Below are 72,089 nucleotides of genomic sequence, written 5' to 3' on the forward strand. Positions count from 1 at the left end.
CAAAAACACTTTTTAGTGACTTCTTCATGCTGGTGGTAATTGACCAACCACACAGGTTTGCTTCCAAGGAAAGTTAAAGTGTACAATATGTGAATTTGATACACTTATATATTGTAATATGGTTGCCATTGGAGTAATAATTAGCACCTCTAAATTACATTATGTAATTATTTGATAATTATTTTTGGAAGTTGGAATAATTAAGTTCAAATCTCTTAGTAAGTTTGAATTTAATAACAATTTGTTGTTTTTATTCATTGTATGGTCAGTATATTTCTAAGGCATATTAACTGTGTATTACAAATTTGTACCCTTAAACTACATCTGTTCTTGATCCCATAACCTCTGTCCCCTGGTAACCACTATTTTATTTTCTGTTTCTACAACTTTGGCCTTTCTAAATTCCAGATAAGTCACAGCATATTGCACTTGTCTTTCTCTGTCTGACTTATGTCACTTAGTATAATGTGCCAAATCCTCCACCCATGTTGTCACAAATGACAGGATATCCTTCTTATGAGTGAATGTGTGTGTGTGTGTATATGTATACATATCATATCTTTTTAATCCATTCATCTGTCAATGGACACAGGTTCTTTCCATATCTTGGCTGTTGTAAATAGTGCTGCAGTGAACATGGGTATGCATATGCCATTCTGAATTAGTGTTTTAATTTTCTTTGGATAAATACCCAGAAGTAGAATTACTAGATCATGTTACGGTTCTTTATTTATTTATTTTTTTTAAGGAACTTCCATACTATTATCTATAGTAGCTGTGCAAATTTATATTCCTTCCAGCAGTGCACAAGGGCTCCCTTTTCTCCGCATCCTTGCTACATGTTTGTCTTTTTGTTGATAGCCATTTGAAAAGATATAAGGTGATATCTTCTTGTGGTTTTTGTGTTAAAGATTTTATTTATTTACTTGTCAGAGTGTGTTTGCACACAAGCCAGAGGAGCTGCAGGCAGAGGGAGAAGCAGGCTTCCGCTGACCAGGGAGTTCGATGCGGGACTCAGTTCCAGGACCCCAATCCCAGGATCATGACCTGAGTCGAAGGCAGACGCTTAATTGACTGAGCCACCCAGGCATCCCTCCCTGTGGTTTTAATTTGCATTTTCCTGATGGTTATTGAAGTGGAACATCTTTTCATGTACCGTTGACCATGTGGATGGAGGTCTTGAGAAGGTATCTGTTTAGTTCTTCCCAGTTTTTGGACTCTTGGGTGTTTTTGTGTCCAGTTATAGGAGTTCTTTATGTGTCTTGGATTTGAGCACTTTGTCAGGTACATGATTAGCAAAAATTTTCTCCCATTCCATAGCTTGCTTTTTCATTTTGTTGTTTTTTTGTTGTTTTTTTTTTTTTTGCTTTCGTTGTGCTTTTGGGATCATATTTCAAACACTGCTATGACCATTGTTGAGCTGCTTCTTTATGTTTTCCTATAGTTTTGTAATATAAGGTCTTATGTATAAGTCTTTGATCCATTTCAGGTTGATTTTTGTGAGTGGTAAGAGTCGTCTAATTTCATTGCTCTGTGTTTATCCAGTTTTCCCAACACCCATCTTTTGAAGAATCATCCTTTCCCCATTGGGTGCTGTTTGCTCCCTTGTCAATTATTATTTGACTTCTATACACAGGGGTTTAGTTTTGGGCTCTCAGTTCTGTTGGTGTATATGTCTGTTTTAGTGTTGGCACCATGCTGTTTTTATTGCTGTTGCTTTGTAGTATAGGTTGAAATCAGCAAATGGGGTACCTCCAGCATTGTTCTTTTCCCTCGAGAGTGCTTTGGCAATTTGGGGTTTCATACAAATTTTAAGATTGTTTTTTTATTTCTGTAAAGAATGCCATCGGTATTTTGATGGAGATTGCATTGAATCTAGATGGCTTTGGGTAGTACGGACTTTTTAATACTAATTCTTTGGATCCATTAACAAAGGATGTCTTTCCATTTGGTTGTGTCTTTTCATTTTTTTTTTTTAATATTTTATTTATTTATTTGACAGAGAGAGATCACAAGTAGGCAGAGAGGCAGACAGAGAGAGGGAGAGAGAGGAGAAAGCAGGCCCCCTGCCAAGCAGAGAGCCCGATGCGGGACTCGATCCCAGGACCCTGAGATCACGACCTGAGCCGAAGGCAGAGGCTTATTAACCCACTGAGCCACCCAGGCGCCCCGTGTCTTTTCATTTTTTAGCTAAGTCTTAGTTTTCATTGTATATCTTTCATTTCCTTGGTGAAATTTATTCCTAAATAGATCATTTGTGATGCTGTGAATGGGATAATTTTCTTCTCAGGTATTTCATCCTTAGTGTATAGGAAGGTAACTTATTTCTGTACATTGATCATGTGTCATTCAACTTTACTGAAATATTAGTTCCAGCAGTGTTTTGGTTGTCTTTGGGATTTTGCATAAACAAAGTCATATAACTGTAAATGGGACACTTTGACTTCTTTCTTCCTGATTTGGATGTGAGGGAAAGCTTTCAGTTCTTCTCAGCTGAGTATCATGTTGCTGGGGGTTTGTCACACATCACCTTTATTACCTTGGGGTATATTACTTCTCTACTCGGTCTACCCAAAGTTATCATGAAAGGATTTTGCATTCTGTCAAATGCATAGATGATCATGATGTTTCTTTCACTACATTAATGTGATTTCATTTCATTAATGTGATGAAAAATCATGTATTGATTTGTGTATGTTGAACCATCCTTGCAACCCAGGGGAAAATCCCATCTAGCCCTGGTATATAATTTATGTGTTCTTGAATTTGGTTTGCTAATACTTTGTTGAGAATTTTTAGGTCTATGTTTATCAGGAATAGTGGTTTATAGTTCCTTTTTTTGTGGTTTTGTTTGTTAGGGAGAGAGCACGCGCGCCAATGAATAGTGGGCGGACTAGGAAGGAGAGGGAGAGAATCTTAAGCAGGCTCTGTGCCCATTGTCTGCATGGGGCTCAGTCTCATAGCCCTGAGATCATGACCTGAGCTGAAATCAAGAGTTGGATGTTTAACTGATTGAGCCACCCAGACACCCCTTTTTTGTTGCATTCTTATCTGGCTTTGGTGCCAGGATAATGCTGGCCTGTTAAGCTGAGTTTGGAAGTATTCCCTATACCTCACATTTTTGGAAGAGTTTGAGAAAGACTGGTATTAATTCTTTGAGTGTTTAGTGGAACTTGACAATGAAGCCCTCTGGTCCTGGGTTATTTTTTGTATTGGGAGGTTTTAAATTACTGATTCAATCTCTTGCTCATTATTGTCTTTTCACATTTTTTTGTGTGTGTGTTTGATTTGGTCTTGATGGGTTGTTTCTAGAAATTTGTCCGTTTCTTCTACGTTATCTAATTTTGGGTATAGAGTTATTCAGTAGTCTCTTATGATCCTGTGTATTTTGTACTACCACTTGTATGGTCTTTTTCATTTATAATTTTATGTCTTTGTCTAAGTCTGGCTAATAAAATTTTGTCAGTTTTATCTCTTTGATGAACCAGCATTTAGTTTCATGGGCAGTTTTTTTCTGAAATAGGGTTTTTATTTTTTCTGCTTTGATTTTCTTTCCTTCCTTCTGCTTCCTGTAAACTTGTTCTTTTTATATTTCCTAGAGGTATACAGTTAGGTTGAGAACTTTGTAATTTCTTAAGATAACGCATTTCATGCTATAAACTTGACTCTTGACTGCTTTGCTTTTACCCATAAGATTTGATGTGTCATATTCCCTTTTTCATTTGTTTCAATTTCCCATTTTTATTTTTTGACTTACTGTTTAGAAGTGTTTAGTTCCCATGTACTAGATTTTTCCAGCTTCCTCTTGCTGATGTCTAATTTGTACGATTGTGATCAGAAAAGAGAGTTGGTATACTTTCAGTCTTAGTTTGCTGAAATTTGTTTTGTGCCCTGTCATAGGATCTGCCCTGGAAAATGCTCATATGCCCTTGAGAAAGGTGTGTATTATACTGTTCTTGGATGGAATAGTACTATATATATGACTGCTAAATCATTTTGTTTTGGAAGATGTTTTGGTTCAATTCCAATATTTCCTTTTTGATTTTCTGACTGCATGATTAATTTATCGAGTAGTATTAAAGTTCCCTATTAATGTATTGCTCATTTCTCCATTTAAATCTGGTGAAATTTTTTTAATCGTGGTGCTCTGATGCTGCATGTGTGTATATTTTTGAACATTCTCTTTTCTTGACGTCTTTGTTACTTTATCATTATGTAATGACTTCTTTATCACACTTGCTAGTGTTTTTGGCTTGACGTGTATTTTTTTCTGGCATAAGTATGGCTACACCCACTTTTTTTGGTATCCACCTGCATGGTATATCCTCTTCTATTTCTATACTTGAGTATAGTATGTCTTGAAAGCTGAAGTGAATTTCCTGTAGAGTGGAGTTGGGTCCTTTTTTTTTTTTTTTTTTTTTTTCTTTTTCATCAGTCACTCTGCCGTTTGGTGGAATCAATCCATTCATAATTACTTATACTACCACCTTATTGTTTGCCTTCTAGTTTTGTATCTCCTGCGTTTCCTTACCCTATTTTCTACCTTTGTAAAGTGGATTTCCATGGTGATTTGTTCAGTCTCCCCTTTTTTTAGGTTTCATCACTAGATTTTTGCTTTGTGGTTACCAGGTGGCTTACATAAACCATCTCATAGGTAAAGTACTCTTAGGGGAAGAGGTTTTTAAGAAATAGTTCAGGCATGTTCTATAACATCCTTGATTAATTACACTGTTCTACCACATAATCACTTGTTCTTTTCTTAAAGATGATGAAAACAAAATAACTTTTGAAACAATAACTTGCAAAGGTTACTGTAGTTGACCCTTGAACAATGTGAGGGTTACAGGTGCCAGTCCACCGTGCAGTCAAAAATCTGCATAACTTTACTCCCTAAAAATTTAACAGCTAATAGTCTACTATTGAGGAGAAGCCTTACTGATAACAGATTAACCCCTATTTTGTGTATTATATGCCGTATTCTTACAATTAAAAATAAAATGTAATCATCAAGAGAAAATGCATATACAGTACTGTATTTATGAGAAGAAAATCCACGTATAAGCGGATGTGTGCGGTTCAGACCCATGTTGTTCAAGAGTCAACTGTATGTTTAACTTTGTAAAATTAATGAACTCTTTTTCAAAGTGGTTGTACCATTTTACATTTCTACCAGCAATGTGCCAAAGTCCCAAGTTCCTTGACATTTAAGGGAATTTTCAGTTACTTTGTTTTTCTGCCCCACAACTGGGGTGTTTGTTTTTGTTTTATTAACACTTTGGTGATGAAGTTATGAATTGTTAAAAGAGCCAAAAAACGTCTTTACAGATGGACAGGATGGAAGTCTAAAGTCAAAACATGACATGAAAAGCAAGATTATAGAATACTCTGGCATCATGAATTATCAAAAAACAAGAGTTTTACCCTCAGACTTTCAGTAACACTTTAAATGGATAGCCACTTGGCTGGGACCTCACTGTAACACTTCTGTCAGAGTCCCTGCTGCTGCTTGAATTGTAAAGGCTGCAATAGAAATGTGTTTCTTTACTTCTGTCCAGGCTGAATGAGGGTCTTCTTTATTTTCAATATCAAACATAGCATCATAGATCCCAGGAAATGATTCTCCAGCATATTTGTTGTGGCTACTTGGAGCAAAGATGATGTGCCTAATAGAAGAAAACAGATGGTAGGCTGAGCTAGAGTATACATACATTACACTTTATATGCTTTTTTATTCATTCCCTTTTATCAGACCACATCTTAAGAATACTGTGTGTCTCCTCCTGGCATTCACTTTTTTTATTCCAAAATGAAGACCTATAAGTGATTTACGATACTTATGTGACAGTATAACTTTAAGCAAAGAAATCTGACTATGCATTCACTGCATTTGTCCTTTACTGGAGAATTAGAAAGGCGGAGTATAGCAAAAAATGTATATAGATAGATACAAGGTTTGTACAAACCTGGTTTGAATCCTTGAACTGACATCTAATAGTCCTGTGGCTTTTCACGTTGGTTAAGTTCTTAGATATTCTGTTCTTTTTGATGCAGCTGTAAATGGAATTATCTTTTTGTTCCTCTTCTTGATAGGCCATTATTAGTGAATAGAAATAAAATCAGTTTCTGTATATTGATTTTGTATCTTCACCTTACTGAATTTAATTTGTTCATTCTAACAGTTTTTTGGTGAATTCCTTAGGTTTGACTCTACATAATGTCACCTGCAAATAACAATGGTTTTACTTCTTCCAATATGGATGGTTTTTTCTTGCCTAATTGCTCTGGCTAGGACTACCCATACTGTGTTGAAAAGAAGGGGCAAGAAGAAGCATCTTGGTCTTGTTCCTGATCTTAGAGGAAAAGCTTTCAGCCTTTTACCATTAAATACGATGTTAACTATAGGTTTGTCTTATGTGCCCTTTATTATATTGACTTACATTTCTTCTACATAGTTTTGTTGAGTTTTAATAAAGTGTATGTTGAATTGTGTCAAACGTTTTTTCTGCATCTGTTAAAGACTTTTTTGTCCTTCATCTTGTTAATGTAGTATAGAACATTTATTTGTGGATATTGAACCGTCTTTGTATAAACCGTCTTTGAATAAATCCCATTTGTGGTACGTGATCTTTTTAATATATTGTTGAATTCGGTTTGCTAAGTTTTATAGAGGATTTTTTTTTTTATGTTCATCATATTGGGTGGTAATTTTCTTTTGCATCCTTATTTGATTTTCCTATGAGGGTAATGCTGGCCTTTTAAAATGAGTTTGGAAGTGTTCCCTCTTTTTTTTTTTGGAAGAATTTGAAAAGAATTGGTACTGATTATTTTTTCAGTGTTTTGTAGAATTCATCAGTGAAGCCACATGGTCCTGGACTTTTGTTTGTTGAGAGGTTTATGATTACTAATTCAATTTCCTCACTAATAACTGGTCTATTCACATTTTCTATTTGATTAATAAGTTCTGGAAGGCTATATGTTTCTAGAAGTTTGTCCATATCTATTACATTATCCAATTTGCAGACAGATGATTGTTGATAGTAGTCTCTTATTTATTCCCATAGTATTAGTTACAGTGTCTCCTCTCTTTATTTGAGCCCATTCTCTTCTTGGTGAATCCAGTGAATGGTTTATAAATTTCATCCTTTCAGACAGTCAGCTTTTCGTCTTAGTGAACTTTTTTTTTGGCTTTTTAATTTGTTTCCTTGATTTTCTCTTTGGGCTTTATTTGTCATTCTTCTACTTCCTTGAGATGTGTGGTTGATTAAGAGTTTTGCTTTTTTCTGAGGTATAGGGTATTCATTGCTGGTGAATGTCAATCTTAGAACTGCTTTTGTTGCATCCCATAAATTTTGCCATGTTGTACTTCCATTTTCATTTTTCTCAAGGTATCTTTTTTGTCTTTTGATTTCATTAACCTATTAGCTGTTTGGTAAGTAGAATGTTAATTTCCACCTGTTTGTGAGTATTCCACTTTTCTTCTTGTAATTGATTTCTAGTTTTATACCCCCGTGGTTAAAAGAGATGCTGGATTCTTAAATTAATTAAGTCTTGTTTTTTTGGCATAACATATGACCCATCCCAGAGAATATTCCACATGCACTTGCAAGAATGTGCGTTCTGCTTTTGGATGGAACGTTCTGTATATATCTTTTCATTTCATATGGTCTAATGCGTCATTTAAGGCTAATGTCTCCATAGTAATTATTTTGTTTGGAAGCTAGCCATTGATATGTGGTATTAAAGTCTCCTCCTATTCCTCCTATTGTACTGCTGTTTCTCTTTTGGTCTCAATTTATGTGTTCAGGTGCTTTTATGATGGTTTATGATGATTTATTTACAAATGCATCCTCTTGTTTGACCCTTTTATTGTGTAATTTCCTTCTTTGTCTTTTATTACAGTCTTCATTTTAAAGTATTTTGTCTGATATTAGTATAGCTATCCCTGCTTTCTGTGGCTTCCACTTGGCATTTGATATCTTTGTGCTTTCATATTTAGTCTGTATGGGTCTTTACATTTGAAGTGAGTCTCTTCTAGGCATGATATAGACCGGTCTTGTTTTGTTGTTGTTTTTTACATTCAGCCACCCTGTCTTTTCATTGGAGCAGATTCCATTTACATTCAAAATAATCAGTATGTATGTACATATTATTTTGTCAGTTTTCTTGCTGTTTTGTAGTTCCTCCTTGTTCCTTATTTTCCTCCTCTTGCCCTTTGTGGTTTGATGGTATGTATGCTTTAATTTTTATCTTTTCTTGTATCTAATACAGGCTTACCTCATTTTATTGTGCTTGAAAGATACATTTTTGTTGGTTTTTTTAAATTGAAGGTTTATGGCAAACCTGCATCTAGCAGTTCTTTTGACACCATTTTTCCAACTACAATTAGTTACTCTTGTAATATTTCAAACTTTTATTATATATGTTTTATTGGAATACATTTGACAATACAGTGTTACTAGTTTGGGGTGTGTACATTTTACGTACAGTTACATACATTAAGAAATGCTCGCTGCAGTAACTAGTTACCATCTGTCACCAAAGTTATTACAGTATTATTGACTATATTCCCTGTGGTGTACCTTTCATCCTCATGGCTTATTTATAACTGCGAATCTGAACCACTTAACCCCCTATTTTGCCCACCCTCCTGCCACCTTCCCTCTAGCAACCACCATTTCTTTTCTTGGTTCATTTGTTTTGAAGTGAAATTGGATGGTATTGGTCTTTCTCTGACTTGTTTCAGTTAGCATAATACCCTCTTAGTTGGGTGCCATGTTGTAGATGGCAAGATTTCATTCTTTTTTAGGGTTAATGTTCCATTGTATGTGTACCACATTATTGTTATTAGTGGACATTTAGTTTGCATCCTTATATTGGCAGTTGTAAATAACACTTTGGTAAAATAAGGATGCATGTATTTGTATTTAATTATATATTTATACATTTAGTGTTTTCAGGCTTTTTTGGGTAAAAACCCAGCAGTGTGATTACTGGATTATGTAGAGTTCATTTTTAATTTAAGGAACCTCCATACTGTTTTCTCTGGTGGCTGCACCAGTTTACATTCCCACTAATAGTGCATGAGAGTTCCCTTTTCTCCACATTGTCACCAACACTTGGCTTTTTGATGCTAACCTTTCTTACAGTTGTGAGGTGGTGATACCTCAGTTTTCATTTGCATTTCCCTAATGATTAGTGATGGGGACCACATTTTTCATGTTTCTTGGCCATGTGTACTCTTTGGAAATATATATATTCAGGTTCTCTGCCCATTTTTTTAGTCGATTATTGGGGGCTTTTTCTATCTCAGGTATGAACCCATTATATTAGATCTATCATTTGCAATTATCTCCTCCCATTTAGTAGGTTGCTTGTCATTTTGTTGGTTTCCTCAGCTGCACAAAAGCTTTTTAGTTTGATATTCTACCAAAAGTTTATTTTTGCTTTTGTTTTCCCTGCCCAAGGAGGCCTATCCAGAAAAACTTTGCCAAGGCCAGTGTATAACAGATTGCTGCCTATGTTGCTGGGTTTTTTGTTTTTGGTGGAGTGTTATGCTTTTAGCTCTCACATTTATTTAGGCATTTAGTCCATTTTGAGTTGCTTTTTGTTTGATGTAGGGAAGTGGTTCATTGCATTTGTATGTTGCTGTCCAGTTTTCCCAGCACCATTTATTGAAGAGACTCCACTACAGTCTTGCCTTTTTTGTATGTTATTAATTATATAAGCATGGGTTTATTTTTGGGTTCTCTGTTCCATTCCATTAATCTCTGGGTCAGTTTTTCTGCCTGTATCATACTGATTACTGTAACTTTGTAGTATATCTTGAAATCTGGGATTGTATGTACCTCCAGCTTTGCTCTTTGACAAGAATTGCTTCAGCTATCTGGGATGTTTTTTATGATACAAACCTGAGTATTATTTACTCTGATTTTGTGGAAAATGCTGTTGGTATTTCAATAGGGATTGTATTTGTTTTGTTTTTTTTTTAAAAGATTTTTATTTAAAATTTATTCACAGGTATTTTATACTTTTTGATACAATTGTAAAGGAGTTTGCTTATTTTCTCTTTCTGCTACTTTATTATTAGTCTATAGCAGTGTAATAGACTTCTGTGCATTGTGTTTGTACTGAATTCATTCGTTCTCATTTTTTGGTGTTTTTAGGTTTTCTGTATTACCATGTCATCTGCAAATAGTGACAGTTTCATTTCTTCCTTACCAATGTGAATGCCTTTTATTTTTCCTGTCTGCTGCAGCTAGAACTTCCAAGACTATGTTGAATAAAAGTAGTAAGAGTAGACATCCTTGTCTTGTTCCTAATGTTACAGGAAAAGCTTTTAGTATTTCACCATGAGTATTAGGGTACAAGGGGGTAGGTCTTACATGGCCTAGCTCTAAACTCCCTTTACTTACTGATAATTTTTATCATGAACAGATGTTGTATTTTGTCAAATGGTTTTTCTGCATCTATATTAATTTGGTCATAGGATTTTTACCTTTTATTTTGTTGATGTCATACACTACCATTGATTTGTGAATACTCAAAGAGTTGTATCCCTGAAATAAGTCAACTTGCGGGTAGTGAATGATCTTTTTAATATATTAAATTCACTTTGCTGTTTTGTGGAAGATTTTTGCATCGCTCTTCTTCAGGGATACTGACCTTAATTTTTGTAATTATATTTTAATTGCTGCAATCTTATAAAACTGTAATAGATGAAGAGTTGCTGTTTATGGATAAGTGAAAGTTGTTACTTTAGATGGAATCTACACCTGGTGAAGATGCTGTGAAGGTAGAACAGTGGCAGCAAAGGGTTGAGAGTATTACATAAAGCCTTGCTGCTGCTTTTTAATTAAGTTTGAGAGAATTGACTCCAATATTAAAATAACTTGTACTGTGGGTAAAAGTCTATCAAACAGCATCACATACTATGGAGAAATCTTAGAATAGTCAGTTGATGTGGCAGTCTTCATGGTTGTATTCTTTAAAGAAATTGCCACAGCCACTCTAATCACCAGCCATGAACATCAAGGCAAGACCCTCCACCAGCAAGATTGCAACTAGCTGAAAGCTCAAATGATGGTTAGCATTTGGGGCAATAAATTAAGGTATGTACTTTTTTTTTTTAGTAATGCTTTGCACACTTAGACTACAATATAGTATAAACATAGCTTTTGTATGCACTAGAAAATCAGGAATTTCATGTGACTTGCTTTATTGCAAATATCTTTGAGCTACCTTGCAGTATATCAGAGGTAAGCCTCTATGTAGCTTTTGGTTTGTGGCTATTGTGAGCCTTACATACACTAATGTAACAATTTAAAGTGGACTTTCATGAATAGTACAATTTAACTTTGAAGGCATTCTAAAGCTCTCCCTTCTTACTCTTATATCAACCCTATCACCACGTTTTGTTTTCTATGTCACATTTTATTTCCTCTTAATTCTGTGCATCCCTTATTATTGCAGTTATGCTTACTTTTATAACTCTTGCATTAACCTTCATACTATTTAATATATTACCTTTACTATAATCTGTATCAGTAAAATTTTCACTCTACTATTTTCTTGTTACTAATTAGCACCTTTTCTTTGCAAGCTTTTAAAGAACTTCCTTTACCATTTCATATGACTAGTGGTGATGAATCCCTTTAGCTTTAGTTAGTCTGGAACACTCTTTCTCCTTCAATCCTGAATGACAATGCTGCAGAATACAATATTCTTGGAAGTTTTTTTGTTTTTAGTTTTAGTTTTTTCTTCAGCACTTTGACTATATCATGCCAGTCCTATCAGGCCTGCAAAGTTTCCTCTGAAAATCTAAATATCTTATGGAGATTCTTTTGTACATAACAAGTAATTCTCTTGGTGCTTTTAAAATTCCTTGTCCTTGACATTTTAATTATAATGTGTTTTAGTGTGGGTCTCTTTTGGTTCCCTGGATCTGGATGTTGGTTTCCTTCTCTAGGTTAGGGCAGGTTGTAGCCCCCTTCTCTCCCTACACTAGGAATGATGTTTTCTATATGTTCCTTAAGCTTTTGGTGTTTTGTGTTGTTTTTTTCTCCCTTGCTTTGTTTGGGTGAAAGCCAGTGCCCCGTCTCTGAGTTCAGTGATACTTTCTTCTGCTTCATCTCTTCTGCTGTAAACCCCTCTAAGTGTATCCTTCAGTTTTAGGACTTCTCTTTGGTACTTTTCCTTTTCACCTTCTCACTGTGTTCATCCATTCTTCCACGTTTGGTTAGCATCTTTATGGCCATACTTTGAACTCTTTATCAGGTAGATTACTTATCTCTCTTTCAGTGGTTTTAACTTTGTGTTAGTTTCTATGCCTTAGATCAGTTACCTCTCCCAGTGTTGAAGTAGATGAACCTTTTCATCGAACCTTGCTCTGTCTCCATTTGTTTCTCAAATTTTGTGATTGTTCCAACAGCCTTTTTTTTTTTTTTTAAGATTTATTTATTTGACAGACAGAGATCACAAGTAGGCAGAGAGGCAGGCAGAGAGAGAGGAGGAAGCAGGCTCCCCGCCGAGCAGGGAGCCCGATGCGGGGCTCGATCCCAGGACCCTGGGATCACGACCTGAGCTGAAGGCAGAGGCCTTAACCCACTGAGCCACCCAGGCGCCCCCCAACAGCCTTTTTTTAATAACTCCTCTTGGTAGTTGAGGGTGTGCCAAGACTTGTCACTGTCCCCTTGATTATTTCAGGCCTTAAATTCGTGGTGATTAAAAGCTGCTGCCTGAGGGTTTGGTTTCCACAGTATGCAAATATGTACCACCTTGTAGGACTGCAAGCAATCTGGGGTGGCCACCAGAGCCACATGATAGGGAGGTGTCCCTCAGACACAGTAGTAAAAACTGGGCTCCAACTGAATACATAAGTTGCTTTCTGGAATATAGAAGCAAGCTGCAATAAGAAGGAGCACAAAGGTGGTACTGCCCCCACCTACATGGCCTGAGAGCATTGCTATAGGCTTCTAGAAGAGGGCCCGATGGAAGGCCTGCCCTGCAGCAGGCTGAAGCTCCAGGGTAAGTAAATATACTTATGTTTCAGTCTGCTCTCTAGAACAGGAAGAGTGAACACGAAAAATAGCACCTGCCCTCCGATGTCCCTGGTAAGGTTTATAGTTAATGCTTAGACGTGTGTTCAAGTGGAAGCCTGCCCCTCAGGCTGTAGCCATGATGATAAACTTAGACCTCCGTCACTTGGAAGACTGAGTTGCTTGGGTCTGTTGCCCCTTGCTGTCTTAAGACCTCTTTCTCCATTGGTTTCAGTCTTATGGGACCTTGTGCTGGGCCCCAGAGCCAATGGACAGGTGTGCCCTGGCAGCAGTGGCAAAAACTGATGCCCAACAAAAGCATAATCTCCTTTTTGAGATACACCATCGAACTGGGGCAGGTCAGAGGGGGAGTGTAAACTCTTGCCATAGGCCCTAGATCTTTCTTCTTAGGCCAGACTTCCTGTACCAGCATATAGTTGTTTTTCTTAGAAAAAACTCTTCCAAGAACAGTCTCCAGTTGTTATAGTCTCATGGGACCCAGGAATGTAAGTAAGCCCCATGGGTTCCAGAGCCACACAATTAAAGAGCATCCCCGGCCAGCAGCTGTAAGCACTAAGTACAAGACACAGGTAAAAAGTTGCCTTCCAGGAGATACTGGTGCTCTGGAGTTCAGCGGAACAACACAAAGATGGCATCCACCAGCCTCTTCCAGGTGATGCATTAAGACTACCAAATGAATCTTTCACATGAGGTCTGCTTTTCAGAGGGCTGCTTCTGTATTGGCCCTGTGGCAGGTGAGTCCATGCAAGCTCTTTTAAGAGCTGTTGGTCTGTTCACTCTAGCCCTTTGGGTAGTTGGTGCCCCGTAGCCAGATATTTTAGAGGCTAACCTCGGGTGCAAGTCTTAAAAGTTGGTGTACCCTGTTTGAGGTATGAACCCTTCTCCTCAAGGGAGAAATTCTGGATTTATAAATTCCCTCCTAATTGTGGGTTGTGTACCTGGAGATGGGTTTATGGCATGATTAGTTCTCGGACTCTCCTGCTACTCTCTTTGGTATGGCCTTTTTCTTGTTTGATATGAAGCAGTGGCTCAGCTAGTCTTCTGGTCTTTTTGAGAGGAAACTGTTACATATATAGTTACAGCTTCAGTGTGTCCCTGGGTTGAGGGGAGTTCAGGGTCTTCCTACATTGCCATCTGGTACTGCCCTCGCTTTAGAATATAGCCTTAATATTCAGTTAATAATTCCTATAAGTTTTTAAAATACAGTGCAGTCTTTTTGGAGGTCAGTGTAGCAGTTACTTAGAATGTGTTTACTCTTTGACCCTGAAATCCTCATACTGATTATATAGATATAAAGACAAATGTTCAAAAGGGCACAAGAACATACTATGGCAGTACTTTTACTAAAAGTAAATGAGGGGAAAACGAATTAAAGAGTCAACAGAGACTTAAAAATTATACATACATGCCAAACCAATACTATATACCAGATAAGAGAGCAAAACTGTATATACTGGCATGGAAAGTTCTCTAAGATAAATTGTTATGAAAAAAGAGCAAGATGCAAAATGTATGGTCACATTAATTTAGATACAGATAAATAAATATATACACATGTATATAAAACAGTTTTCTTTAAAGAGAATAGCAAATGCCTGGGTGTGGGTTACAGTAGGAAATGCTGAAGGACTATGGTCCCTTTTTCTCCTACAAGCTTCTATAGAGTCTGCATTCATTTTGAGAAAAAGGCGTTTTGCTTATGAATAATAGACTAATACAGGCAAGAGGGGGTTAACATGTAGATTTGCTTTCAGCTTTTTGACATATACATACTTAACCAATGGCTGTTTTATTTGTATCAATAATGAATTATTACTGTTTATTAAAATAGCTACTTACTGAGTACATTCGTCTCTGAGCTAAATCTGCCACATGCCTGAAATCTATAAGTCTATGGGATGAAAGCAGTTACACTCTCCTCTCTTTTTATAGCCAAGGAACCTGAAATTTAGGTAAATCTTTTGCCCAGGTTGCTGAGTATGAGCCAGAGCTGGGCTCTGAAAGCGTGTGCTTAAAATTAAAGGTTAATACTAGTCAACTAATATTTATAAGAAAGCTAACATGCAGAACTATGTCTGGCACATGGTATCTGATGATAAGTCGCCTCACAAATTTTCACTGAGGACCTGCAGTTTAAGAGGTACCTAGAAAAATGAGACTGTCCAAGACAGTGAAAGAAAGCATAGAGGTACAGGTACAAAAAGAGGATATTGCTTCAGCAGAACATGGCAGTCATCTTCAAAAAACTATAATATTCTATGGAAATAGACCTAGATTTATCCTATTTGATTTTGAAGAGCTGAACAGGGTCAGAGGGAGGAAAATTAAAGAGAAAAAGATCTTTCTGAGGGAAACTAACATTAGACCTTTCTTAAAATGAGATGGCCTTCCTCATGAGGGTAGGAAGCTTCTTATGGACTGGAAGATTCGGAGGCTAAATAGCTACTTACCTCAGATGCTATAGGAAAGATTAATGTAGACGTTTGAATTACAGAAGCTCTAAGATTCCCTCTAAATTTTATAGCTTTTAGCTTTTCTTAGAGTTATTTTTCATCTACCGTTTATCATTTACATCTGCAGCAGACCAATAAACATGAAGTTTTCTGATACTACAACTTATACTACTATACATAATCTTACCCATGTTCCTCATAGCATACATATTGGCCTTCCATTCATCTGACGGCAAGAGTTTAAAGCATGCTGGTTTTGGTCACAGAAAAGTAGCTAATGTCCTTTAGTGAAACACCTGTTGCTTCCTTACCTATAGAACCGCCTCCCTGGTAAACCAAGGGGATCGATGAATGCCCTCTCCAGGAGCATCAGTTGGTCGTTCATGATTCTCAGTGCAATGGGACTGGGAAAACAAGAAATAAGTAACTATAACCCTTACCATGGAACTGTATTTTAAAATACAGGATAAGGCATGGAAAAATGAACTTCTAAAACCAATAGGCTTTTTAAGAAAATGCAGATTAATGATAATGCCTCATATGTAAACCATAGATGACAACAGAGGCATCTTTCTAATATTCACAGTAAGAAAGACCTATTGGTAGTGGTTCATTTGTTTTTCAAGATCACGGAAAGAATAGAAAGACATTTTTAATTCTTTTTAGGAGGAGAGCCCAGCCTCCTGCAGAGGCAGGTTGGGTGTGCTATTAAGTTCTTGATAAGCCATTTAGTGCCGCTGAATAAACACTGAACAACAAATGAAGGGAAGTTGCTTCATTCTACAAGAAGGATGGGAAGTATTACATGCCAGGACTCCCCTTTCACACTTGGAATCTGCCAGCTCTCTTTCTGGGGTGCTACATAAGTTCTCTGGGCTTTCCTACAATCCAAGGGGTTTTTCATTATATTTCAAGCAAGTGATTAAGTGAAATGCAACAATTGTATCAATAAAAACATTTCTGCATTAGGACAGGGAAGTATTGGGATCATAGTGAAATTCATACTACAAATGCACTTAAGCCTGTGGAACTGTGAATTCCCAGCTCTCCTCCTTGGCCCTTGTCGTGGGGATGAGTTTTTGTCTACTATTAGAGTAAGGCTTCTCAAACTTTTATTCTCAAATGAATAAAAACCATTCTGGAGCGTCTTATTAAAGTATGGAATTCGAATTGAGTGGGTCTTGGAAGGCGTTTGATACTCTCATTCTAACAAGCTCCTAGGTAATGCGGATGCTGCTGATTCACAGACCTCAAGAGCAGTGAGGTAGAGCAGAGTGTAAGTGTACATGACTCATTCTAGTAACCAGATCAGTTTTCAGAATGATGGGGAGCTTGACATTTGAAACTTACTTATTAAGATTAACTTGTGTAAGTCTTCTATGAAAATCTGAAGCAGCATCTGAGAAGTTCTTCACAGCAGAAAATAAAGAATCTTTTAAAAATACAAAAGTGGAAGGTCAGTAAGTGCTGCTTATGTCACATGTTCACTTTCCTGCTGTCCCCATTCCAGGCTGATATGAGTGAATAGATAGGCAAACAGTGTTGCGCCTTCCTGCAGATCCGTGGAAATTATCAGAAAATATTATAACAAAGGAACAGTGTATATATATTTTATATAAAAGTATATAAAAATTACATACATATATAAAATAGAAAATGACTAAATTGTTTCTTCAGGAAATAACTTCCAGGAGTCTAGGACATAAATAATTCTTCTAACTCCTAATTTACCAGAAATGCATCATTCATGTATGTACTCATTCAGTACATACTATTGGTACATCTGTATGGTAGATACTAGATACAGCTATAGATGAGTTAGGTTTTTCCAATATTATAGACTAAAACAATGTTAATCCCTCTTTGTAAGGAGTGCATTTAAGATCTTGTTTTAAAGTCTGCCTGTGACAAGCTGACGTATGTGGACACAGAAATAGGGTCAGGTTTTTTTTTTCTGGTCAGGCTTTTCTCTAGTTTACAAAGATTCTAAGTAAAGTGAGAAGGTTCTCAGTGTACTTTTTATTACAATTACCTTATTTATCATTTTGCGTCTTTTCTAAAGTGAACATAAATTATTGCTATCCTCCTTTCATTAATCTCTGAAGCAGGGGAGACAATATTCATTTTACAGATAGAGTACTTACTGTTCAGGACACAAGCTATTAGGTCTTCAATATAAAGAAGAAGAATCTTTCTTTGTCCTCTAGATTTTCTTTAAGCTCTAATTAGTATAGTTTCTAAAACCATGTACCAAATAATAATAGGTACTATGGAAGCTACAGAAAAGTATTGAGGAAGGAATTTTAAATTTCCAGTGAACCACAGTAGTCCATATGGATAAGAAATAAATTGTGTCCCTGGTATTTAATAATAGGGGTGAGTGATAACTTTGGCATAAACAATTTCGGGAGACTGGTAGGAAGACAGTGTGCTGGAATGGTAGAAGGAAGTAAGGAACTGGAGACCAGGAGTGCAGATTATATATCCATCCCATCCATCATTCCTTCATTAAAACATTTTTTGAGTGCCTGTTTTTGCCTGGTACTAAATGGTGAATTTTGATTGGGAAAGGAGTAGGGCATATTAGGTAGGAGATAGAAGATTATCAATGTTTAATCTGGATGGAGTGTCACCAGTGAGTTGGAGAGTTTGACAATATGGGAGGCAAGGGGAAGGCTGGGTATTAAGAGATAGATGAGGTTACTTAACCTGTGTAAAGAGAGTCTTTCCATTTTAACTGTGTGCCCTCTCGGTTGGATACCGACTTCAACTTATAAAAAGTAATTCACTAAAAGAAAAATCAGGGCATCTAGGACAAGAACTGGATGCTGGATAGCCAAAGAACTATGAATGTCCATCTTATGACTAGTTTCATTTTTTTTATTTGCCCCTTCATTACCGAGGTTCTCCAATCACTGATATAAACACAATTTCCTAAATTTTCTTTGCATCATCTTTCTCTAGAACTTAGTACCTACTGCTCATCATAACTTTGAAGGTGACGAATTTGGATATAGTAATATTCAAAAGCCACTACTGACTACTCTGTACTTAGTCTCTGTATTCCTGTAGTACTCTCTGTATACTCCTATAACAACTTGTCCCCGGCCTTCTGGTCTTCTTCACGTGAAATTCTGTGCTCTTTGAGGGCAATGATTATTTTTCACACATCCTTCTATCTCCCAGGAATTAACACAGAATTTACAGATGGTAGACACTGAATACAAATTTGATAATTTTGGTGTATACTAAGAACATGTACTCCCAGATTAAAATGGTTACAATAAAACCCTACTGGTAGATAACATTGTTTCTATATATTAACCAGGTCAGTCACCCACAGTTGTCTTGGAAACACGTTATATTCTTTACTGTTTCACTCCTAAGAAAGTTGACACAACGTAGGGGCCAAGTATCTTTCCCAGCATCATACAGTGATTAAATATTAAAGCCAGGATTTGAATTGCATAACTACTTCCAGACCCAGTTCATCCCTGCTTTGTAAGGGGTACATAGTATAAAATAGCAACCACAAAATGGCTACATAAATATGAAACAATGCTTAAAACCATGTAAAAGAAATCCTGCATGTAGACAAATAATATGCAATAATAATGAGACTTAACATGTAGTGGAATAGGTTTTCTCATCTTTGTATTGTAGTATTGTTCTTTTAACGGCAAAAATATTTTTAAAGGCAGCAACATCGGGAAAATATTTATAAACCAATGTCTGTAGCATTAACTTAGCAATATGGATTCATCCTATAAGTATCAGATGAAATTACATTCTTTAAAAGTGCTTGGGTTTTTTTCCAGAGGTAAGAATTAAGTGATGCAGGTATATATTCTAGGATCAAAAAGTGTACAGTGATGACAAGAGGAGACTGTCTTAAAGTTCTGACTTAAAGATTATAAAATACCCAGCCATTCTTACCAAATGATATTCCGTGGTCTCTCAGTTGTTGGTCATGTTTCTTAGATAAATTGTAGATACTTGATGCATACTTTTTCAAAGCTTTTGCATAGTCTTCAATATTGAAAGGAATGATTTCAGAGTCTGCAAGCTCATAAACCAGTGCTCCTCGTAACTGAGCCACAGAAAGCTGTTTTTTAAATGTGGGATCATAAAAATTCTCTACTAATTCAAACGTCTCATAAATCGTGTGGTATACCGGGTAGCTGCTGTATTTATCTGTTTTCTGGAAGGGGTGGGGGGGGAAGGAGGAGGAAAAACCAGGTACTAAATACAAACATTAAATATTCAAATTACAGGATTGATATAATAAAAATGATTGCAGGAAAAATACAATCATGTGGCACCCTGAATTTTATCACAATGAAGCAGAATAAACTTAATATCTAACTAAAACACTATCATGTTTTACCAGTTTAAAATTTCACTGTTGTTTTATAATTCATGTAATCTTCATTCAAAATACTTACTGAAAATTGTCTTTATTGTATTTCTGATAACTGAAATTAAGGAGTACATACTCAAACTGTATATTAGCACAGTTTAAAATTATCAATTGATTGAAAATGAAAGGTTCTGGTTGGCTAAGATACATATGTTTAGGAATTTGATATTTAGGCACCTTGTCTCCTTTCCAAACTGTATAACTAAATGCTGTTTATCCTTTATTACATAATTATGGGCTACCAGGATAAATTATTACATAGTGGTATTTTAAGTAAATATTTTTTGACTTAGGGCTGCCTTTCCTAAATTTAGTTTTTGTCTATCTGCTACCTTGCTATAAGGTTAACATTTTTATTGCTTTTAGTATCACTACAAGGAATCCCCATGTCAGTCTCTAATACTCTGCTTTTAATCTACAGTGTCTTAAAAACTATATAACTTTGTTCGGATTGATGCCAGAATAGGTCATCAGTGAATAGTGAATAAGCCTTGAAAAAGTTTAATGAGTATTAAACTTATGCATTTATTTTGGGTTATTTTGGAACTGTTTTTGCTTTCTTTTCTGTTCTCAGTCATCTTCTGGGTAGTCCAGTTTGCAAGGGGTATGTATTCTAGAAAAGCAAGATGTTGGTGTACTGCAGTTATTTCAAAATTACTAAAATCTGTGACTAATCTGAGTTTACTGTTGGAATTTTCACCTTGGATTATTACATATTTTTTTAAAGATTTTATTTATTTATTTATTTGACAGACAAAGATCACAAGCAGGCAGAGAGAGAAGGAGGGGAAGCAGGCTCCCTGCTGAGCAGAGAGCCCAATGCAGGGCTCAGTCCCAGGACCCTGGTATCATAACCTGAGCCAAAGGCAGAGGCTTTAACCCACCGAGCCACCCAGGTGCTGCAGTTTATTACATATTTTTAACATAATCAAGCAGACGTGGTATATATTGGCATATCCTACGACTTGCATATCATCAGTATGTTTGAGTGACAATGGTGTAAAGTAGTCAGTGCAGAACAGAAAAAAGTTTGAACTGAAAAATGAGGAACTTGTTTTATTCCCTAGTCAGAAGCCCTGGGCTCAGATGACAGGCAGGAGTGGGTATGTGAAGAGGGGTTACTGACAATAAAGACTCTGGCATCCCCTGTAACCAAGACAGGTTCTTCACCTGCTTGTTTTCCTCAAGAAAAGATGAGAAGAATGAGGCTTTCCAACAAAACCTACACCAAAGAAGATATGAACTACTTGGTTCTGATAACCAGCTAAGTATCTGGCATTACTCTGTTAACTACCGCTTCACTGAATAATCCTGCAGGGAAGATACACAGAATAACCCAAATTCCTATTCCATCTACAAAGGGACATAAAGTTAGCTCTTATCCGTGGAATTTTTCCTGGGCCACGTGACCTGGTGCCAAAAAAGTAAACTTTTTAAAATTCCTAACAAGTTGGTCGTGCTGTGTATCCAAAATAATACAATGCCTTACCCTGTTCTTAGTGTAACGGGCTCTGCCTGAAGCAATTCCAAGTCTCTGGAAATAAGCTTCAAAATCACTTCCAGATCCCAGTTTGTTGATTCTGGATGTAGAATATAAATATATACACATGGAGAAATAAAAATTACGAAGTTAAATGGGACAGTGAACCAAGCAAGGAATTGCATAGCATATTTACAGGAATTAGGAAAAGGTACACCACTCCAAGATACTTTACTACATGGAGTTAAACAGTGCCACTAAAGACAGCAACCAAGGGACTATATATAGTGTTTTTGTTTCGTTTTGTTTTTAAGATTTTATTTGGCAGTATACAAGCCAGGGGAGCAGTAAGGAGAGGGAGAAGCAGGCTCCCTACTAAGACAGTAGTCTCTTTTTGTCAGCATTTTATGGTACTTATTTAGAGGGAAAAACAAGATTTCATCATTCTCAGAGAACTATAATCTAGGAAGAAAACTGCCATGAAGGACATCTCAGTGGCTCAGTCAGGCGTCTGCCTTTGGCTCAGGCCATGATCCCTGGACCCTTGGATGGAGTTCCACATCCCATCAGGTCCCTGGCTCAGCAGGAGTCTGCTTCTCCCTCTGCCTCTCTTCCCACTTGTGTTTTCTCTCTCTCTCTCTCTCAAAATCTTAAAAAAAAAAAAAAAAACTGCCATATTAAAGTATATTTAAAATAAAGAGAAACAAATAAGATCATTAAGAATCTAAATGTGACTTATTTAGAAATTTAACTAAAATCGATTTCTTTGCATATAGTAAAGAAAACCACTATACACACGCATGCACACACATATATATACTAACCAAAAAATTCTTAATGGTGAGTAAAGCAGAAAGTAAAATTACATTTGCATTAAGAATGTAACTATACACTTCCCAAATTTAGACTGTGGATTTTTTTTTTTTTTTTTTAAGATTTTGTTTGAGAGAGGGAGAGAGCACAGAGGAACAGAGGAAGAATCAGACCCCTTGCTGAGCAGGGCACAGACATGGCTTTATCCCAGGACCCTGGGATTGTGACCAGAGCCAAAGGTGGACACTTAACCAATAGAGCCACCAGGCGCCCCCAACCTTAGATGTTTTTCAAACCTTTTTTCCTACTCCAGTAATTTTTTTTTTTTTAAGCATGTGAAACTTCCATAGTGGAAACAGACTTTCACAGCCCTTATTTGGAATATGGAATGAAGCTATACACTCTACCATCCTCTGCTAGTTTTTAGAAATAGTACTGTAGGAGAAACCAAAAAAAAAAAGAAAAAAAAAATCAAGAAAGCTGTTGTATGAATAAGAAGTAAAAAAAATTAATATTTAAACAGTCTAAATTGATTACAGGTAAAGACAATCTGGTGGTTATAATGCCCCTTTAGAAGCAAATAATCTTGTTCTTGTACTTCATCATTATCATTTGGAGTTACATGATTTACTAATACATCTAACATTTGAAATTTAATTCAAGAATGCAAAATAGTACCTGATAATGTGGCAAAATAACTTTGACTAAAACTCTGCAAAACTAGACTCCTAAAGATTCAAAGATGGCTATTCTGTCGAGTTACCAAATCGAAGGCTACAAGCAGGATTCTATGGGATTCTCTTTAGTCAAATTGTTGACACATCTAAGAATTGCATATCTGGAGAAACAAGGGGCAAAGGGGAATTCATAATTTATCCTATGGTAAGAAATACACAAGTAATTTACCTAGGAAAGTTTATATTTTCAGATGAAGGGTCCTTTTCCAACCAGCTTTCATAAAGAGATTTACTCTCAAAACCATCATCTGGGCTAGAGATCTGGAATGAAAAATCAAATACTGTGAATTAGACGCAGAAGCAACTAAATTTATGCCAATAATAAGACCATGTTACCAGCTTTTTAACTATATGGATACAGGTCATGTCCTTTATGGAAAAACAAAAGCAAATGGCAAGAAAAAAAAAATCCAACCAAATTCTTATTTTTGTTGGCTGCCTAATGGTAATTTTGCCCTATATCTGGGATAAAATTTCCTGCTTCTTTTGGTAAACTTTTTACTAGAGTTCCAGCAAATGTCATCACTATGATTTCTGGGAGCTTAGATCTCTTTTAGTAGTAAGTTACTGGGCCAAACCAGATACAGGATTTACTTTAGTAAATTGCTTTTGTCCATGAAGACCTATAAAAAGAGGCCTCAGGGCAAGAGATGAGGCTGAAGACACTAAGTTTGAAGTTGGTTTTGTAGGGCAGGTGGGGTAAGGAGGTACTGCCATTTTAGAAAGTCAAATTATATTTATTTTTGCAAAGTTGGAATTTGATGGGTTGTAAAAGCTCTGTATAAGCTCAGATTTCTATTTGGAAATTCTAAGAGCTTCTGTAAATTGCATGAACCTTTTATACTATCCTGATTAGAAGTATGCCCATAAACATACTTTTCTTTCTTCACTTGAAGCAGGGCCATGTGTGGAAAAATTGCAGACTTGGAAGGCTAACATGTATTTTAAATCCATATTATCACACATACCCACCTGTAATTTGTCTGGTTATAGCTCTTTGTTTTTAAAAAAAAAAAAAGGGGGGGGAGGCATACCCTACTCATGCAGCTCTGGAAGCCTTTTAACCTTTTGTGTATTGCTTCCCCCCTTGAAGCCCTAGTTTTCTCACCTTGTGGAAGTGGGAATAATGGTCCCCATCTTAATATAAACATCAGTTCCTCTGGTATTTTCTCTGGCCTTATACAGAGTTGGTTGTTGCCTTCTCACTGCACATGAAGCCCTAGCTTAAAAACAGCCCCAGCACCCCACAGGCATCCCTCTGCCTGCTAGCACGTTGCAGCTGCAGAGATGTTCTGTCCGTTTCCAGCCAACTCATCGGGTTCTACTCTACTCCATTTCTCCCAACTTGCAATAGCTGAGAACCTCCAACTCCCATATCCTGCTTAGATTGAATTCCCTGAAAAATCCTTTCATTTTCTGGAATCACCATCTCAACCTGCCACTAACCAGAACAGTGTCCCTTCAGCCTGGTCTCCCGCGATCATACCTGTGTCTCTGATACACACATCTTCATAGATGCTGACCCTCCATTATTTCAACACTTTGCCCCATTTCTTTGATCAGTCAGCTGCCCTTCTCTCTAAGCTCTGCCCTATCTACAACTCTTATCTTACTCTCATGTTACCAGCATGATGTGACTGTGCTAACACATACTAGGAGTTGGTAAAATTATAATAAGCAGTTCACAGGAGAATACAAAAGTCTTTTTCTACTGGGTTTTGGTATGGCCATAGATAAGCATCTGCCTCTTTACAAAGGTGCATAGACCTAAACTTCTCCCTATTGGCCCTAACATTCTTATGGTTGGTTTTTTGCTTGTTTTTGTTTAAGAGAGAACACAAGCATGGGGGGAGGGGCAGAGGGAAAGAGCATCTCAAGCAGGCTCCATTCTCAGCATGGAGCCTGACATGGCTCAATTTCACAACCCTGAAATGATGACCTCAGTCAAAATCAAGAGCCAGATGCTTAACAAGCCACCACGGCACCCCTAAAATTATTCTTATCCTTGACATCAAAGGCAGGAGCCATCTCTGTAGGACAGCACAAAGCATAAATGCATATGCTGAAAAGGATTTTCTCAGGATTTTCCTTACAGCTTGCTTTTAGAGGAGATGTTTTTATGGGACATTCCAATAAAAGGATCAAGAACACAAGCTACCCAATTTGTTGTGAGTTGGGAGGGGAATAATGAGAGGACTCCTTTGGGAAAAGTAGTTTTTAGAGACACTAACAGGAAAAAGAACAATAATAAGGGAAAGTAGGAAACAGTACCTTCAGAAAAGTGACACGTACTTCAATATTTCTGTAATTCTACAATGAACTATTAAAATGAAGTACAGAGATGTTAAGTGAATAGATTATATAATTTTTAGAGTACATTAGGGAGCTCAGAATACTTTTTTATCAATATTTACAAAATTCCTATATGATTATTATTTTTATTTTGTTGAGTTGCTACAGCTTAATCTATTCACTACACTGACAGTGATCTTTCTAATGGATAGCTATGATAATGTATAACCTTGTTAAAGATTTTTAATTTCTCCATCACCATTTGTCTGAACTTGGCCTGTTTGTCATGCCCCATTTCTTACCATCTCTCCACCAAAACCTTATACTTATGTCACACTGAGCCACCCAGAGTCAGGAAATACTTTTTTCATATTTCCACATCTCTTTTAGGTATTGAGTTCTATGCTGAGAATGCCTTCTTTCATATCCTTCCATTTTACAGCCCACACACTAAATATTCTGTAAACCTCTTCTGATGCCTCCCCACCTACCCCAGGATTTCACATTTTCTATTCCATAATTGTTCTCCATTGCTTGTAGTATCCAATATTCTAGTGAAGTATAATTCCTCATTTATGAGTATATATCCTCTCTGGACTACTAAGTATTTGGATTCAGTAACCATGTCTTTTTATTATTTTTGCTGCTAAAATTCACTTTATTGGGCCTGAACCCAAGGCTTTTTCCATTTCAGCTCACTTTACTACCAGAATGCCTCTACCACATGACTCTGTATACCTACAACATGACAGTGCACACAATTTTTAATAGCTACTATTAGACTATCAATACTATTTTATAGTTAGGTCATATAAATACTGTATTAAGGTCTCTTTCCAGTTTAAAAATCACTACTACTAATGAAGAAAACAGGTATTATTCACTTACCCATTCATTAGAAAACAAGACAGATTTATTTACCTCTTTTGTCAGTTTATACACCAACTGGTAAAGAAGGGGTGTACAGTCAACTCTGAGAGTATAATTGCCTAGAAAAATAAAACACAGTGTTTTAATACTTCCAAATGAAATTCCAATAGAAGTCTAACTATTTCTAATTATAAAGAAGATACAGTAGACTTGAAATTGAAGGCATCATTCTCAAGGAATTAGAATAGAGTGGAGGGGCACCTGGGTGGCTCAGTGGGTTAAAGCCTCTGCCTTCGGCTCAGGTCATGGTCTCAGGGTCCTGGAATCAATCCCCGCATCGGGCTCTATGCTCAGTAGGAAGCCTGTTTCCTCCTTTCTCCCTGCCTGCCTCTGACTACTTGTAATCTCTATCAAATAAATAAAATCTTAATAGGGTGGAAATAGTTCTTCAGGAGCAAGAAAGTGTACACTTCAAACAGAGGAAGTTACAGGAGGGTTTTGGCTGCTGAGGCAGCAAGTCCCGCCATAACCCCTAGCATCATTCTTCTGAAATATTTTAGCCTAATTCTTTTAATATCTCCACAGGAAGACGGTGATTAATACTAGAGTTTTAAGTAGTAATTCAAGATAGGCAAATGGCAAATATACTAAAGAAATTAGGATTAGTAGCTTAGTTATGAATCATACATGGACTCATTTGAATCATGGTTTTCTCTGTGGTAAAGTGGAAAATTAAGGTATCTGAGGAATTTGACAGGAAGAAAATAATCTTTGTTTATAAGTTAGTTACAATTTGCACATTCAAAAGATTTTTAATAATCTGAAATAAAATATACCTTCTATAGATGAATCTGAGTTGATATAAGCAACACTTCTTTCCTGGAGTGTTTTTGCATTCTCCTACAGTTAAAGCAAAGTTGTTACTTAATTCACAATATTTACAATTGTGGGAATGTGTAAAAAAAAAGAAAAAAAAAAGCAACTTAGTATAAAAGTGGTCTACAGATACCTTTATGAATCAAACACCTATGCCTTTGAACATAATTTCCAAGAAAATGCAGATAACTGGCTAATTAACAACATTAATGCAGTTAAAATCAGTAGGAAAAATATCACGTAGCTACTGTTTATAGCAATAGCAGGAACTGTCACAGAAAAGTGTGGTTCCTTGATTTCTTGCATTAGAATATGGGGTGAGGCTCCCAGACTCTGGGCTCCACTGCAGACCTAATGAACAAGAATTTCTGAAAGTCCTGGAAATCTGTATTTTCTACAAGGTATCCTTGGAAACCCTTGCATACACTGAAGTTTGAGAGATATACTGAGACTGGATACCCAAGTAAAGTAAAAGTGAGGAAATAGAGAATTTCCATTTATCTATTTTTAAAAGAGGAAATATAAAGAGAAAGTAATTTTTAAAAAGGAGGATAGAAAAAAACTACAGGGAAAGAAGTAAAGACATTAGGACAGTCTCTTTCCCTCTCTCCTGCTTCCCCTTGCTTTTGCTCACTCACACACACACACACACACACACACACACACAAGATAGAGAACACTATCACACAGATGGGAATATGCTGAGAGCGCCTCTTACTTCTATTTGGCTTGCTACCTAATAGGAACATGCTATAATAGGAGGCGGTCCAAGATAGAAGCACAGAAATACCCTGAATTCAGTTTCTAGACAACAAATCTACATCTACACATAGAGCAATTCCTCCTGAAGAAGAATGAAAGCTGATTGAACAGCTTCTGCACAAGAAAGAGGGACCACATAAAGAAGGGTAGGAACAGCAGAGATACAGTAACATTGGGAACAACTAACCACAATGTGACAACCTATAGCAGGGAGAGATATGACTGAGGGGCCCTTTTGCAGACTTGCCCACCCTAGGGCACAGAAAAACAAAACAGAGAGAGTTCAAAGGGAAACTAGACTATTAAGTGGAGGACATTCATTTACTAACCCTAGAATGTCTGCCAAATGAGCTTATCTACTGAAACTCTTTCCAGGGTCAGAGGTACTTGGTCCCCTCACCCACACCAGTTCCAGCTATTCCACCAAGGTGACCCAAGCACACACCTGGCCTGTGGGTCACCACCCAAGCCCTCCCACCAAAGCAGCCCCAATGTAGAGCATCCCCAAAACCCCTGGCCTGAGCCTGCTCCCTTTCAGCTGTCCTTCCAGGGGACCATGGTGCAAAGTGCTCCAGGAACCTCTGAATTATTCTTGCTTCAGCTCAAGCTGACCTGACAGGGTGCCTCTGTGCAAAGTGCCACAGCCAGCACCTATCCAGCACCAATCAGCTAGCCAAAGCCACTAAGCACACAGTCTACACAGGGGTATTGTTACCTAAGGCCACTTCTTCAAAACTGAGATAGGTGCCTGTTCCACCTAATAAAGAAACACAAAGTCAGACAAAAGTCAGGAGACAGGGGAAGATGTTCCATACAAAGGAACAAGACCTCAGAAAAAGAACTAAATGAAGATAAGCCATCTACCTAAGAAGGAATTTAAAGTAATGGGCATAAAGGTGCTCACCAGACTTGAAAGAAGAGTGGATGAATTCATTAAGAACTTCAACAAAGAGAAAGTATAAAAAGGAATCCTCCAGAACTGAAAATACAACTAAAATGAGAACCCTAAAGGGAGTCCACACAAGAGTAGAGGAAGCAGAAGAACAGATCAGTGAGCTGGAAGACAGAGTATTGGAAAGCAGCCAAGCTGAACACCCAAAAGAAATAATTTTTTTAAATGAGGACAAGTTAAGGGACCTCTGCAACAACATTAAACATAGTAACTTTTGCATTATAGGATTCCCAGAAGAAGAAAGAAGGGAGCAGAAAACTTACTTGAAGAAATAACAGCTGAAAACCTCCCTAATTTGGAGAAGAAAACAGATATCCAGGAACTCCTAAAAAAAGATGAATCAAAGGAGGTCCACACCAAGACAGAATAGTTAGAATGGAAAACTTCAATAATCTTAAAAGCACCATGGGAAAAGCAAACAGATTACATACACAGGAAACTCAATAAGGCTTTGAGCTGATTTTTCATCAGAAATTTTGTAGGCCAGAAGGGAGGCCATAAATCTATTCAATGTGCTAAAAGGGCACTGGGGGAACAGAGCCAAGAATACTCCACCCACCAAGTTTACCATTCAGAATTGAAGAGATAAAGTTTCACAGATGAAAAACAGCTAATGGAATTCATCAACACTAAACTGGCCTTATAAGTGTTAAGGGAATTCCTGAAGTAGAAAAGAAAAGGTCCAACTAGAAAAAAAGTATGAAAGGAAAAAATTTCACTGCTAAAAGCAAACATCTAGTAAAGGTAGTAAATAAATCACTTGCAAAGCTAATATGAAGGTTAAAAGAAAACTAATAAAATCAAATATATTTAGAATATTAGGCAATATGCAAAATATGGCATCATATAAATAAAATTTGTGTTTGGGGGGTAAAAATTTAATGCTTTTGAATGTGTTCAAATCTAAGCAACCATCAACTTATATAGATTGCTATATACATGGGAACTTTATGGTAACCCCAAACCTATAATACACAAAAAGAGAAAGAGACCTAAGTATAACACTAAAGAAGACCATCAAACACAAAGGAAGAAGTCAGGAGAAGAACAAAGGAACAGAGAGAACTACAAAAAACACCGCAAAACAATTAACAAAATGGCAATGAGTAGTATCTGAATGATTACATTAACTATAATGGACCAATCAAGACAGAGTAACTGAATGGATGACTAAAAATCTATCTGTGTGCAATCTAAAAGAGACACCTCAGATCAAAAGACACACAGACAAAAAGAGAAGGGAAAGGGAAAAGATACCCATGCAAATGGAAGCAAAAGAAAGTTGGAGTACCAATACTTATATCAAACAAAATAGACTTTAAAAGACAAAGGCATTATAGAAGGATAAAGGGATCAATCCAATAAGAAGATATAATAATAGTAAATAAGCACCTAACATATAAAGCTAATGTTAACAGACATAAAAAGTTAGAAACCAATAGTAATACTCTAAAGGATTTTAAAAGCCCACATCTAGCAATAGATTTTTGGGTCTGGGTAATCCGTTATTAAGCACTGGTTTTGAGTAAGTCATTAGACCAAATGGCTTTAACAGATATATACAGAATATTCCACCCCAAAACAGCAGAATGCACATTTCTTTAAAACACACGAAACTTTCTCCAGATTTGATCTCAGGGTATGTCCACAAAACAAATTTCAGTAAGTTTAAGACCAAAATCATCTGAAGCATCTTTTCTGACTACAATGGTATAAAATTAGAAATCAATGACAAAGAAAGACCTGGCAAAAACACAAATACGTTGAGGTTACAACAATATGCTACCATACACCCAGTAAGTAAATGAAACAATCAGAGAGGAAATAAAAAAAATACGTGGAGACAAATGAAAATGGAAACAATAATTCAATTCTTTGGGACACAGCAAAAGCAGTTCTAAAAAGAAAGTTTTATAGAAATACATTATGGTCTACACTTCAATAAATAAGAAAAATCTCAAACAATTTAACCTTATACCTACAGGAACTACATAAAGAACAAAGCCCAAAATTAGTGAAAGGAGAGAAGAAATAAAGATCAAAACAGAAATAAATGAAATGGAAACTTAGAGAAGATACCTATGAAACTGAGAGCAGGTTCTTCGAAAAGATAAACAACATTGATAAAATATTAGCCAGACTCCTCAAGAAAAGAGGACTCAGGTAAAAATCAGAAAAAAAAAAAAAAAAAAGTTAAAACTAACACCACAGAAATACAAATGATTATAAAATACTATAAAATTATACACCAACAAATTGGACAGTCTAGAAGAAACATAAGATTATAGAAACATACAAGCTTCCAAAACTGAATCAGGAAGAAGTAGAAAATCTGAGTGGACCAATTACTTGTAACAAAATTGAATCCATAATCAAAAACCTCCCAACAAACAAAAGTCCAGGCCCAGTGGCTTCACAGATGACTTTTACCAAATATTTATGAAGAGTTAATACCTCTCTTTCTCAAACTATTCCAAAACACAGAAGAGGAAATAAAGTTTCCAATTCATTCTATAAAGCGAGCATTACCCCAATATCAAAATGAGATAAAGACACTAAAAAAAAAAAATAATAATAGGCTAATATCCCTGATGAACACAGACTCAGAAATTCCCAACAAAATATTATGAAACCCAATTCAACAATACATTAATAGGACCAATTATCATGATCAAGTGGGATATTTATTGAACAAACACAGAGCTAACACAGAGAACTGGTGGTTGCCAGAAGGGAGGGCAGTGGAAAGATGGGCAAAATAGGTGTAGACATTAATAAGTGCAAACTTTCAGTAATAAGTCATGAAGATGCAAAGTACAGCATAATCAATAATATAACTTTATATGATGATAGATGGTAACTACACATATTATGGTGAGCTGCATAATGTATAAGATTGTCAACCCACAATTTGTACATTAATACAACATTGTCAACTATACTTAAATTTAAGAAAAAATATATTACAATAAAAAAAATTAAAGCTGTGAGTGGTTACTGGCACAAATGAGGACTGTTCCCCATCTACATTTGCTCACAATGGCAGGATGGCAGTTGCCTGTATTATAGATACAAAGTCAGAGTTTCCATTGCAACACATTTTTAGTAGAAATAAAGAAGATTCCTTAACTATATTTAAAGAAAGTATGCTGTTGAATATTGGAAAGTGTTGAAACTCTCCCTAACCCACATTTATTAAATTACTGCAAAGTATGTTTATTACTTTATATCTTAGATTATTTGTACTTTAAGCTGCTAAATTTAGAGAAACGGGGACATCTATTTATATATTCATGCATTCACAAGAATTTGCTTTTCTAAAAGTAAAGGAAATTTGATTCATCTAAATAGTCTACTTCTAAAATGCATATTCATAATTACCGATGTGATGATAAAACTTTGCAATGTCAACTGAATGTAAGGATAAGTGACAGGAGACAAGAAACTGTGTGTGATTTTATTTCCATACTTATTTCATTCACATTATTATTTAAAGTAAAGTTAAGAGGAAATGAGTCCGGAAGAAATTATTTTAAAAACTAGATAACAAGAAGTGTATGACATGCTTTAAAACAATCTATAAAATCTCAACTCATAAAAGATAAATGCATGGTGCAGGGAGACTATGTGCTTATATAGTGCACATGTCTTTACAAAATGCGTTTCCTTACCTTGTACATTAAAGAACTTAGTTACTCGATAGGAAGGCTAAGGGAAGAAGATGAAAGAAGGGGGCCTGGGAGAGACACTTAAAGCACTAAGAAGCAGTGTAACATAAAAATCAATCATACCTGAAGAAAAAATAAATATCTAAAATTATAAAGACAATTTACTAGAGTAATTCCATTTACAAAATTATCTTCTACTCAACAATCAAGCATTTTTCTTTTGTAGAATGGTAAAATATACCTATGGTTGCAATTTATATGGAATCTACAAGTATAAAATTATAACCCAAAAAAAAAAAAAAAAAAAAAATTATAACCCAAGTACAGTTACCTTAGGTTTTCTTAAAAATATCATAGGTTTTTCCTAAGTAGAACTCCAAGGAAACTTAAAAAACTTGAAAATGAACTCCAAGGATCTGTATCCATTTTACATAGGTCAGTCCTCTTGTCAGAAAAGCTTGCTAGTTTTGTTTATTCTCTGAGCTTACAAATTTTACTTATTCACAAAACAAATGCAAATGGAAACCAAAATGCTTTGACAAGAATAAATTTGGTTTTGGCCCAGTAATTTAGAGGTTATTCTGCTTTGCCAAACTAATGTGAAAATAAAAACAATTTCTCAAATGGGATCTTATCCTAAGATACATGTATTTGTTTCCCTGCTGACCAAGAAAATAACAAGAGCCTGTAGTCATATTTACCTCAGCCCATTCTGTGGACCCCAGCAGCCCAAACTCTTCTGCATCCCAGCTGGCAAATATGATAGTTCTTCTAGGTCTCCAGCCTGCAATCATTGTTAACATGCATTAATTAGGTACACTTATGTAAAAACAGAAGACAATTAAGTGAGTCACATTTTGTCATCACCAACCAAAGAAACATCATTTACCTCCGCTCATGAGTTTTCCGAAACTCTGGACAATTTCTTGCAAAACAGCAGCTCCACTGGTTGGGTCAATAGCTCCAAACACCCAGGAGTCCCGATGACCTCCTAGAATAACATACCTGTCTGGAAAATAATGTGTTCAGAAGAACTACAACTTTCAATATATTACAAATAGTTGTGATTTAGCTATTTATTTAAGATTTTATTTATTTATTTATTTATTTATTTGAGAGAGAGAGAGAGAGACACAGAGAGAGCAAGCATGAGAGGGGTAAGGTCAGAGGAAGAAACAACCCCCCTGCTGAGCAGGGAGCTGGATGTAGGACTCGATCCTAGAACCCCAGGATCATGTCCTGAGCTGAACGCAGTCACTCAACCAATTGAGCCACCCAGGCGCCTGCAATTTAAGTTTTTAACTTAAACTTCCTTTTGGTTGAGTTTCCTCCATAGGAAAAAAAATCAACACTATAATATAGGGGTTTCTTTTAGCGTTGTACAATTTTTTTTTCAAATATAGCTGTTTCACAGAGAAAAAAAAATCAATTATTGACTGAAGTTTATTTTCTCTTACTCTTTTAATCTTTGTAAAAATGAAGTGTTTAAAAACATTCAGACTCACCAGGTTCCACAGATCCTCTGATCGTTCCAATTACATTGTAAATCCTTGTAATTTTATTGGTGTTATGAACATGCATTCTAACCTTCCTAGGATTTCAAAGGGAATAAATTACTTTATATAGATTATTACATCTAACAGTTTTGTTCCACCATTTTATTATGAAAAATCTCAAAATTACAGATAATTATATAATAGGACAATGAATTCCCATATATCCACAAACTAATTCAATAATCATTAACACTGTTGATGTGTGCAATGTGTAAATGGCTAATGCATTTTACTCTTAAGTACTTAAGCATGCTTAAAGTCAGATTTTAAAAATTGACTGTCAATATTTTTATTATTCATCCCTCATAGCTATATTGTTGATATTTATTTAAAGTCCAAAATACTCTTATTCAAAATGTTTTGGGTATTCTAAAATTTTTAAAAACACTGTATAAAGTACAAAAATAAGGAAGGCAGCCAATTATGTCTTAAGAGACAAATAAGCGTTTTTAAATTGTGTCTTTGTATTTACATTAATGCCTGCTGGTGCAAGATTGTTGAAGCAGAAGGTCAGTACTGGCTGAGTACTGCCAAAAAGAAACATGGGAAATTTGGGAAGGAAATGGGAATTTGGGAAAGCACCTGCTAAAATGTACCGACAACTATATAATGAAACTTTTCTAGCCCATCACTGTTGATTCTGATTTGGGCCAGCCTTTTAAATATCCATTCGTGAAATAAAATTAACCAAATTAAAGGGAAAATACGGTCAGACTAAAATAGAAAAAAAAAAGTCATTCACATTCTATGAATCCAAAATGACATGGGAAAATACTCAGTCTCATTTTCACAAGGAAACAAAATGAGTCTTTATCCATGTGGGAGGTGGGCGGTGGAAGAGAGGACTCCCAGCAGTTTCTAATTTGTGGTTATTTATGAATGGAAGAACTAAGAGGTTGTCAAAACCTGTACTGATTTTTCCCATCTACAAGCATATTGTGCTTCTGAATGCATATTTAAAGCATGTGTGATATTCAATAAAGTGTCTTTGGAGAAAAACTAATCAATGGGTATTTTTTATATTTTAAGACATTAAGGATTTATTTCGCTGAGAGATAAAAATTAAAAACAAAGAAGCAAAAAGATTTCTAGCATGTTTCTAAAAATGAGCCTAAGATTTATCAGTAAGAAACCCTGAATCATTGATATTATGTCATTAAATGAATAAAAGAAGAACATTACAGAAAAGGAATGAAAAAAAAATCTATTTTAATCAAAACCTGAAAATAAACATAGATTATCTGGTCAGATCCTCAGAGGAGCTCAACCACATATGTAATACTTCTTTCTAGTTTTTAGAAGCAATGACTCGAAAAGTTTTTAAAAAAGGATCTGTTGGTCCTGTTACCACTTCAAACTCATCATGTTCCAAACAACATGAACTCTATAATGTAAGCTCCACAGGGAAGGAATTTTGTCTGTTTTGTTCACTGCTGAATTCCCAGTATGCAAAATAGTGCCTGGGTTACAGTAAATACTCAAATATTTGTAAAATGAATGAATACACTCCTATCAGGAAAAAGTGAAAAAGGCCTTAGCTCATCCATCACTCTGCCTATCAGTGTCTTTGACTAGAATATTTCACAACTCCTTAGAGATCAAGATTAACTTGTGGAAATTCCACATCCACTGAAATATACAATCTGTCTAGTGAATATTTAATGGATTCCTTCAAGGTAGAAGAAACTAGTTTTCTGCTATTAAGTACTTCAATTTCAGCATTCTTGATGTGCTGACTTTTTTGGTATTATCATTGAATTCTCCTTTGAACAAATTTTAATTCCTTTGTGGTTCCCTTACTATTTAATGAATTAAATGAAATTTGACACATGTTCATTTTATATTTGTAGGAGAAACATGGTTTTACTTAAAAAAAAAAAAATCACCATTTGTTCATTTTTTGAAGTCCCACTGAGATGTACAATGGATTCACCTTGTAGAACCAGGTATGGGTAGCTTAAACCCAGACATGTCTTCTTTTTGCTCTGAGGTTAAACCAGAGCAGTGACAGAATTTTCACTCTGCTGACTCTCTTTTTAATTAGGAAGTGTTTAATGTTAACACCAATACAGTTAACATACAGTGTTGTATTAGTTTTAGGTGTACAATATAGTGATTCAACAGTTCTATACTTTACTCAGTGTTCATCATGGTAGGTGTACTCTTATTCTCCCCACCACCTATTATACCCATCCCCTCCACCTGCCTTCCCTCTAGTAGTCATCGATTTGTTCTCTGTCATTAAGAGTCTATTTCTTGGTTTGTCTTTCTGTGGACTTCTAACTTTATACTATCTTTCCTACTGATTTTATGTTTTGTATTTCTAGTTTGCTGATGGCAGGTGAATTATTCCCTATTGGTCGCAGCAATAGTTAGGAATTTGGTTTTATGTCTTGTCACTTGGTAATCTCTGTAAATGGATTAATTATCAAGAGCCCTTCTGGGTGAGAAATGATAATCTGGACAGTTCATCTGGGTGAAAAATGACAGAATCTCTGTGAATGGGTTAATAGATTATTAAAAGCTCTTTTTGGTGAGAAAGAACAAGATATTTTTATTTGTGTATTTGTCCATTTTGAGCTCAAATCAATTAGGAATTTTGTGCCCGTGGTGAAGGAGAACATTTTGATATCTAGACCAAGGGATTTGTGTTTCTGAATTTACTCCTAAACTGAAATTATAGAACTGAAGCTGTATGTTTTCTCTGTTCTCTGTGTCATTATGTTTCATTTCTAAATCAGAAAGGCCTTTATCTTTCACTGTGCATGTTAGGTTTTCTTGCTACTGTATACAATAAACATTTATATTAAAGTAACTTTGTTCTCAGTTATAGAGATAAATAAGCACTTACAGTATTTCTAAAATTCCTTTAAAATAAAAGGAGTTAACTCCTAATACTTTAAAAGTGCTGAAAAAACATTCTTAAACAAAAGATTAGTAAGAATCCAAGTTTGCACAGTTAATGTAAAGTTACAGCAAACAAGACTGATTGAGTGATTTGGGCTTAATCAAAAGTCTTAATCAAAACACTGACTTGTCAGTGTTAAATTTCCCTTTCTCCCACAGGCAAATCAAACTACTTAAAGTTCTAAATCTTGCCAAGTTGATCTCTACACAAGTTGATCTCTCCAGCTAGCATTTCCTGCCTGCCTTGATCTAGTGGGAAACTTATAAGCTCAATGAATAAATACTGTGGGATCACTCCTCTACAACAGTGCTAATGCTAACGCATTGAGCCTTACAATAGTTACGTGCTTACCTATTTTAACTGCTTGCACAGTAAGTGATCAATAAATGTGAGCTCCTTTCTCTCTTCTCTTTTACTCCTTCCCTTAAGGTAACTTTCAAAATGCTATACATTTGAAATACTGGGTTATCTGAAACATTGTTTTAAAACTTTGGATGAAAAAGGCAGTTAAAATGTTAAACCTGAACTCAAATGTAGTCATGTTTAAGACTTTATAAAACAAATGTTGTGATCTCTCTATTGGAAGAAGAATTCAGGACATCATTCTATAAGTATTTCTTAAGTTATATAAAATGATCAATTGTTCATTATGAAAAATGAGAAAAAGACAAGCAAAATATAAGAAGAAGTTACCTTGACATTTTTCCATTAAACATACAAAACTTTTCCAGTCTATTAAAGTAATATAAAATTACCTGAAGGAATCATGCCCTGCAAAGCCAGGCCCAATGTTATAATCCACATTAAGACTTCCCTTCCAGCTGTCATCGGGTACAGCAATTCCTCCCATGTGGCTGTTGAGAAAAAATAAAATTAACAGAAAAAGGCTGAGCATCATAATTTCTTAGAAGAAATCATGGAGTCTGATAATGTGATATTTCATTCATACATTTAACAAATATTTATTGAGCCAAGTACTATTAATATTCCCTTTCTTTGTGGAACTTACATTTTATCAAGAGAGCCAAAATTGAAATATATGAAGTATTTAATATGTTTGTGGTAAGAGGGAGTGGAAATGAGAAGCATCAGCCTCCTTACTTTTGACTTTATGTAGGGAAGTGTTAGATCTAAGAAATAGTGAAAAATGGGAAATTCATGACTATGTAAAGGAGAAGAAATTAATTTCTAGGGAAGCTGGTGATTACCTACTTGGACTCACCAAGCAATTATTAAATTTTATTGGTACAGACACCTAAAAAACAAAAGTTGGAAATTTGTGAAAGAACATCAGTGACAGAATGCAACATTAGCAAACATTAGTTAAATGTTTACTATATTCTAGATACTTTATACACTTGCATTGGTCTCATCTCCTCCTCATAATAACCCTATCAGGGAGAAACAATTACTGTGCTCATTCACAGATAAGCAAATTGAACCAGAGAAAGATTAAGTAATTGGTCCAAGTTCACACATCTAATAAGTAGTGGGCCCTGTAATATTTTTTTTTAAAGATTTTTATTTATTTGACAGAGAGAGACACAGCAGGAGAGAGAGCAGAAGCAGGGGGAGTGGAAGAGGAAGAAGCAGGCTTCCCTACCACACAGGGAGCCCGATGCGGGGCTCAATCCCAGGACGCTGGGATCATGACCTGAGCCAAAGGCAGACGCCCAACCACTTTGCCACCCAGGTGCCCCGGGCCCTGTAATATTTTTAAAATACAAGTCAAGTACAAACATCAAATGAATATCAAAGAAAATCCAACTATTTGAAAAATCTCCAGTCAGTATTTTTATCTTGGACACAGTTTTGCATTTGATACTTTCTTTTGTAGGAGACTAATGGTTTCTTGCTATTTCTTGGTGTACTCTGTTATTCCTACTTCAGGAAGTATTTTCCTACTTTGTTTCCTTAATTTTTAAAAAATGTTTTTGAGGTATAAGTGACATATAACATTGGTTTCGTGTATACAACCAGACTTTACTTTTAACATAATTAGAGTACATTGGTTTTAGACAAGAAAATGGACACATTAGTATAAAACATCTTAAATATCATATCCAATTAGAAAATCATACCGTAGTAATATTTCTGCATCATTATACCCAATAGGATGTACAGGGATCTTGGGAATTCCCACTCCTTCTTTGACATCAAGTCTAAAGGTGTACTCTGCAGAAATTGTATAAAATGAAAACATCTGAAAAATCTGGGCAAGGGGTATAAAGAAATGTCTTCTATTACTATATTTATTACATGGTTAAAATTGTATCAGATTTACTACATGTTTGAAATTATATCAAAATTTAAAATTCCCCCAAACCCACTGATTGTTTTATCTAATATGACCTATTTAACTCAACAGTAAGAAATTAAATCATTCAAATTTTAATGTAAAATCAACTGTGGGGATTATAAATTTCCAAATTTGTTTTGACATTGCATGTAAATCTCTTGAATTTTACAAGAATATTTTATTTCCTCAGGGATCTCTTGAATCCTTCTTAGGGAAGCTTCAGTTAACTAGTTGCCTGGAAATTATGTCCCAAATTTTGAAACTAGGTATAACTGAAAATAAAAAAAAAAAAAAAATTAAAGGGAATTTATGAGATCTAGGGAATAATAAAGATCTTATTCAAATGGTAATACAACATTCTTTTTAAAGGAAGACTAAAAAGTACTGTCAGACTTACAACCTCATTGGGACTTTGGCTTTCAGCCAAAATAGTTGTATAGCACTAAAACACCTAGCTTAGAAACAAAGGAAGATTCCAATCAAATGACAGCAAGGTTCCACCTCTAGAAAACAGGAAGAAAAAAAAAATGAAGCAAAAATAAGCAGGGAAAGAACATAATAAAGATCAGAGCAGAAATATAAGAAATAAGAGACAGAAAAATGGTAGCAATTATGAATAAAATCCAAGCAGATTCTTTGAGAAGATCAATAAAACTCATAAATCTTCAGCAAGACAGTTTAGGGGAAGGAAGGAAGGGAGGAAGGGAGGGAGAAAAATTGCCATGGAATAAAGAGAATATCATTCTCGTACCTGCACATACACGTGTGTATGCACACACACCCGCACACACACAGCATGAGAATATTATGAACAAGTCTATCAAGTTTAACTTAGATGAAATGGACTAAATATGTTGAAGACATAAACTACCGAAGTTCACTCAACGATAAATGGACAACCTAAATAGCCACATACCTGTTTTAAAATGGAATTTGTAGTTAAAAACATGCCTACAAACAAAATTGCAGACCAAGATTTTCTAGGGAATTCTACCAAATGTTTATAGGCCAAAATCTCTCGAAACTCTTACAAAACAATGAAGAGGAAATAGTTTCCAACTGAGCCCATAAGGCCAACATTACTCTGATATCAAAATAAGACCAAAATGTACAAGAAAATCAATCTACAGGCCAATATCCTTCATGAATAAAAGGAGATACGCTTAACAAAATTTTAAACTCAACAATATACCAAAGCATGTGAAAGAATAGTGTGTTGTGACCAAGTAGAGTTTATCCTAGGATGGGAGGGTTGGGTTAACATCCAAAAATCTATTAGTATAATTTAATGAAAGTAACATAACAACTTATTATCATCTCAAGACTCAGTAAAAGCATTTGACAAAATTCATTATACAGTCCTAGATAAATGTGCTAAAACAAAAGCTCTTAGTCCATTAGAAGTAAACTCCCCCAATCTGACAAAAAGATATATATAGCTGAAGACTGGATTTTTTCTTCTTGAGGCAGGAACAAGGTAAGGACATCTCTGCTAACACCTTTTTCCAGGAATGTACAAGACATACTAGCCAGTATACTAAGGCAAACACATTTTAAAAAGTAAAATGCCTCCAGACTGGGGAAAAAAAACATATTTGTAGAAAACATGATCGTCTGTGTAAAAACTGTTGGTATCTATAGAAACCTACTAGAACTATTTAGTAAGTTCAACAAGTTTGCAGGATACAAGATTGATGTATTTCTTCTACAAATTAAGTATTTCTACTTACTAGCACTGAACATAGGGAAATAGAAATTTTAAATATATTATTAAAAAGCATACAAGTGGAAACACATATGGGTAAATGAGAAAGATGTGCACAACCCATACCGTGAAACTGCAAACATGCAGGGATAAAGAGTGTCTAAGTAAACAGAGAATTGTGCCATGTGCACAGATCAAAATATTATTTTTTAAGATGTCGATTCTCCCCAAATTGACCTACAGATTTAATTCAATCTCAATCAAATTCCCAGGACACTTTTCAGTGGAAATTAATAAACTGGTTCTAAAATTCACATGGAAAGGACCTAGAATAGCCCCCAAAACTTTGAAAAAAATGTAACTTGGAGGTTTAGCATACCTATTAGAATGTAAAATGAAAACGACTGACCAAACTAAAGGTAGCAAGGATACAGCAACTGCAACACTCCTGCACTGCTGCTAGAATGTAAAATGGTACAACCGCTTGGGAAAACAATTTGAAAATCCCTCCAAAATTTAAATATGCATCTCTCATATTATCCCGTCATTCAATTTCTATATATTTACCCAGAAGAAATAAAAGCATATGTAAATATGAAGGCTTGTATACAACTGTTCATAGAGGTTTATATAGGAGTCCCCAAACTAAAAAAAGATCTAAATGTCCATCAACAAGTAAATAAACAAACTGCAGTGTATCCATTCAAGGAAATACTCGGCATAAAAAGGAATCAACTACTGACACAGACAGCAACATGGATGGATCTCAAAACAATTAAACCGACAGAATGCAGATCAGTGGTTGCCTAGGGACTGGCAGGAAGTGGGTAGGAAGGGTTTGGAGGAAAGTATTACAAAGAGAGGAGTGAAAACTTTTGGGTAATGGATATGTTCATTATCTTAATTGTGAAGGCAGTTACACAGACGTTTAACATGTGAAATGTGAAAAGTTTTGACAACACCCAAAAACTGACAGGTATTCAAAAAAATAATAATAATACAAATGTATGATAGCTAGAGAAGGATAGTATCACCAAGCAATTCAGAAAACCAAAGTTCTAGTTTGGTAAAAGTAGTATTACTTTGGGTATGGGGGTCTGTGTTTCTGCACCTCTGCTAAAAGTAGAGAGAAATTCAACTGACCCTCCCCCCTCCATGTGCACACCTCATGAAAATATGAAACAAAAGTAATACATGGGAAATTTTTTTAAAATTCTTAGCTATAGTAATCCAAAATATTGTAACTGTATGCAGTTTGAAGGTTATTCAATAGATGTTCACTTTTAGGTCTTCACTAAGGGTAAGTAGTATTTTTGCAAAAATGGGTGAACCAGGGCAGGCCCATCCATGCTTACCTTTAGCCGGATAGCCTGGAGTGAGTGGGTCACCAGCACCATTCAAATTTAACACATTCCCTCTCTGCACTGCAGTTCCAGGAAGGTTCCATCCTTTAGGATAAGGCTGTACCGCAGGGGCAAAGTAGTCCGCTGGATCTGAGTACAAGATGATTCCTATGGCTCCTGCTAACATGGCATTTTTAACCTGCAGGGGCAATGTGCAATCCATAATGGAGAACTGGCAGATGATTAATTCATCTAAGAGAAAATCAATTTAATAATGGAAGGAATTGGAGACACTGCTTTTTATGATGCTGCTACACATTCAGTTCTTTATGCCTTAATTACAGTTTCTCTCCTGGGGGAACTAAGAACTCTCATTTATTTTAACAACTCCAAACAAGCTCTTCTCTCTTCTGTGAAACATTCCTATTGTGGCCAAAACTGCAAAATTAATGACTCCCTTCTTTCTACCTCTTCTATTTTGTACATATTTCTGTCATAGGATGGATCATAGTATTTTAAAATACCTTTAAGATAACTTTCTCCCTTGCTAGACTGAGGATGTTTTTAGAAAAGGGACCATATCTTGTTCACTTTTAACTACCCACCCTCCAAAGTCTGGCACAGCACAGAAATACTTGTAGAACTAAACTAATTTAAAGTTCTATACAGAGTGTGTGAAAAATTGCTGACTGTATTTTGTAAACATTTTTAACAATGTAAACTAACCACAAATAGGAAAATCTTTCCAGCAAGATTCTGAAGTCTCCATTACCAGAAATATTGTAGTGAAAGATAGATAACAATCAGTCTTGGCTAACTAAAACACACTTCATTACTCAGAAAACATTCCTACAATATGAATGGGAGAATAATCTGTCACAACTTTTTTGAAGGGCAATTAGATGATGCCTTCCAAAATTTTGAAAGAATATACATGTTGACTTGGCCATTAAATTGCTAGGAACCCATACTAAAAAATCTTCACATAAATATTCAAGTGGGTATGGACAAAGATGTTCACAATGGAATTATTTTTAATAGTAATAAATTCAAGCCAAGCATCTGTCAACATAGGAATGGTTACACTGATTATCACTTCTACAAAGTATTATGCACCCATCCAAAATAACAACATATTTACTTAGGAAGCAGCTCTATAGAATTAACTACCAATTAAGTACCAGGCACGATCATAAGTTCTTTCAAACATAAAGTCATTTAATCTTCATAAGGATTCTAGGAGATCAGTGCTATTATTAGCATTCCCACTGTATGTATAAGGAAACACTGACAAAGAAAGATAAGTAACTTGCTCACAGTAAAAGATCAATAGAACAGGGAGCCTAGACTAGACCAGAATCTATGGTGTATGGATCTAATCTAGAGTCCTCTACTCTTAATCACACATTATACAACAACACTCAGTGTTTTGATGTGGAGGATACGTATATATTATTGCTGAGTGAGAAAATAAAGTTAAATATAGTATATGATGGCATCTTTGTAAAAAAATGTATAATATTTGTAAAATCAGCATATAAAAAAGATATTCATATTCATATGTCACAGAATTAGGTCTAAGAAAAGCTGTGAAGATTGATCATATGTGGGCAAATAAAATGGGTCATGTAGGGGAGCTTTCATTTTCAGTTTACATAAAATTTCCCTCAAAAAAATTTAAAAAGCAAATTTTGTTGCTGTAATAAAAGTAATTTCCCTTTCTAGATGTATGAGGTAACATAAAAACAGGATTTCCCGGGTCATTGTCCTGGAGTCCTGGGATCGAGCTCCACATCGGGCTCTCTGCTTCCCTTCCTCTCTCTGCCTGCCTCTCTGCCTACTTATGATCTCTCTCTGTCAAAGAAATAAATAAATTCTTAAAAAAAAAAAAAAACAACAAGATTTCCCATGCAACCATGGCCAATAGGAAGATTTTTTAAATACATATAAATTGAGGTAATTCTGGAAAACATGATGCAAGCTGATCATTTACATTTAGAGGATATACACAATCCTCTTCTCTCTAGAAAAGGAAGTGATACAATACTTTATTTCCTCTGAAGATTTTTCCATATCTTGCAATAACAATCTTTCCACTGCAATTGATGTTCATCTCTCTCTCCAGTTTGAAAAAATCTTCAGTACGAGCATAGTTCACATATATAAGATCTCCCTATAAGGAAAAAAATTTTTTTTAAATATATAGACTACTGCTATAATTAAAAGGAAAACCAATGAATAAGTTTGGTCCACAATACCACATCATCAAAAGTTATCTTTCCTGGATTGGGCATAAAAAAACTGGTATGTGCTAATTCTGTATGTTTTTAGAAAATATTTCAATACTTGGAAAGGTCAAAAAAAATGCCAGTATGTAACACTTTAAACAGTGTGTTCTGTTTTGAAGAGATTATCAGCAGGTACTGAACCAAAGGAAATAGAGATCTTTTAAAAATCCCAGCTATGTTTTAAACAATCATAAAATAATAATAAAAATAATAAAATGTCTAGGAATAACTTAATCAAGGAGCTGAAAGACCTGTAACCTGAAAATCATAAAATACTGATAAAAGAAATTGAAGAAGACACAAATAAATGAAATAAATAAATAAATATGCCATGCTCACAGAGTGGAATTCATTTAATATCATTAAAGTGTGCATACCACCCAAAGCAATCTACAGATTCCACACAATCCCTATCAAAATACCAACAGCCTTTGTCACCAGACTAAGAAAAATGATACTAAAATGTGTATGGAACCACCGAAGCTTCCAGTAGCCAAAGGAAGCATGAGAAAGAACAAAGCCAGAGGTTATCACAATCCCAATTTCAAGACAGACTACAAAGCTGTAGTCCTCAAAAAGCATACTACTGGCATGACAATAGACACATAGATCAATGGACCAGAATAATGTCCATAAGTAAACCCACACTTACATAATCAGTTAATCTATGACAAAGGAGGCAAGAAAATATAGTGAGGAAAAGACAGTCTCTACAATAAATCGTACTAGGAAAACTGGACAGCTATATGCGAAAGAATGAAATCAAGATACTTTCTTACACCAGCCGGAGAAATAAACATGGATTAAAGCCCTAAAGATGAGTCCTGAAGCCATAAAACCCTAAAAGAAAACACAGGGGCGTAATTTCTTTGACATCAGCCTTAACAACATTTTTTCTAGATATGTCTCCTTGGGCAAGAGAAACAAAAGCAAAAACAAACAATTGGGACTTCAGCAAAATAAAAAGATTTCACATAGTAAAGAAAACCACAAACATAACTAAAGAGGGGAAAGATAGTTGCAAATGATATATCCAATAAAGGGTTAATATCCAAACTATATAAAGACCTCATACAGCCCAATACCAGAAAATACATATATACACCCATAATCTGATTAAAATAGGCAAAAGACTGACATAAACAATTTTCCAAAGAACATATACAGATGGGCTACAGACACATGAAAACATTCTCGACATTAGCAATCATCAGGGAAACGCAAATCAAAATCACAATTAAATATCACCTCACATGGGTCAGAATGGCTTGTATCAAAAAGACAAGAAATAACAGGTGTTGGCAAGGATGTAGAGAAGAAAAAATCCTTGCATTATGTTAGTGGAAATGTAAATTGGTGTGATCACTGTAGAAAACAGTGTGGAAGTTCCTCAAAAACTTAAAAATAGAAATACCATAGGATCCAGTAATTCTGCTACTGGGTACTTACCCACAGAATGCGAAAACACTAATTAAAAAAATATATAGGCACCCTAATGTTTACTGCATCATTATTTACCAAAGTGTCTACTGATGGATGAATGGATAAGGAAGAACTGGGGTATGTATGTGTGCACATACTTAACCATAAAAAAGAATGAGATCTTGCCATTTGCAACTACATGGATAGACCTAAAGGATATTATGCTAAGAGAAGTCAGTCAGAGAAAGACAAATATGATTTTACTTACATGCTGAATCTAAATAAACAGACTTCAAAATACAGAGAACAAACAGAGGGTTGCCAGAAGGGAGAAAGGTGGGGGGTAGGTGAAACAAAGGAGATTTTTAAAAGAAAAAAGAAATCCCATGTTTCATTTTTAAATACCACTTGTGTGGTATGATCTATATAAACCTGTAACAAAATCAGACTATGAACAAAGGAAAAGAGCTTGTGGAAACATCTACTGACATTACCGAATTAAAGATGTGCTCAGCCGCTTGTTATTTCAGAGTGGCATCTGCTTCACAAGGCTACGATTTTTATGTATTTGTTTTTTTTCTTATTCTTAAATTATTTTTAGAAAAGTGTGGATCAGCATGTATGATTTACCTAGTCTCCTTGGTTCTAGTGCTTTACAGATGCTTTAAATGATGAAGGAAGGCTTAAAGAGTTGAGTAAAAAGTCGTTTTACCTCTGGCATGCCCTGGGCTGAGAAAGCGTTGTATGGTGGAACAATATTTGTGACATTCTCATATCCATCAGGTGGCGGCTCAAGGTAGGAGGTATTGAAAATCTAGCAAGAATTGAAATACATGAAGTTGGAAAAAAGTATTCCCGATTTTTATTAAAGAATAATGCCCCCAAGTATACACTTAAGACTAAGCATTCTGACAGTAGGTTCAGTAACTGATCAGGTAAATTCCACTGGCAACAAATGAGCAAGAGCTTTATTGTTCTTACTGCCTTCAAAACAGTAACAACTTCTACAAATGCAGGCAATCTCGGGTGACTAGGAGTTGCCATATAAAAACAGGGCTGTGAAGGTGGCACCCCCACGATTCTCCTCCTTTTCCAATGATTCCTCTTCAACTTTCTTTGCCGGACCCCTTTTCTTTCAAATTCATTTAAATATTTCCTGTGTTTTATCCCCAGTCTATGATCTGCCTCATTTTATACTCTCTTGTCGTCAGATTTCACGGACTCCCAAAATTTTATCCATAGTCCGTACGCTTATAATGTCCACCTTTCCAGATATTTTATACGTATGTACATTTATATATGGACATTTCCACCAACATAAGGGCCTGATGATTACTTCAGCTTGGATGTCCAGACTCAACACGTCCGACTTTGAATTTCTCATCCCTCACCCCAGGCCTGTTGCTTTTTGGCTTTCCTTGCTATTACTAGTAGCATCACTAGCCAGCCACCCATACCGCAGATACTTCAGAGTCATCCTGAACTCTGTCTTCATCTCCTTACCCCAGGCAATCAGTAATGAATTTCCACTAGTATTGCCACCTAACTATTTCTTAGATCATCCCTCTTCCTCATTTCTACTAACATCCTGATTCAGGGCTTCATCATCTTTTACCTGGACTGTTCTCATAAGACTGCAATTTAAACTTCTTGTCTATCAAGGTCTAAGCTGCAGATGACCCAAACTATCTAAATAATGCCTCTCTAGCCACATCCTTCCATTGCTTAGGACTTGTCAATGGTTTCCACTGACTGACGTTAAATTCTAAGCCCCTTAGGACAATGTATAAGCCATTCTGTGACCTGTCCCTAAAACATATATACTGGTTTATCTCCTACTGTGGCCCAATTTGTACTTTACATTTTTGAAATACAGAAAATTTTTAAGTTCTCCAGTAATACTAAGTTAGTTATGGGTCTCCAAACCTTTGCCATTATTTTCTCTTCTGCCTGGATTCTTCTACTTTGCTTTTTCTTTTTTTTTAAAGATTTATTTATTTGACACAAACAGATCATAGGGAAGCAAAAAGACAGGCAGAGAGAGAGGGGGAAGCAGGAACCTGGGATCAGGACCTGAGCCGAAGGCAGAGGCTTAACCCACTGAGCCATCCAGGTGCCCCCTACTTTGCTTTTTCATGTGGTTAACTCCTTAGGATCTTTCATGACTCTCATATCAGAAAGGTTTTCTTTCAGGAAACCTTCTCTAAGTCCCAGACTGGGCTAAGTGAATCTTTCCTGTGTAAAGAACCCAAAACATATTCTTCATAACGCTCACCATATTGATTTAAAATGATGTGTTCTAACAACTGCCTTGACTTACTTAATGCAAAAAGAATCCTGTTCCTAGGCTTCATTCCATCTTTAAAACTTAGCACTGTGCCTAACATACAGTAGACACTGAATCCTTAGTTTGCAACTTATCAATTTTCCAAAAAATATGAGCTCCACTGCACTATTAACCAATTTCTATTTTTACTTGACCCTACATCCCAATTCACATAAACAACAAGTGTTATAAACTACAATAAGTACCAACAATTCCACATCACCTCAATTCCATGTTCATCCATGATTGATATATAGTTGGCATTTGTCTCATTAGGGTAGGATAGGAGAACATCATAATGAACCAACTTGGCTGAATCCAGTCCAAATTTCTTCCACTGGGTTTGGATTTTCTTGGCAAGAAGTAAATTTTGTTCTGTTCCTGCCAGATGAGGGAGCTTTGTAAAAGAACTACAATGAAAATAAGATACAAGTGGGAGTTAAAGACTATATTCACAATATGCCTCAGGACTATTCTAGATGCATCACTCATCCTTTAGGTATTATCATTTCTACATCAAAGATTAAAAAAAAAAGCTAATGATACCAATTTCTAGGTATTCCATTTTAAAAATTGTGTTTAAATACAATATTCACAACACGATGCCATGGTAAACACAGGCAATCAGCAGTGTGAGAAAGCATCTTGGGAAAAGATCAGGTGCTCCTTCCTGCTGATCATCAGTAAGGGAGGATATTTTGGGTGGTAGAGGGGGGAGGGCAGTTCATAATGTTTGCCAGAGACCAGCTGGGCAGTCTAAAATGTATACTTCCACTGTTGTCGTTATTTATTCTGTTGTTTATTGATCTCATTCAAGTTAAAAGTCCACGTATTTTTATGTTGCCTACTGCTTAGTTTCTGCCTATTATTCAGATATTATACAACAGGTTTGTTGAACTGAATTAGGGCAATGTTCTCTTGGTTCTGAGTATAAATGGGTTGTAGCATTTAAGGGACCTCACAAAAATTGTTTCTATATAGACTGATTTTACATGAAGATAAATAATATTTTAAAAATATTTTCTCACCTTTCTCTACCCCACCACCCCTTCAGTAAGAGAATAATACTTTTATAAATTGGTTTTTTTTAGCCAACCAGGACACAACCAAAACAAGATAGGCAGTAAGGGAAAACAGACATTTGCTGAGAATTTACTACATCCCAGGCATGCAACCAGGCACTTTCACCTGGATTACCTCGTGCAGCCTTCACAACCCTTCTCCCATTGTCCTCATTTTGCAAATAAGGGAACTGAGAGGATAGTTAAATAATTTCTTCATAATGTCAGTCATGAAATGCTGGGACTAAAATATGAAAGTCATAGTTGTCTGACCTTGAGAAATAGTGATAATTTGAAATCATTCATCTGATATTATTCAATTGCCTGAACTCCTTGTATGGCTCTCTATATCGTGAGTTTTTATAAAGTTCACATTCAAGCATGGCATATTGGGCCCTTTTTTATCTGAGCCACCCTTCCACCTTGCCATTTTCATTTCCCACCACTCTCCATATAAAATTCTCCGCCCTAAAAAAAAAAAAAAAAAAAAAAAAAAAAAAATCTCTGCCCCACAGCATTTGGTAGACTCCTTTTCCTCGGGCAGTGGCCACCTATTACCCTTGCACAAGGTCTTCACTGAGACATAAATACTGTCCCATCTACCTCAGTCTCCCTGTCACTTCTTTCATTCTCCTTTCCCACAAGAGAAAGCAAGCTACTTATCACCCATGAGAACTCCTCCAGCATCTTCTCCTATTAAGCTTTCCCTTTCTATATCATTAAATGAAATTTATAGGTTATGGATATTTAATATCTTAGCATATTTGTTTTAAAAAAAAGTATTGTGTTTATAGACAGAAGTTATTTTGTATGCATTAAAAAAGAGTGGGGCTTGAGATCTTTAATTTCTACTTTATATAATTATTGTCTTATTTTCTACAGTGAACAGAAAAATTCTGAAGAAAATAACTGATTAAAAGTAGATGGAAGAGGGGCGCCTGGGTGGCTCAGTGGGTTGAGCCTCTGCCTTCGGCTCAGGTCATGGTCTTAGGGTCCTGGGATCGAGCCCCGCGTCGGGCTCTCTGCTCAGCAGAGAGCCTGCTTCCCTTCCTTTCTCTCTCTGCCTGCCTCTCTGCCTACTTGTGATCTCTGTCTGTCAAATAACTGAATAAAATCTTTAAAAAAAAATAAAGTAGATGGAAGAAGATATACCATGTATGTGTAAGTGTAAGGAGACTGATGTGACAATATTTCTACCAAATAAAATAGACTTAAAGATAGCGATTACCAAAGATAAGGATGTTTCATAAAGATAAAAAGGTAGTCTGTCTTAAAGACCTAACAACAGGGGCACCCGGGTGACTCAGTGGGTTAAAGCCTCTGCCTTCGGCTCAGGTCATGATCCCAGGGTCCTGGAATAGAGCCCCATATCTCTCTGCACAGCAAGGAGCCTGCTTCCCTCTCTCTGTCTGCCTCTCTGCCTACTTGTGATCTTGGTCTGTCAAATAAATGAATAAATAAATTAAAAAAAAAACTAACAACATTAACATGTATATGCCTAGTCAATGGTCTTCATAATATATAAAGCAAAAATTTACATAATTAATAGGGGAAAATATGCATTTTCACACTCCTGGAGATTGTGACTCCTTTCTTGATATAATTTGATTCCAATGTCCCTAAAATCAGTAAAGGAATAACTAGATTCCAAACCAGATAAAGAAAAAAAAATCATGATCATAGAAATTGATGTGGAAAAATAATCTTTTGACAATATCGATATCCATTCAGGATAAAAGAAAATGCTTAATGTTCTTGGAATAGAGGGGAGTTTTCTTAACTTGATAAAGATCATCTACAACAAATTTTTAATTTAAGATTTTTATTTATTTGAAAGGGAGAGAGAGAGAGAGCACAGGTGGGGAAACGGGTAGAGAGAGGAAGAGATGGAGGGAGGGAGAGAGAGAGAGGAAGAGGGAGACTCCCACGCAGATTTCCCACTGAGCATGGAGTCCCATGCCCACCACAGCTCAACCCCAGGACCCCAAGATCATGACCTGAGCCAAAATCAAGAGTCAGATGCTCAGTCAACTGAGCCACATAGGTCCCCTACAGCAAATCTATGAACATTATCATACTTAATCAAGAAATTCTGAATGTTTTCCCCCTAATCTTAGAAACAACAACAACAAAAGATGTTCACTCTCATTCCTATTCAACATACTCCTGGAATTTCAGTCAGCACAATAAGAACAAGACAAACAAAAACCAGACAAACAGAAAAACCCAAGTGTTTTTGCATACAGTTTAGAAAGATAGAAATAAAAGTGTCCCTATTTGAAGATGGCATGATTGTCTATGAAAATCCCAATGAATCTACCAGAAATTCCTAAAGACATGAATTTAAACAGGCCACAGGATACAAAATCAACACAAAATTCAACAGTACTTCTATATATTAACAACAAACATGTAGAAACTGAAATTATACACAATATGACTTACAAAGAAAATGAAATACTTGGATGTAAATTGAACAGTACATATCCAGGATCTGCATCCCATAAAATTACAAAATGTTATGAAAGCAAACAAAGGAGATCTAAATAACTGGACAGACTATGTTTACGGATTAGAAGACTGGACATAGGAAAAATGTCAAGTACCCCGAATTGTTCTAAGATTAGGACAAATACTATCAAAATCCCACAGAGACGTAAATATGTTTAGTCTATATTTTATATGAAAAGGAAAAGGATATGGAATAGCTAAAACAATTGTTTAGAAAAATAAGATGAGAGGAATCATTTTACACATTACTGAGGCTTACTATATGGCTTCAACAATCAAGACCATGTGGTACGTGCAGGGAGAAGACACACAGATTAATAGAGCAGAATAGAGAAGCCAGAAATAGACTCACACAAATATGCCCAACTGATCTTTGACAAAGGTGAAAAGCAATTAAATAGAAGAATAGCCTTTCAACAAATAATGCCAAAGCAATTGGACATCCACAGGCAAAAGAATGCACCTCAGCCTCACATTATGTCTTATGCAAAAATTAAATGAATCACAAAATTCATGTAAAATGTAAAGTATAAAATTTCAGGGTGGAGGGAAGAGAGGGGAAAAGAGATCTAGTCTAAGAGTTCTTATATATGAACCCAAATGCATGATCCATAAAAGGAAAAAGCAATAAACTGGACCTCATTAAAATTTAAAACTTCTAATCTACAAATAACTCTGTTAAGACATGAAGAGACAAATAACAGAGAGGGGAAAATATTTGAATACCACAAAGCTGACAAAAGACTTATCTAGAAAATATAAAGAACTCTCAAATCTCAATAGGAAAAAAACAAACAAAACTATCCAAATAGAAAATAGGTCAAAGACATGAACAGACATTTCACTGAAGACAGTATACAAATGATGAATAAGCACATAAAAGGATGTTCAATATCATTAATTATTAGGGGACTGCAGTTTAAAACCACAATGAGGTATCACTATGCACCTGTGAGAATGGGTAAAATTAAAAATAATGATGTCAATGGAAAACATTAAACAATACACCTATACTGGAAAGCAGGCAAACTCTTCTAAACTAAAAATGTATTTACCATACAACTTAGCAGTTTTTATCCTTGGGCATTTGTGCCACAGAAATGAAAACCTATGCTCATGTAGAACCTGTACATAAATATGAATAGCAATGTTAATCATAATATCCAAAAACTAATCGTAAATGTCCCTCCATGGTTGAAAAGTTAAACTATAGTACCCACCCATGACAAATAATAAAAGAGACTGGCAGACTCTATATTTTAAAGATGTTACTTGTCTTCCAAATTTATCTATAGAGTTGAGTAAAAGAGTTTAGTAAAAATTCCAGGTTTTTTGTAGGAATTCAGAAGGTGATTCTAAAATTAATGTGGAATACAAATGGCCCAAAGTAGTCAAAGCAATTTTTGAGAATAAAAGTTTATAGGATTAACTCCACTGGATTCTCACACTTATTATTAAGCTACACTAACCAGCAGTATGTAGTGTTGAGATCTACAGATCAATAAAAGAAAACGTAAAAATCCAAAACCAGGCCACACATATATGGTCAAGTAATTTTGGACAAATATGCCAAGGCAATTCAATGTGGAAATAAATATTTTTCAATAAGTGTTGCAGAAATAATTGAATATTTCAACTCTTACACCATATCATACACAAAAATTAACTTGAAGTAGACCGATGACCTAAATATACAAGCTACAGTTATAAAACTTCTAAAAAAAAATCTAAAAGAAAACATAGAAGGAAATCTTCATACTTCTAATAGCCAAAGTGAGATAGAACATAGAATAGGAAAGAAAAAAACAAAAATTGGGGCGCCTGGGTGGCTCAGTTGGTTAAGGGTCTGCCTTCAGCTCAAGTCATGATCCCAGGATCCTGGGATCAAGTCCCACATCACTCTCCTTGCTCAGTGTGGAGTCTGCTTCTCCCTCAGCCTGCCGCTCCTCCCACTTGTGTGCTCGCTCTCTCTCTGGCAAAAAATAAATAAAATCTTTAAAAAAAAAAAAAAAAGAAAATCAAAACTTGGTCAACTGGACTTTACCAAAATTAAAAATTTCTGCACTTCAAAAACTCCACTAACAAAAAAGTCCAGCCAAAGAACAGAATAAAATATTCACAATGCATGTCCGACAAAGGAATTGTACTCAGAATACATAAAGAACTCCTACAACTCAATAAGAAAACAATTTGAAATAGGAAAATAGGGGGTGCCTGGGTTAAAGCCCCTGCCTTCAGCTCAGGTCACGATCTCAGGGGCCTGGGATCAAGCCCCGCATCGGGCTCTCTGCTTTGCGGGGAGCCTGCTTCCTTCCTCTTTCTCTCTTTGCCTGCCTCTCTGGCTACTTGTGATCTCTGTCAAATAAATAAATAAAATCTTAAATAAATAAATAAATAAAATAGGAAAATATGTGAACAGATGCTTTTTGAAATGTGCAAATGTCCAATAAACATAGGAGATGATGCTTAACATCACTCCTTATAAGGAAGATGCAAATCAAAACTAAAATAACAAAACTAAGTGTTGACCGGGAAGTGCTGCAGCTGGTACACTCATGCATAGTGCGCAGGAGTGTAAAACTGTTACCACTTTTGAAATCTGTTTGACATTCTCTTAAAAAGCTAAACATAATGCTTATCATCCAATACAGCCATTCCAAGAGAAATGAAAATGTACGTCCACACAAAAACTTATACACACATGTTCATAGCAGCTTTGTTCATCATCATCAAAAAAGAAAAACCCAAAAGTCCAACAACTGCACATTACAAGATATCCATACAATGGAATACTAGTCAGCAATAAAAAGCAATAAACTGATATGTGCAACAACCTTGATGAATTCCAAAATTATTAGCTGAATGATAGAAGACAGACACAGAATAGTACATATTGTATGATTCCATTTATAAAAAATTCTCAAAAATGCAGAGGAACTCAATGACATAAAACTGATCTGTCGATGCGTAGGGCTAAAGGTGATGACAGGAATAAACTGCAAAGGACATGATGTAAAATTTCTGTATCTTTTTTAAGGTTTTTTTTAATTTATTTGACAAGACAGATCACAAGTAGGCAGAGAGGCAGGCAGAGAGAGACAGGAGGAGGCAGGCTCCCTGCTGAGCAGAGAGCCCGATGCGGGACTCGATCCCAGGACCCTGAGATCATGACCTGAGCCGAAGGCAGAGGCTTTAACCACTGAGCCACCCAGGCGCCCCAAATTTCTGTATCTTGACTCAAGAAGTGGTTTGCTGAGTACTATATATCCGTCAATACTGTCAAGCTTTAGGCTTTATATGATCAGTTCCTTTTACATTAATTATACTTCAATAAAGCGGAGTTTGTTGTTGTTTTTGTTTCTTTTAATGACCCTCCTTTGAGAGAGTCTGAATATAGAAACAAATATCATAGTGACTGCTTTTAAGGCGTTCATTATCATTTCCCTGAAATGTCATGCTTTTTCATACTTAGAGATGGTGGATTTGCACTGATCCTTTTGCTCTCATTTTGTCCAGTTTGTGTTACTTATATTTGCAATGTGGCATAAAGGTTTAATTTGTGGCAGACAGTCTGAAACTTTAATCTCCCCTCCTTTAAATCTGAGTTTACAACCATCTAAGTCTTCCTGACAGAACGTGACCTTCAAATAAAATTGCTTACTAAAAGCAGGCATAAGGAAGAAACAAGATTCAGTTGCTGTCTAAAGTTACATGAAGTTGAAACATCTCTTAAAAAAGCAACCAGATACTTTTTCTGTACATAAAGTTAAAGAAAGACTCAAGACTCACTTTTGCAACATTCAGATACATTTTACCCTGAGTGGTTAAAAGGGACATTCTGAACTACCATAAATTAATGTGAGATGATACAATTTCACATAAAGATTACCCAGGTGAATATAACCAGTTGTAACATGCTTCTCCCTCTGAGATATTTTCAACATTTTTAAGACCAAACATCAAAACAAACTTACCGAAGAAATGATTTGATATTTTCAGCTTTCATCTCAGATACGAGTTTCCACCGTGTACTTTGATGATAGGGTGGTGAAGTTGTAGTTTCTTTCAAAGGCTTAATAAACCAGCCTAGGGGAGATAATTCATGCATCTATACTTGCCATATACTTATACAATTGCTTTTGACTTTACAAAAATTAGAAGCCCAGAAATTGTCCTTACTTCAGGAATAGATCAAGGTGAGCTTTACAAAAATATTCCTATTAAGTATGGAAATCCTTCAAATTCTGCTATGCAGTGTAATTTTGAGTTGGTTAAAACTAGTTTTAGGAGATATTCTTTTCATTTTCCTACATGCTATGCACCAAGGCATGGGACTCTAACTTTCTTTTTCTCCTTGGGGTGATCTAGTTCATAGCACAGCGTCTGACACACAAGAAACATTCCACAAATATTTAGTAAATGATAAAGGAAGGGCAATTTTTGCACTGCTGTTCATATTAGTTGCTAGTTTTGACCCATTAATAGTGCTTGTAAATGAAACCACCTTTTTCATGCCTGTGGAGAATGATAGCTCTGACCTAACAGCTCCTGACAAGTATCCTGAGCTCACTGAACCTTTAATGAATTTGAATTTCAGTCACACTTCATTAAAAAGGTCAAAATGCATTCCATTCGGTTTCTAGTTGGGCTGAAATCCCTGGAGTTGGCCACACACAGGGAGCTCAGGGAGCCTGCACAGCCTCCAGGCTTGCTTTCTCTCCTTCCTCCCCAGCCTAGGCAGGGTGAAGTGCCAGCCCTGCACCGGGGAAAAGGGGTTCATACTTACCCACCATAAATCCTGCCAGGAAAGATGCCAGCGCTGCAGCCAAGTACATCCAAAGATAGAGACGGCCCCTGGACATAGCCATGACTTCCTGGGGACGGAGCTTGGTGTTCAGGAAAGAGCCAGCCTCTAGCCTGCAGACCAAACAGAGGGCACGGCAGGGGACAGGGACGGGGTGAGTGCCTGCCCACCAGCAGGCTTTCTGCAAAGCCGGGGCTGCTGTACTCCCTCCAGAGCGCAGCCAACAACTCCAGTCCCCTCTGGTCCTGAGGGGGCCTTAAAGGGAAAGAGGAAGTCGGGCTAGGGGAGGAGACAGAGACTTGCTGTTGGCAGGCAACTTCCATAATGTTGATTCTGCAGTAACCTGGACAGTCTGCTGGGGGGAATGTGGAATGGGTGGCTAAGGAAATGTGTGCCTAATCGTTTCCTAAAAGAACTCAGTTGTTAACTTTAAAAATAAAACTATGTTGTTTTACCAACAAAAATGGTTGAAGAATAGCAGACAATTACCATTCTAAACATGCAGGCTACAGCAAAACCACAGACAAGGGGGAGAACAAAACAGAGCGCTGGTCTTTTATAGGGGAAAGCTGTGGGTATTTGGTAGGGCTGTTGTAAAAAAAAAAAAAAAAAAAAAAAAAAAATCCATCAAAGTAAACTAAGGAGTTTAAAGTATAGTGGCCTTTCATTGGCTGAGTGGTTGTTGGGGGAGGAGAAAATCTTTATTCCTCCTGCTGGGGAGTAAAATGGTATCTACTTGCAAGTTATATCTCTTCCTGTTGGCATCTCCAATTGGTGGTGATTGGTAGGATGTGAGAGCTTCCTTCTTCTGGCTTCCCACTCCATTGAGTGAAGTTTATCTTTATTAATATTTACATTTCCTCCCTTTGATCAAGACCTTCCCTCAAAAACATCAATGATTACAAGTCAGGTTTTCCACATTTCGTGGTATTTGTCCCTTGTGTCCAGGATGGACCTTTCCTAGGTCCCATGTTGTTATGTCCCATGTTCCACTTAAGGCCACATTACAGTAACAGGGAAGGTTTGGAGAGAGAACTCTCAGGCACTTCCCATTTCAAGTCTGTATCTTCTCAAGGTCATAAACATTGGAAATCATCTTAAAGTACTGAGCCACCAGCATCACCTTTTTGAGTACATTGATTTTTACAAAAGTGTGACCGGGAACAAAATACAACACTTGAATTATACAAAGCATGACAATTTCAAATTGTAGAAGAGACGGCAACTGGTATGCTAGGTCTGAGAGTAGCCAAATAACATGCTTATTGGCACTTATTCCAACTTAGGGGAGTTTCTCTTACATAAGGTTCCCCTTACAAAAACAAGCCTGCAGTAATACGTTTCCTGGAAGTCTCTGCTTAAAGCAACCATGAAAGCAGGTGAACAAAAGCACATGGAAAGAATTAATGGAGTGCGTTTGGCAAGATACAGGGCAGGTATAAACATGAAGCAGGAGCTGATGAACTTGTTGCAAAACTAACGCTTCAAAGATGTTTTAAAATGGTACTACCTCAAAAGAAGTGTTTTGAAGCAAATGTGTCATCAATAATATCAATATAAAGTTGTAAATTCAGAAACCATGAATTTGGGTAAGACTCAGAAGTCAGGTCATGGTTCAGATGAAAGAATTCTGTGAGTTCTGACCTTCTCACCCTTCAGAGAAAGCTCTCAGGATCGTGAGAAGGCTGTTTCCAAAAGGCCATGTCAAAAGGAGATATTTCTCACTTTTGCAAGAGTTTGGGAAATACAGAGCATTTTCTTTTCATAAAAGAGAAAGTAGCAATAAACAGTATGGAAAAGGGACACAGTCCTGGTCTGGACATTATGGGAAAGTGGGTCTCATTAGAGGTCATCTGCTTCAATTCCAGGAAATCTTCACTTTCAGATCACCAGCTGGTGTGCAGATCCAGTCAGGGTTCGTAGCTTTCTTTGATGTGTCATATGAACCCAAGAATCTATTCCCCAGACTTTGATGGCCCAAGGGTTGGTTAGCAGTTCCTGATAAGGACCTTTCCAGTGAGGTTGATAAGTTTCTCTGGAAGTATCTATTCCAATAGATGAAATCTCCAAGTTGCAGAGTACTTGAAGTCTGTCTCCCATGTACTTGAGTACACAGTGAAAAGATTGCTCTACCAAAAATCATGGTTCTCTTCAGCAGAAGCAACTAGGCCTTTAACAATGTTAAAGTAGATCCCCTTCTATCAACTCCGTGTCAAAGGAGGCAGGGGCCAAATTCTTAGGATATCCTGTGACTATCTCAAAGGGTGAGAGTTTAGGAATCCCAAAGGGGGTGGATCTGAAATTTAGAAGACCAACAGCAATGTTTTCAGCCAAGATATTTGGAGACTCTGTAAAAATTTTGTCAGTTAGTGCTGTTAGTGCAACTAATCAACCCCGAGGACTGAAGATGGTATGCACAATGAAAGTTGTAAAACTGGCCAAACAGCACAGACTTGTTGAAGCATCTGCCTGGTAAAATGACCTTCCTAATCACTGTGAAGTTCCAAGGGAGGGGGGTTCCCCAGGGAGGGTAATCTTTTCCATTTTTTTTTCAAGGTTTTTATTTATTTGAGAGAGACAAACAGAACACAAGCAGGGGGTAGGGCATGGTGAGAGGGAGAAACAGGTTTCCCTCTAAGCAGGGAGCACATCATGGGGCTTGATCCCAGGATTCTGGGATCATGACCTGAGCTTTGAAGGCAGACACTTAGCTGACTGAGCCACCCAGGAACGCCAGGGATAATCTTTTCCTAAGAGAATTTTAGCCACAGGATATGCATTGGTCTGTCTACATGGTAAAAGCCTTGGTCCAGTGAGATAATGAAGCATAATAATGAAAAGACATTTATATCCATGAGACAGGGAAGCTGTATAAAGTTCATTTGTGTGAACAGGATTTTTTGGATTATACTTCGGACAGGTGTGACAAGTAATGTAGGCACTGTTTCCAGCCTTAATATTTCCCCACTAACATTCCCAAAGACTTACTTTGTCAGTAGGCTAATGGTTTAATGATGGTGAGATGTTAAGCAGTGGGGATTCTAGGACTTCTAGCAAGGCAGGAGCATTGGGTCTATACCAGAGTTATCTTTTTTTTTTTTTTTTAATGAAACCAATACTTATTAGATTTCCACTATTTTTCTCTCTCTAGTGTCAATTATTGGATAACTCTTATCATTTTTTCTCAAACTCATCATTTGAGAGAACATCCCTTTCAACCATGACAGGTTTTGGTCTTGGTTTCCTCAAGAACAGTGTTTTGTTGGAAATATCAGTGAGGTAGTTTCCTTTGGACTCTAGGAGTTTGAGTCTGGAAGACCCAGAAAGCTTAGTAATAGGCAGAGCTGCAGGCAATAGTATGGCATCTAATAAATTTGGGACATTGGAGCCATTTTTAATTTTATTCCCACTGTTTAGGTAAACAAACTGCATTGCTTCCACAGCACTTCTAAAGTCATGAGCGACTCCAAAGGCATACCGACTATTGGTATAAATGTTTGTGGCTCTACCCTTGGCTGTACAAGCCCAAGCATGGCACATAACTAAACCTGCTCGGCCAAAATAGCCACAGATAAAAGTATGGACTTGGTGACTTCCCAGGAGTTGTGACAGCACCCAACACAATATTCACCATTTTCAGCCTTTATAGAAGAACCATCATTAAACCATGAAAAATATGCATTGGTTAGAGGAGTTTCCTATAAATTGTCAAAGGGAGTCAAAAGTTATCTGTCAGCATTAGGCAGTCATGAGGGACCTCATCCATGAAGGAGAGGATAATAGCAGGTCTAAGGTTACTACAGTGAGAAGAATTATATGAGTAGCAGTTAGCAGGAAGATGTCCTAGGAGGCAAGGCAACTGACTTTGTGTTCAGTTTGATGAGAATTGTTGTGGGTGGGGGATAGCGAGGGAGTTCTGCTATATAGAACACAGGATGGTTAAAGAGGATCCTGTGATTATTTCTCCAGAGTGGCCCTTAACCAAAAGGGCAGTGGCAGGAATGACTCTAAGGCAAGGGGGTTATCCCCCTGCTACAGGGTCCAATTGTTGGTTATAATGCCCTATTGGTTGATGATGTTCCCCTATTTTGGGGTGAGTACTCCAAGAGCATTCCCTTCCCCCTCACATACAATGAGGAAAAGGGGAAGTTGATAATCAGGATGTCTGAAGACAGGGAGCTTTATTAGGCTTTTCTTTAAGGTCCCCAAAACTATGTCATCATGATCTTTCCAAACAATAGGGTCATTTTTAAATAAAACATATGGAAGTTGAGCCTTAAGAGAGAAGTTTGGAATCCAATTTCAACAGTAGACAGCCAATCCAAGGAAACATCATAAATGGCACTTAGTTTTAGGTTTTGGGAAGTTCAGGATTCCATGAGCCTACCTGGATCCAAATGTAGTCCTTGTTCTGAGATCAGATACTCTAAGTATCGAAACTGAGTTTGAGCAAACTTCATTTTTTCTTTGGAGCCTTTCTGCCCCTGTAAGGCCAGAAGTTTTAACAGGCAGATGCTGTCTTCCTGTAAAGATGTTCGAGAAGGGGAGCAGAGAAGCAAATCATCTATGCATTGTAACAAACAGAGCCTGCAGAAAACTTTGTATTATCCAAATCAGCTTTTGAGTTTTGTGAAAAGGAAAAACTAATTGTAACCCTGGGGCATTACTGCCTAGGCATAGTTCCACTCTTCCCAAGTGAAAGCAAAAAGATACTGGCTATCCTTATTAATAGGGATACTAAAAACTGCACTGCAATAGTGAAAATTTTGCTTTCGGTGGGAATGGGTATCAGTAGGGCATGGATTAGGAATAACAGGGTGCCAGGGGATAACAGTGTTATTTATTGTTCAGAGGTCCTGGACAAACCTCCATCCTCTGCCATTGGGTTCTCTCACAGATAAAAGAGGGGCATTATAAGGACTAGTTCAGGGGATCATGAGGCCCTGAGCCTTGCAATGTTATATTAGGGGACTGATGCCTTAGAGGGCTTCTTTATATATAGGTTAGTTTATTAATTGAATTGATTAGTAAAGCTTTATTAATTCTGAGGAGAATTTCTGATGCATCTGAATCTTGATGGGAAGTACACAGTGGATTCTGCCAATATAATCTGAAGAGCCTGCCCATAAAAAGGGTGGTAGCTGATCCAATAAGAACAAATGATCACTGTCTGCAGATTCAGCCATAGTGATATCAGAAACAGAGTAAATAAGAGCTATCAAAGAGTTATTTAATTTCCCTGGTTGGCTACTTAGATTACTACCGTCAGATTCCAGAATTATTTCTTCCTTTTGGGAGAAAAATTCCAGTATGGTTATTTTCTAAGAAATCTTGGCCCAATAAATGAGTAAGGATGGAGGAACTAAGGAGAAGAGTGTGTATCTCACAAAGGGCCTAGACAAAAGGAGAGACAGACAGATAGGAATCTGTTGAGGTCTATTAAAGACCCTTAGTACTCCGAGACAGAAGCTGCTTTAGAGCGGTGGGGTTAGCACTGAGCATGCCCCTCCAGGGTCAGTCAGGACAAATAGATCCCCAGCCCCGGAGAGTGGTTTCTCCAAGCAGATTAAGAGGGAGGATTGGGAAGAGCCCCTGTATTTCCACCGAGTGCCATTACGGGGAATTAGGAAGGCGTTGGAAAGGCTGGCCTGGGGACTGTTGACACCTGCTATGCTTAAATTTGTAAGTTATTTTGTCCAATGTCCTGGTCCTTTGCAATAATGGCAGAAACTAGGATTTTTGGTTCTGTAGAGGAGCCTTAATTTTCCAGAACTGAAAATTGAGACTCGCAGACATCTTTCTTATAGGTGACTTATCTGGGATAGGAGTAAGTTAGTTTGCCAAATTGACTAAATCTGGAGTGCACACGGTTTCTCATTCCATCATCCTTTCCATCAAAATCTGTTTAACTACAAGAGAAAGAGCCTCTTTCAGTCCATTAATAAGCAGAATTAAATGCTACCCAAGTGGATTCAACAACTAAACAAACACCAGAATTTCCTTTAAAGATTGTTTGCACTTGACTATAATAGATACAGTTTCACCAGGCTTTTGTGTACAAACATGAATTCTGTTCCAATTAACAGGCTTAGGAAAAGCCACTCTAATTGCTTGGTGGACATTTCCTGTGAGTGTTCGAGCATTTTGCCAAAAGTTAGGGTTTATTTCTCCAAATCCCTTTCAGGATGTTCTCACTGAGCTAATCTTTTCTAGTATTTGACCTGGCTCTCACCAACAGGCATGTGGACAGATAAAAAATCAAGAAGCTAGGTTGTACATTTAAATAACTATGCTAAATTCTTCAGCAGACCTAAAGGGGTCTTTGGTTACTTTAGAAAACTATGGCCCAAAATTCAGCCTTAGTCCAAGGAATGTTAAGACATTTGAAGTTTAGTTAGATTCTACAAAGACTTAACTTTATAGGGTAGATTTTAATACATTTGGGATAGAAAGTACTGGTTAGAAATTCGGAGGAAAAATGAAATTCAACAAGAGGATTAGAATGGGGAGGGGGCCAGAAGGAGGAAAGGCAGGCACAAAGGAACAGAGGAAAATACCACTGGAGGAAGGGCCTGTGCGCAAGGTGGAGCCCATGTGTCTGGAGACAGAGGGGGAGGGGGAAGAAAGTTCTCAGAAGCCATTTTGATCCCTTTCAGTTGTTTGCCTCAGTTAATTTAGAAGTAGTATTTCACAAAGAAGCAAACTTAAAACCCTAAAAACACTTGGAAGCCTCAAGGTACCAATTAAAGAGGCATCCCATTCAGTTTTTTGTTTAGCTGGGACTTTCTGACTGAAGACATCATAAGTTCCCCATAATGGCCATTGAAGTTCCCAAAAAGCTTGTGATTAAGTTGCTCCATTTAATTAGAAATGCACATGAGGAGGGATTTCTGTTTTTAAACATAAAACCAGTGGAGGGGTGCCAGAAGGAAGGACCCCCTCAAAGCATTTTAAAATCCCATTTTTTCAGAAGTGTTCTCTAGAGCAAAAAGAAAATTCCTGAACAGCACAGTTCCAACAGGAACATCCGGATTCCAAAAAGGAGTCTCACCAAAGCACAGCACAGTTCCAATAGGCACAGTCCGGTTCCAAAGAGACCAAATGCTGATCAAGTACTCTCAGAAGAGGCCAGACCTTAACATAGATTCCAAATAAAGCCCCTAGAGATCAACACAAACACGAATAGCAGAGACCCAATCCAGGAGAAAACTTACCCTCAAACTCCAGGGTTGGCAAGAAAGCAGTGAGCTCAATTGGCTCTTTGGGGTCTGGCACCTGTTTGCTCACCAGCCTTGGAGTTATTGGGGGCTCTTCTTGGGATCCCATATCTCCTCACCAAGTAGTGTCAACCTTAAAAAATCAGCTGTCAGTTATTTCACGAACAAAAATGGGTTGATGAGGGAGTTGCACAGAACTCCAATTCGGGACACGCAAGCTGCTAGAGAACGAAGGAGAAGAAGGCTCTTTTACGGGGGCGGGCAAAGAGGGAGGGAGAGGACTTGCTGTTGCAAACGAAAAGTCTGTTGGAGTAAACTGGGAGTTTGAAGCATAGTGGCTTCTCATTGGCTGACTGTGACAGTATCTCATTGGCTGGGCTGTTGGGGTGGGTTGTGAGCTTTTTCATTCCTGCTGGAATAGTAAAGTAGTAGGACTAGAAAGCTACACCTATTCCTGTTAAGGTCTCCAATTGGCCATGAGTGGTACAACATTAGAGCTCCCCCTGCTGTCCTCCCCACTCCATTTTAGGGAGATTCCCCTTTATTAATTTTCACACTATTGAATTGTCTCTTTGCCACCCCCATTCCAGGAATTGCCGAATTTCAGCAGCAAGGTATATTTAAGTACTGCTTTTTCTTCCCTGTTGCCCAATTTTGTCCTAATTCCTAACTGGTCACACTCGGGAAGCACTTCTGATCCTGGCTGCTCCACCGCACCACATTAGTTCCCTAACCATATATCAACATAAAAAATCCGATGGGATTCAGTTGTTCTGTCAATCTCTACCTGAGCAAGACTTCAAGTTTCTGTAACTCTCAGTTTCTTCTTCTGCACTAGAGTTTTCCCCTACCTTACTAAAATAGTGTAGGTTCAAAGTAGTAAGATTAACCACTTTAAGTGCCTAGTGCCATAATGGACAGTAGGTTCTCAACAAACGTCAGCCTCCCTGTCATCCCCTTCTTATCAGTTATAGAGCATTTCTCTTTAAAAATATTTAGAAGGGGGTGGTGCCTGGGTGGCTCAGTTGGTTAAGCATCTGACTCTTGATTTTGGCTCAAGTCATAATCTCCGGGTGGTGAGATCAAGCCCCACATCAGGCAACTCACTCAGTATGGATTCTGCTTCAGATTCTCTCCCCCTCCCTCTGACCCTTCCTGTTTGTGCATATGCACGTGCTCTCTAAAATAAATATATTTTTTAAGTGTTTAGAAGGTTTGCAAAATGGTGATCTTTGTTAATAGGACTCCTGCATCCATCTATTTCATCCGAAAGAAAATACTTAGCAATTCATGACTGAATTCCTTGTATCCAACCAAAAGCAGTTTTGCTGCCCAAACAAACATGCCTGCTCAGTAAATTATGAAGGGGATAGTACATCTATAGTTATACTCTTGATCTTTATTGCATTGTCTGTGGCCTTGATGATCTTAGTTAAAGCACCTCTCTTTGTTCCTAATAAGTTGCTAGAGGAGTCTAAATTCATTTAGACTAAATTAGTCTAAATTAGTCTAAATTCTAGCAGCAATTATAGACATATGTCTAGCAGCTAGACTTATTTGATTTTCCCTTGGAACTTTTGTAGAATCCATGAGAGTTAACTTTGAGCCAAATTATCTTTAGTCAAACTAATTGATCTCAAAATATATGTAATTCAATCCCAAAAGCCCAAAATTATCTGATTACAAAATGGGCAGAGGACCTGAATAGACATTTTTCCTAAGACAACATCCAGAGGGCCAACAGACACATGAAAAGATGCTCAACATCACTCATCATCAGGGACATGCAAATCAAAACTGTAATGAGATTATTACCTCACACTTGTCAACATGGCTAAAATAAAAACACAGAAAATAACAAGTGTTGGCGAGGATGAGGAGAAAAGGGAGCCCTCATTCACTGTTGGTGGGAATGTAAATTGATGAAGCCAGTATGGAAAACAGGATGGAGGTTTCTAAAAAAAACTGAAAATAGAAATACCATATGATCCAGTAATTTCGCTGCTGGATATTTGCCCAAAGAAAACTCAAACACTAATTTGAAAAGATACATGCACCCCTATGTTTATTGTAGAATAGCCAAGATATGCAAGCAACCCAAATGTCCACCCATAGATAAATGGATAAAAAAGTAGTATATATACACCATGAAATATTACTCAGCTACAGAAAGAATTTGTCATTTGTGATGACATGGATGTATTTAGAGGGTATTATGCTAAGTGAAATAAGTCACAGAAAGACAAATACCATATGATTTCACTTACATGTGAAATCTAAAAAACAAAGCAAATAAACAGATTCTTAAATACAGAGAACAAACTGATGGTTGTCAGAGAGGAGGTGGGTAGGCACATGGGCAAAATAGGTGAAAGAGATTAAGAGGTACTAAGTTCCAGCTATTCAGAAAGTTAGAGAGATGAAAAGTGCAGCATAGGGAATATGGTCAACATGGTAATAACGCTGTATGGTAGCCAACTGTGACTACACTTCCCGTAGTGAGCACTGAGTAGAGAATCACTGAATAAATATGTTGCTTACCTGTAACTAATATTACACTGTATGTTGATTACACTTCAAGAACAAAGATTTTTAAAACACTTTTATATTCCCAAAGAGCCCTTACTCGAAAGAGCCCAGCTCTTGCAGTCCTTTACCATACTTTAACTGATGACTCTAGCATTTTCTAGTTTAGAGATGAATGACTTCAAAAATATATCATTTTTATAACAAAACAAGTCCCCCCCCACACTGCAACTGCATACATAGCCAACTAGAATGAAGTTATTCAAACAGAAGCAATAGCCAATGAAGTAACTACACTCCTCAGAGTTTAAGAAACATTTTCCCTGGAACATCCATTATTGTTTTTACTTAAAAATATTGGAATTTTAATAAATGTCCACTTAAGAGTGAGTTGACAAGGGTCCTCTCTGGGTCACAAACAATATCGAACATTCTGTGTATCAGTATACATAAAAATATGCTACGCATCTACTTTTTGAGGACCTATTACATCATTTATCTCCAGAACCTTAGCTTTTTCTATCTGCCACATAAGGGACCACTGGCTATTGACTACATCTCTCTCATCTCTAGATGGAGAAAGAAGGTTGGAACTAATGAATAAAAGGACTTATTTGAGGGGTGCCTGCATGGCTTAGTTGGTTAAGTGTCTGACTCTTAATCTCAGCTCAAGTCTTAATCTCTGGGTTATGAGTTCAAGCCCTGTGTTGGGCTCCATGCTGAGCAAGGAGCCTACAGAAAAAAAAGGGGGGGGGGAGCTTAAGAAAAGAACTTATTTCAGAAATTTGTTTTCATTTTCCTAATTCAATTTTTTAGCTAACTAGTTTGACTACTAGAAGACATCAGCATATTAATCAGCACTATTTCCCAACTTGATTGATCTTCCCAAATTAAAATTATTTATTCAATCAATATTTACTGAAAGATTAAAGCATGCCAGACATTTTTTTTTTTTTTTTTTTTGACAGCAAAGCAAGTTTACTGAATAATAGCAAATGGATAATACAAAGCTCCTAGGGAGGAAGGGGGCCTGAGAGGGGGCCCTAGTATGCCAGACATTGTGAAAAATCCTGAGGCTATGATCTTTGCCTTTAGAAAGCCTACGATACAAGGACAAGGCAAACATTGAATATGTAATTAAATGTGAATATTTCTAAGAAGAAGCAGTATTACCTTAACTCTGAAGGTCGTCGCTGCCTCAACAGGTGGCATCTGCAATCTTTATCTTGCCAATCCATTGTAAAAAAAAGTCTGGTTAGCTGGTTCAGCAAGTCTTTGGCTTTTTGTTAATATGGATACAAATTCATTAGTAGGTTAAATTGCTTTTATATCTTTTCTCCCTCCCCCTTTTCACATGCTAAAAGGGCCAATCTTATAACTTCAAAGTTCAAATTCCATCAAATGGGTCACAGTAGGACTTGAAAACAAAGTGTGATATGTACTAATAAGGTGGTATATATAAATTCTTTAACATACCAATAATTAGGATTTAATAGAAAAGGAACAGCCAATAATTAAGAATTAATAGAGAAGGAATGTTGTTTAGCTGTGCCACACATTTCATGTTTTGTCTGAAGATGTTGTCTTATCTTTCACATGAAAGGGATCACCTAGATGTCCATTGTACAGATATGGACATTATGCCATTAATGATGTCAGAAGGTAATGGGATGACCTGTTTATCCAGATAGCAAGGTTCATTTTCAAGAAAGTGAAAGGCTGTTATCATGATGACTGTAATTAGTGACAAGAGATATATCCCAGTTGAGCATTTCTAAAATCCTGGCTGCAAAAACTGCCAAAAATCAGTCTCAAATTTAAAACAAGCTGTTAGAATGTTAATGCATTGTATGGTATGCTATGATCTATAAGGCAAGTGAGAAGTAGAAGTAAGGATGGTGAGAAAAGTGCAAAAGACTAATAAAAGTGGAAACAAATTTTGAAAGAAAAGCAGAAAACCATGATTGGGTGATTTTCTTCTGATGTCACAATTACTCTACTCAACAGTAAATGTAGACATTAGAAAAGGCCCACAGAGACTGGGTCTCCACCCAGGCCTTCCCATCAACATTGGATATGTGTAACCATGATGCTAACATTCCAGACAGAAGCCTGGTACTGGTAAGTATATTATTCGGCCTTTAAGGTAAATTTTCCTTCTCAGCATTTCTCATGCCTTATCATGAACATGTGCCTTCAGCCCATTTTCCATGACAGCTTTTACCTAATAATGCTAAGATTAGGGGACTCCTCATGCCTTTTCTCGCAACACTCTCATCACTCAGCCTCATTTATCACCCTCTATCCTCTGGTACCTTCAATATCATTCAATTAAGAATAATTCGCTCTAGATTTTTGATCTCCCTTCTGACCCTTTCTCTACTCCATCTTACCTAACACCAGTTTTCACTTGATGATACCCCTTTCTAAACCCAGACATATTTCCATTTCATTGGGAAATGGAAACGAGTCCCATCGTAATTCATGGGGTCAGAGAGAAAGGATGACCGTTTGCTTTGCATCATTATCCCACTGTGTATGCTTTTTTGAAGTTGCTACACTCTGATTTTATCATTTGTGTACTATTCTCATCCTTAAACCCAGCTGAGTGCCAAGATGTTCTCCCACCTTTAGCAATGGTTTTAATGGCTTCCTTGTAGATTCTGGGTGCACTTCCAGGACTATGCTCATTGTTTTCTTCCACACTTGAATCCAATCCACCAGTAAGTCCTACTGACTCTGCAATCAAATCATAGCTTGAATCCAGCCACTTCACCAGTGTTCTAATCTTAGCCGCAATCATCTCTCATCTAGACCTTTGCATCAGCCCCCTAACTGGCCTCTGCTTCCACTGTTGCTCCTGCATAGACCATCTCTGACTTAGCTGAGTTTTCTTCCTAAAGTAGCAATCAGATTTTGTTACTATCCTTCAAAGTTTTCCATTACACTAAAAAACAAAATTCAGACTTCTTAGAGTGACAGCCAAACCCACTCAATCTAGCTTTTAAATCTCCCCTCCCTTCAGGATAAGGCAACACTAAGGAAACATATCCAAGCCAAATTCAGAAAGACACAGGAAACTACCACATCAGCAGAGATCACCAGCATCACAAAGAACCAGACAACCCCAAAGGGAGGCCTGTGGTACTATGCCATCCCGATGATAGTGTAAGTGTGGCACACCCATTTGTCTACAGATGAAAGAGGCTTGGTAAACAGTAAATGGCCAAGAAAGTTCCTAACTTTCTTCCACACTATCATCCAAGGGACCCTAACAAGGTAAAACAGCAAGAAAGGAGTATTCAACAATTTTGGAATTGGAGATTGTTATTGGAAAAACTAAAATGTCTTTATTCCAGTTATTAAATAACTCTTCTTGACCTCCCAAACTGACCAAGGACAATATGACAATATGATCACTATTCCACAAGCCTTAGCCATAATGAAGCTTAATCCTACAGTTTCCCAAGTTTCATTGTCAGTATTTGGGACTCAGTGCTTAATCTCTTCTAAATCTCAAACCATCCCGAGAAAGGCTTCTGGACATTTACCAGGCTTCTCAGTACTCTTAGCTTTCATGTAGAAGGCCTTCTTTTTCTTAGACCCACACAAGCAAGGGTGTTCATGAGTAAGTGAAAGAGGTTTTCAGATAACCAAGTGGTGAAGTTATTACAGACCTTGGCTCATAGAAAGAAGGTAGGAAAAGTTCCAGGGGAGAAGAGACAAAAGGATAAAAGAACCATGGTGTGGTCCAAGAGGATGTGAAATAACAGATTCAATGAATGCTCTCTGGCTTTTACAAAGACCAAAATTTTAACAACCTATCTACCTCTTAAAACACAGGTCATTCTCTCAACAAATCTCAATTTTTAACCAACATAGACATTTTATTTACTTTTCCTTAAAGTCTCTTTTCATAAGTAAGAATGCTATTAGAATATTTTATAAAAGTTACTTTATGTTGATACAAAATATCTGAGGGTACCTTACATCTTGCAGAACAGGGTAGAAGTCCCTAGAACTAAATACATAAAACTGGGCTCAAGATGCATAAAAAATTAAAAGACATTCTCAGAACTTTTACTTCCAAAAAATTTAAAGAGCACTAAACTGCAACAAACTTAGAAAGATTGACAAATGCCAGGACTGTTACACCAGTCATGCTTGTCATCTTTTGAAGAAAAAGGGTGTGTTGAGCAGGCTTACTATAAAGACAACATCATAGTATCCAAACATTGTGTTTTCTGTACTGCTTAGAGAAAACTGTCCTTGCAATTTATTGGCCTCGAGAGACACATGATCCCTTCCCTTCCCCAAGCAAAATACAACCAAGGAGAGATACTCTATCCTAGTGGACAATCAGCTCTAATGAATTTTATACTATTTCTTAGTTAGTTTTGGTGAAACCAAATTTAAAACTAATCCAGAAATATAGAACTTAGAGTGAGATAATTCTTATTTACATTCCATTTTAAAATTTGCTTTGGATACTTGCTCTCTAGGCTTTGGGAGCATCTGACCCAAATGAAAGGGTGTTGACTATACTTAAAACAACTTAAAAATTAAAAATGTAATTACCATATTGATCCAGTAATTCCACTTCTGAGTATTTGATGAAGATGGAAACACTAGTTCAAAAAGATATCTGCAGCCCCATAATCATTGCAGCATTATTTACAATAGTCAAGAAATAGAAACAATCTGCATGCCCATTGATGGATGAATTGATGGGTATTAAGGAAGACATGTATTGTGATGAGCACTAAGTGTTTTATGCAACTAATGAATTGTTGAACACTACATTAAAAACTAATGATGTACTACATGCTGGCTAATTGAACCTAAGTGGGGGAGTGGGGGGAAGAAAACGTGAGAGAAGGAAGATGACAGAGTATTCTGATCCCGAGTCACTGCCTCCTACAGACACACCTTGGCAGAGGACCCAGCACCAGAGCAGCAATTTGAAAATCATCTGAGTTATACATAAAGAAAATTTATTGATTAATTTTAGGACATATGCCAGAGAGTCAGGGATCTGCAGGAGCTTTCTCTGGAAACAGGAGTGCTAGCAGGTGCCGTTTTTCTTGCCCTCCTTCAGCCTAGATAACCAATGGTTGCAGCACCAGTTTGGACACTCTCCATTTACCTAGTTAGCAGCAATTGCCTGCCCTGACATTTCCCTATAGACCTGCCCCACCCCATCTGCTTACCTCAGCAGGCAACCCCTCCAAACAGCTCCTGCCCTGCCTCACCTAGCATGCAGCTCCAGTAAGGACTGGTGTCCCTCCATAGTGACTTCTGCCCTGCAACACTGGAGAGGTGGCCTCAGCTGGGATGGCTTCCCCTTCAAAGGGATGAAAAAACTAATCCCACACACTCATGTGCCTGCAGTAGCTGCAGCTGGGCTTTTCAGCTAGCTGTGCCAGGAGAAAAGCCTGCTCTACCGGTGCATCAGCAGCAGATGCAGCTGATCACTGTGGTCAGATGGGATGAGGGCTGGCCCCACCCACCAGCACACCTGCTGCGGCTGCAACAGGGCTTCTCAGTCAGCCATGCAGGGGACAAGCCCTATCCACCAGTGTGCGCAAAGAGCTGAGGCTGAGTCACACGGGGGGTGGGGGGGTGGGGGGGGCAAACACAGGCCACACAGGGGACACCCTTGGAGCTTCTGGTTCTGGTGATGAGGGGGTTTTGTGTTACAGGGCATCACTGGACACCTTCTACATAAGGTCACTACTTTTAAAA

General features: G+C 36.8%; 1 protein-coding gene across 2 annotated transcripts; it reads right to left on the minus strand.

Annotated features, from left to right (window-relative positions):
• Nucleotides 1–5,152: 5,152 nt before the first annotated feature.
• LOC111154474 (N-acetylated alpha-linked acidic dipeptidase 2) lies at nucleotides 5,153–56,789 on the minus strand. Of its 2 annotated transcripts, XM_022514085.1 has the most exons (19): nucleotides 56,584–56,789; nucleotides 55,772–55,883; nucleotides 48,449–48,635; nucleotides 46,612–46,713; nucleotides 44,237–44,362; nucleotides 42,202–42,388; nucleotides 38,924–39,017; nucleotides 37,598–37,696; nucleotides 33,884–33,969; nucleotides 33,268–33,387; nucleotides 33,080–33,162; nucleotides 26,957–27,020; nucleotides 26,172–26,239; nucleotides 23,128–23,219; nucleotides 21,418–21,508; nucleotides 19,445–19,709; nucleotides 16,859–16,940; nucleotides 15,820–15,912; nucleotides 5,153–5,663 (listed from the first exon to the last, which is right to left on the minus strand). In XM_022514085.1, the coding sequence occupies exons 1-19, from the start codon at nucleotides 56,663–56,665 to the stop codon at nucleotides 5,471–5,473; spliced, it is 2,226 nt and encodes a 741-aa protein (XP_022369793.1). In that variant the 5' UTR covers nucleotides 56,666–56,789; the 3' UTR covers nucleotides 5,153–5,470. The 2 variants fall into 2 exon arrangements, with proteins under 2 accessions (XP_022369793.1, XP_022369794.1); XM_022514086.1 differs by lacking the exon at nucleotides 37,598–37,696 and having other exon boundaries at nucleotides 56,584–56,665.
• Between the last annotated feature and the right edge of the window lie 15,300 nt (nucleotides 56,790–72,089).

Source organism: Enhydra lutris, unplaced genomic scaffold (assembly GCF_002288905.1).
Source record: "Enhydra lutris kenyoni isolate GAN:26980312 unplaced genomic scaffold, ASM228890v2 scaffoldscaffold37, whole genome shotgun sequence".
NCBI lineage: Eukaryota > Metazoa > Chordata > Mammalia > Carnivora > Mustelidae > Enhydra > Enhydra lutris.

Bases quoted from the DNA above. Each gene is read 5' to 3' on its own strand.
- LOC111154474 (XM_022514085.1), bottom strand. From the start codon at position 56,665: ATGGCTATGTCCAGGGGCCGTCTCTATCTTTGGATGTACTTGGCTGCA. The intron at 44,363-46,611 runs GTAAAACGACTT...TTTTCCTTATAG, and splicing joins CAGCCCAGGGCATGCCAGAG to GGAGATCTTATATATGTGAA. The intron at 16,941-19,444 runs GTAAGAATGGCT...TATTTTTAAAAG, and splicing joins AGACCACGGAATATCATTTG to ATTCTTTATTTTCTGCTGTG.